The sequence below is a fragment of the Macaca nemestrina genome, chromosome 2 (genome assembly GCF_043159975.1).
Source record: "Macaca nemestrina isolate mMacNem1 chromosome 2, mMacNem.hap1, whole genome shotgun sequence".
In the NCBI taxonomy this organism is placed as follows: Eukaryota; Metazoa; Chordata; class Mammalia; order Primates; family Cercopithecidae; genus Macaca; species Macaca nemestrina.
The window spans coordinates 88,842,794-88,914,882 of record NC_092126.1 but is presented as its reverse complement, the minus strand read 5'-3'; the positions used below and the strand labels follow the sequence as shown (position 1 = coordinate 88,914,882).

Below are 72,089 nucleotides of genomic sequence, written 5' to 3'. Positions count from 1 at the left end.
ATAATGGTTTCACAAGAAAACAGAAGAATATCCTTATGACTTTGGAACACACAAAGATTTACTCAATGGACACACACAAAGTAAATAAAGCACAAACGAAAACATCTGATAAACTGAACTACCTTTTTGCAGTGAGCCGATATTCTACCACTGCACCTACAGCATGAGTGACAGAGTGATACTCCGTCTCAAAAAAACAAAAAACCAAAACAAAACAGCCAAAAAAATGAACTACCTCAAAATTATGAACATCTTAATCAAAATATACTATTAAAAGAGTGAAAAAACAAGCTACAGAATGGCAAAAGATATTCTCAACACATATAACCAACAAAGGACTCATATCCAGAATATGACTACGAAGAACAAGAAAACACAGAAGCTCATAGAAAACCAAGCAAAAGGCTAAAATAGTCATTTCATGGAAGAGGGTATCCAAGTGGCCAAAACATTTGAAATATGATAAGTTTTGTTAAGGTTGTGGAACATCTGCAATTAGGAAAACCACTTTCGAAAATTGTTTGACAATATCTACTCGAGGTGAACCTATGCACCAGAGAAATTCCACTATAATCTATCCAACTGAAATGCATTCAAATGCTCATCAATGTTTATAACAGCAGTATTTTTCATAACTTCAAACTGGAAACAAACCAAATGTCCATCTTCAGTAGAATGTAAAAACTGTATTGTATTCATACAATGAAATACCACATAGCAACGAAAACAAAGATACTATTACCACACATTATATGAATGAATGTAACAAATAAAATGTTGAGTAAGAAAAGGCAATAATAAAAGAGTATATATTGTGTCATTCTCTTTTGTCTAAGGTTCAAAACTGGCAAAACCGGTTTGTGGTATTACAAGCCAGGATCACACTCAATTTGATGGAGGATAATATTCTAGAAAACAGTGTGAGGGGAGCTTCTGGTATGCTAGCAATTTCTGTCTCCTGATCTGCGTTCTGGCTACATGTGGGTGTGTTCACTTTATAAAAATTCATCAAGCTCTCTGATTATGATTTCTGCATTTTTCTGTATGTATGTTATACTCCAGTATAAATTGACATAATTTTTAAAAAAACCTTTGAATTATAGACTTTTTTACTTAGCTATTTTTACTCTAATGTTTCACTATTCTAATATTTATTTCAAATACACAAATTAAGAATGAATTTTTTTCTCTGTTCCTCAGGACCTCTATCAGTTTACCTAAACCTGAAGATACCTTTTATATGAGCTCCGACTGCTCAGATTCTCCTTCCTACTTGGTTCCCTTCAAATCCTATATTGCTGTTATTCCCTTGCCTAACTACACCAGATTAATTTAATGCTTCATCATAGATGACCTTCTTTTATCTGATCAGTTATTGTTATTCCATGGGTGTTAGTCTTATTTCATTAATTTTATAACATGAATGAGTGTAGAAACTTGTTAATTCTCAGTCTAGCAAACAACAAATTCATGTCTTTGACCGTCACAGTGTTTGGCACAGTACTAGATTTCTGACTGAAAAAATCTGGCCTCTTGTCTTAGCTGTACCTTAATTAATAAATTACCTTTTTAATATGTTCATTATTTAATTCAGCAATATTTATGGAGTTCTTATTTTGTGCTGAGCACTAGAGTTTCAGTATTAAGCAAGATAAACTTGTCTCCTGTTCTTGCATATTTTACAATAAAAGTAAGATTGTTAAGAGAATGATCTTTTACACCAAACTTAGTTGTGTTGAAATTCAAACTTTGGCATTTATCTTCGGAAGTTTTAAAATTTCAATAAGCTTTTCTTTCTTCTGTCATAAATTATGTTTACTGGCAACTTCCTTGTATGGTTGCTTCTTTGTATGGAAGATTATACACAATAACATTTTACACTGATCCCAAGGTGCCTCCTTTTTTCTCTCTTTTCACCATCTTTAAAACAGAATACGATGGATAATCAGTGGTGTTTTCTGACTACATTTGGTAACGTTTTCCATATGGAACAAAGATGTGTCTTACGTTCTGTGAAATAAAGTAATCCACGTTGAGCAATTAACACAGAGCCTGGGACATGGTGGGAACTCAAATAACACTTATTACTCATAGCAGGGATAAAATATAGAGTGAGATAGAAACAAATTATTAGAGTACTATACAATAAAAGAGAAGGTTCAGGAAATACAAAGCCATGAGATGTACAGGGGTTTGTGAGATCATACTGGAAGAGCATGTAATCCATTCTTAGGAAAACAGTGATTGCTTCCTAAAGCATGTGACTTCAAAGGTAATGAGAGATAAGATTTATGAGCAAATGAGAGAAAACAGCTTGTGCACTCAGAGAAGAAAATGTGTCATGTTCAATGTTATGGAAAAGAACTCAGGTTTGCTGGAGTATACTGAGAATTGACCACAGGTGAAGCAGGAGAATTCAGTAAAGATCAGGTCATAAAAGACATTTTAAGCTATCTTGCTGATTTGCAACTTTATATAATGATTATTGGGAGACCTTGAAGTCTTTCTAGAAGCAGTGAAATTTCACTGTTTTAAGTAATTGATAACTTAAGCTGTGTAGGGCTTAATTACTTGTCTATTGTACTAGACTATGGCAGAACATTATATAAATGTAAATATTATAAGTTTCCAAACTTTTATGAGAAAAATGAAAAAAACATGATTTTAAAAAAATAATTTCTCCCAAGTCATATTCCAGTATGCTGATGTCTTGAATGTGTTTCCTGTACTTTCCAAACAAGCTTCAACTTATATTTTCATATAAATATGTATTCACATATTTATACTTTATGTATATGTATCTGTGTGCATATGTATGTATATGCTGAAATCAACATTGTTTTATTTGAACGAACTGTAGGCCCTTGCACATTAGCAGAATATCAAAAAGAAGGAAAGCAGACAGTTAATATGCCTACCTTGACTTTCAAGAAACTCTTTGAAATACAACTGAAAAACATTATTTTTTACTTTTTTAACCTCTTTGTAAATCAAAATTTAGCTCTCCCCTCATTTTATTCTCTGTTCCCTGAAGCACTCATCTCATGTCCTTTGATCTTGGAATACTCATTAAACTATTTGTATATTTCTCTAACATGTATTGTGTACATGAAACTATCTTAAGTATGACCATATAAAATTATAACCTCACTTCACAGAAAGTTATACAAATGCAAAGACACGTATATTCTGTTTTTTATTCTATTTTTTTTTTCATTTCTTCGTGTTTTCCTCTTTCAGACTGGACTCCAAAGAAAAACATAGGTATAACTATGGCCATTTTATAAATAAGATTGAAGGAAGATATTAATTGCATACTTAGCCTCCTGTGTTGTTCCTGGAAAGATACATTTTCCTGCTCAAAGGATGTGATTTGATACATTTTATTAATAGCCAAGATGCTTTTCTTAAAAATTAAGAAAACAGTCATTAAAGATTAAGTAGAGTATTCATAGTGTCTGTGGGTTACATCTACCTAATAATTTCCCAAACTCAGATAATACAATGGAATGGAATTATTAAAATATTACACTCATAATTTGATCTTTATACAGGCAAAGAATTTCAAAATTCAGAAAGGCATGTGAAGATTAAAGCTACCAGTATCCCGTAGGTCATCTGGAAATCACTAGTGACAATAAGATTTGGTTCTATTGTTTTATGAGCCCCAATCAAGTTTGAGAATATGAATAGAGATACTAAAACAATCAAAGAAACTTGGCTTCTGGAAGGCAAGCCTTAGTGAAAGAATAAATAGCAAATAATTTTTGACAAATCTACCCTCACATAAGTTTGTGATCCAAATCTATATAATTCAAGTCTTCTAGAAACTCTTTAGCTGACAATAAAGTGTTCCCAGATTGTTAGTATCCTTAGGCAACCAGAACCAAGAAATATAAATCATCCAAAAGATCTCAAAGAATTCTTCAGACCATGATTAAAAAAAAAAAAAAAGTAACACTTAATAAACACAAGAATTATTGATCAAGAAAAGAACCAAAAACGATAGAATGGGATATGCAAACACAAAATATAATTATCAGAGACAGAAAATAATATAAATGTTTAAGTATTAATGAAAATGAAAGTAGACATCAAAAGAGATTAAGAAACAGGCTTTAAAATATAACTAGGCAAATTGTCAACTAAAAATGAAACATATTATCACCAAAATTCTAAAAAGTAATTAACTACATGAAACAGAATATTATAAAAACCTAAAAAGGAAATTAGACTGAGGGTTTGTATCAAAAATTACAATGTTAGTTTAAAAACATAATTCAGAAAAAGGAAGTAGAAAAAGAGATTAAGAGAAAAAATAGTGTGAGAAATCTTAGCATACATTTTTTTTGGAGTTCTAGAAGAAGATAATACAGAAAATTATGAGCTACTGCCCTAATTCCTGGAATATGTGAATATGTTTCATGACAAGTGAAGAGGAATTAAGGTAGCAGGTAAAATAAAGGCTTCTAATTAGCTGACCTTAATATTGGAGAATAGCCTGTATTCTCCAGGTTGGCTTAATATAATCATATTGATCCTTACAGTAGAAGAGGGAGGTAGGAGAATGTCAGTGTCAGAATAACGTGAGGTGAGAAAGACTGGACCAGTCAAAGGAGGCAAGAAATGTGGGCAGCCACTCGAATCTGGAAAATGTGAGAAAGCATATCCTCTTCTAGTGCCTCCAGGAAGAAATGCAGCTCTACTAGCATGGTGATTTTAGTCCAATGAGACCCATTTTGCATTTCTGACCTCCAGAAATGTAAGATAATAATTTAAACCTTTTAAGCCAGAAAGTTTGAGGTTATTTTTATAGCAGGAATAAGAAAACAAATACACCAATTTTAGACTTAAATAACCAAAAAGTAAATACAGTGTGTTTATAAGAAAATTGCATTTAGATTGCTGGCTGATTTTTCAAGAGAAACAATGAAGAAATATATACTAAAGTATTAGAGGGAATTTCTAAACTATACTCCCAATGAATCTATCTTTTAAGCATAAGGGCAAAATAAAAATACTTTCAGACAAAGAAAACTTGAGATCACCACCAGGAGATTCTGACTAAAGGAATTTCTACATAATAAATTCAGGTAGATGAAGTCTCAGAACCAAGGCCTAAGATGCAAAGACTACTGAGTAAATAATACAGCATCCATCTCTGTGACATTAACAATATTAACATAAAAAGCAATAATAAAATGTCTAATTTGGGGATGAAACTAGAATGGACAAAGGAGTAAAGTAGAATGCCAGGGAACAATAACATGTACATCAATATGGGGTAGTTAAATTTGAAGGAGTTAATGACCTTGTGTTGTTCAGGGATATTATAAAGACACTGGTTAAAGAAACATGAGGCAAAGTTTTGCATGTGTCCAGCAGAGGACAAGTAGAAGAATGTTAATAGAAGTACTGTTTAAAATAGCAAAAAAATAAGAAAAAAAAATCCACAAAACCCCAAAAGTAAATAAATAAAATAGAAACAACCAATGACAAACTATCAAAAAAGTGTAAGTGTCTATGAGGTATAATATGGATTATTCAAACATACCACTCTCTAAGTGGTAGATGCACAAATGTTTATTTTCATAAATAGAGGTTAAATGCATTCTTCTGAAGGCATGAAACATTTAGCAGTAAAGAAGAAATATGGACTTTTTTGTTAGGGAGAAAGAAAGAAAAAGAATGATAAGAGATAAGTCAATTTCATCTATGAATGAATTGCATAAAAATCATTATACTTTAAAGAAAATGGCACATGTACATCAGCCATAAAAGGGAATAAGATTATGTCTTTTGCAGGAACATGGATGAAGCTGGAAGCAATTATCCTCAGCAAACTAATGCAGGAACAGAAAACAAAACACTGCATGTTCTCGCTTCTAAGTGGGAGCTAAGCAATGAGAACACATGCACACAGGGAGGGGAACAACATACCCTGGGGTCAGTCACGGGGTAGGCTGCGGGAAGGGAGAGCTTTAGGAAAATAGTTAATGCGTGCTGGGCTTAATACCTAGGTGATGGGTTGATAGGTGCAACAAACCACCATGACATATGTTTACCTATATAACAAACCTGCACATCCTGCACATGCACCCCATAACTAAAAATAAAAAAAATCATTGTGCTCACAGAAGTCTTTATTTTAGCAATCTGAAACTTCCCCCCCCATGCCTGGTTTATGCCCATACATTTTCATGAGATCATAGTTGTTGAATTTAAAATCATACACTCAGAAAATCAATCATTTAATTAATAATTTAAAAAATGGATCTCTCAATATGAAGATTTTCAGAATGTTCGTCATTCTTGCTTATCTTTTGGAATAATACCCAAAGACATTCTCAAATTTAATAAAAACTAAAACAAGAAAGTGCAAATTGGATAAAGAGTGCAATAATATACAAAGAAACTGATAAAATTTACAATATTCTGCATAACCAACTCTTAAGCTCACTGTAAGTATTATTTTAAAAAATAGAGGGTGGGCCGGGCACAGTGGCTCATGCCAGTAATCTCAGCACTTTAGGAGGCTGAGGCGGGTGGATCACGAGGTTAGGAGTTCAAGAACAGCCTGGCCAAGATGGTGAAACCCCTGTCTCTACTAAAAATACAAAAATTAACTGGGCATGGTGCTGGGCATGTGTGTTCATGGGGCTGAGGCAGGAGAATCGCCTGAACCCAGGAGGCGGAGGTTTCAATGAGCGCAGATTGTACCACTGCACTCCAGCTTGTGCGACAGAGGAAGACTTCATCAAAAACAAAACAAAACAAAACAAACAACCAAAAAAAAAAAAAACCAACAAAAAAACAGGGTTACTATAAAACAAACAAAAAACCTATGAAATTGATGTATACAAATGTATACAAAAATATGTATGATTATACAATCATTGGGATGTGATGCTGAAATTTATTGTGTGATAAGATGCTAAATTATTATTCAGGCAAAGTTATAAGCAATGAGAAATTCTTAAATTGGATTGAAAACTATAAACATACTTCTAAAAGTAAGAATACTTTTAGAAGTATAGAAATTGGATGCCGAAGTTCAAATCATTTAGGACGAAAAGACCAACAAAGAAAGAAATTAAACTAGACATTCCAACAAAAGGCAAAAGAGAGAAAATAATAACAATTAAAATTAGAAAAATAAAAAGGAAAGTAAAATGAATAAGTTAATATAAATGTATAAATATTCACAAAAAATGTGAAGGAATTAACTTCATTGTTCAGGAGAAAAAATGATTATTGCTGAGGTAAAAAAAGAAAAGCCAGCTATGTGTTACTTACAAAGGACATATTTAAAATAAATCATGAAACAAAAGAAAAATATAGATCGGGATAAAACTGAAACACAATGCTGAAACAAATGCTAAAGTAGTATTTATTTCAGATGAACTATATTTTTTAAAATTATGATATATATACATAATGTATAATGAGATGGAATATTTCATAGAAATAAAAATAAGCTTAGCAAAAAATTATATTTTCTATGAGCCTTAAAAAATCTGTATCAAATAAATAATCATAAAAATGATCATAAATAAAAATGTCAAAATTATGGCTCTTCTTTCAGAACAGAATATATAACAATGATAGCAATGATACAGCGAATTTGAAACCAAAACCTCAAAAACTGTAAAAACCTATTTTTATATGTTTAATATTATTCTTAGGAAGAAAAAAATACATAATTTTTAAAATTATATAGTTTAATATATAATTATAGTGAGTCACAAGGAATATTTCAGTATGTTCAAAAATTGACAGTCGTGTGTGTATTACGTTGTTTGACGTCATAACTGCAATATAGAGAATTTGTGATTTTAAAATTATGAGAAAATAGAATGTACAAGTCTTTGCAAATATATTTAATATATTTTAGATTAATTAAAAATAGTCCAGTACTAGCCTACATAGAATGAGCACAGCAGATAACTCTCTCTTTTACATTGTTAAACGTAAAAGAACATTTTAACATTTACAATTAAGAGCGTGAGATAAAATATTTATAGCAGCTACCCAAAAAAAGTCTTAAAATTTAACCATATTAAGCACATTAGGATGTAAAGACAAAAGTTACAGAGCTACTCATATAGGATTAATATCCCAGTTTTTTATTTTGTTTTGTTAATTTCCTGGCTATAATCTCAGAGTAGTTCCCTTGTAGAAATATGCAGGCAGCAGAGGAAGGAAAGCTTTGGCATTTATGGTCAACAATTGGGGGAAAGGCCCTGCCAACTAAAGAGAGCAAGTGTGTTATAGAATAAATTGTATCTCTTCCTTCACCCCAGCCCTCCCACCGTAATTTTTATTGAAACCCTAACCTCCAATGTGACTGTGTTTAGAGACAGAGCCTTTAAGCGTTAAGATTAAATTGGGTCATAAGGGTGGGCTGTCATGTGATAGGGCTCGTGTCCTAATAAGAAGAGGAAGAAACACCAGGTACTCTCTCTCTCTTTCTCTCTCTTTCCCTGTCTGTCTCCCTTCGTACATGGAGAATAGACAGCGTGAAGGCTCTGTCTGTGAGGAGACAGTGTGAAGGCAGCTTTCTGCAAAGCAAAAACTGAGCTCTTACCACGAACCAACCATACTGGCATCTTGAACCTGGACTTCCAGCCTCTAGAATAGTGAGAAAATACACTTCTGTTGTTTAAGTCGCCCAGGCTTTGGGGTTTTGTTATGGCAGCCCTACCAGGCTAATACAAGGTGGAATTCCTATTTGTGTACTTTTTGTGTTTCTCTCTTTTCTCTCCTGACCCTGCCAAGGGTGGCCTTGATCATTGGACTGTGCTGCAGCGGTGGCAGTGTAGACAGTTAAAACCCAGAGAGAAACATATCTTTCTGGCCAGAACAATAGAAAAAATAAAGCCCTGTGATCTCTATGTGTGAAACTCCCAGTATGTTTTTTCTCTTTCACAATTATCTTGGTGCTATTCAGAGGATCTCCTCAGTCTTGTGATATTGTGTTGGAGTGCAGTTTGCTAAAATGAAAAGATATCTATATTTCTAGACAGAACTCCAGGAAAAGCATCCTCTGGGAGTCAGAAAGAGTGGACAAAGAGAATCCTTTAATTCAGTAAATGAGTAAACGTGTCTTGGCTTACTCCTGGCTTCTGCATTTATGAGACAGACCCAAAGGAGTATAGCTGCTTTGACATTAGAACCACTGACCAAAAAGGTGAGACAGAATTCTCAGTCTATACATAACCATTATTTAGAACATCTGAACAGAACTAAAAGTCTACAGAACACACTGTCATCCCTTGGTATCCACAGGGGATTAGTTCAAGGACACCCACTTTGCTAAAGTCTGCAGATGCTCAAGTTCCCTATATAAAATGGCATAGTAGTATTTGCATATAATGCACATACATCTTTCCATATACTTTAAATCATCTGTAGATTACTTATAATACCTAATATAAGGTTAATAGTATGTAAATAGTTTATACTGTAATTTTTATTTGTATTATTTTTACTGCTGTGTTGTTTTCTTTGTTTCTGATATGTTCAACTGGTTGAATTTACAGATGCAGAACCAGTGGATATGGAGAGACAATTGTATTAAAAATATCTGAGACACAATTCAAAGTCAACCAACAAATAATGAGCCAGGGAAATTCTTAAGAGAAAAGATTAGCAACAGGTTTCAATTCTAAAATGTCCCAGAATTTGGAATTATCGAACAAAAATTTTAAAAAAGCTATTATTACCTATGTTCCAGAAAGTAAAATAAACACCATTAAAATTAAAGGGAAGATTGAAATTTTCAGCAAAGAAATAGAAAGTATAAAATGGGAATCAAATGGAGAATGGAAATGTAACAAAATACCTGTAATACTTGGACGCTGGAAACCAAACCAAAACGAAACAAAAAATTGCACATGAAAATTAAAGAAGAGCAGATCAATGGAGAGATATATCATGCTCATTGTTTGTTTCAAAACTAAGACATTAATCTCCCAAAACTGAACATGTAAATAATCTAGAATAGCCGGAATTATATTTAAAAAGAACAAAGTTGGAGGATTTGAACTGACTTAGTGACTCATCTATAGCAGTTGTAATCAGCAGTGTGGTATTGCAAAAGGTTAAATGTATAGATCAATAGAAAAGAACTGTTAGTCCAGAATAGGCTCATATATTTGGTGCTGGAAAAACTATCTTCATATTTATATGAAAATATAGTTTTACCCTTCCCTCACATCATAAGTGATAATGAACTTGAGATGGAACAGTTACCTAATTTGAAAAGCTAAAGCAATATTTCTGGAAGGAATCAGAGAAGAAAATCTTTGTAGCCTTGGTGTAGGCAAGTATTTTTTTATATAAAATACACACAGAACGCACATACATCTATAATGTATTAATTGAACTTTATCAAAATTAAGAACATTTGCTCTTGGAATTTGTGAACAAAATAAAATAGCAACCAAGGAATGGGAAAAATAATTGAAATATGAATACCTGTCAAATACTTGTATCAAGAATATATAAGGAATTCCTACAACTCAATAATAACACAAATAACCAAATTTAAAAGTAAATATATAAACAAATATTTTACAAGGGAAGATATATGGATGGCAAATATGTACTTTTAAGATTTTAAGATTCTCATTACCATTAGTCAGCAGAAAATGCAAATTTGAAACATAATAAATATGCCTACATACCCATTAAAGTAACTACATTTTTAAAAACTGACAATGCCAAGTGTTGGTGAAGACGTACATCCACTGGGACTGTCGTGCACACTGTATGAATGTATGTATGAATGAATGTAAAATCATACACTCACTTTAGTAAACCCCTTGAAGTATAAAGTTAAATACACAGCTAACATACAGTCCACCCATTTCACCTCTAGATTCTTCCCCAAGAGAAACAAACTAAAAATACATCCCCATAAAGACTTATACATAAATATTTATAGAAGCTTTGTCCATAAGAGCCAAAAAAGCTGGATATAACCCAATTGTCCATCAAGGGTAAGTGGTACAAAAATGTAACATATTCACTCAATAGAATATTTCTCAGCAATAAAAAGAATAAGCTATGGATATATATAATTATATATGCATGACTATCAAAAAATATACTGAATAAAAAATACAGTGACAAAACCATACATGCTTTATGATTTTATTGTTTATAAAATTCCAGAAGGCAGTCAAGTCTACTCAAAGTCATCTGATTCTTGGTTTCTTAGTACATCTACATATGCAAAAAGTGTTGAGACATTAAAAAAAAAAGAATACTGAAGAAGACATTGCTTTGTTAGATATAAAATTACATTTAAAACCTATATATTAAATATTACAATAATGGTCCACAATAAAGCAAATAGATTAATTGAATTAATTAGGTCCAGAAGTAGCACCAAGTAAATATAGAAATTGACAAATTATTAATGTAGCTTTTAATATCAAAAGTGAAAGAATACACTGTTTACTAAATTGCTTTGGGAACAATTGAAGAAAAAGAGCAATGTTGAAAAGAAAATAAAACTATATCCTTGCCTCTCAGATTGCACAAAGTGAATTCTAAATCAATAAAATATATTAACGTATTAAATCATATAAAGTGATTCAATTTTCAAATTAGACAATTTTTACAATTATTGAGGATAGGATAGATTTCCAAGAATGATATCAAACCTAAAATACAAAAGGAGAATTGGACAACTTAACTATGTAATAATATGTTTTCTGATAGTGGATAGCATGATATTCAGTGACAAGTGGCAAGGTTGGAAAATGTTTCATAGTATTTTATCAAGTATAATGGAAACCTATAAGAAATATCAAAAATTAATAATGAAAAAATAAAAAGCCCAAAAGCTTAATTAAAAAGAAACTCTGAAAAAGTAGAGTTACCTGGAGGTTAAGACCAAATATGTTAAAATTGTCTATTATGGCCAGAAATAGTCCAAACATTTAGCCATTTCTAAGAATTGTCAGTAAGATAATGTATAAAAGGTTGAAAATTTTTGAAAAACAAAAATAATGTGAGAAATTCTCTCGTGTGTAAATGAATACTAACATTACTAGAAAGAATCACCAAATTACTCACACTGGTTGCATTTAGTGGGCTAAATAGAACTGGGAGAAACAGAAAAAAGGGGGTCTTCATTTTTCACTCTTCGTTAAAGTATTAAAATATTACAATAATGGTCCATAATAAAGCAAACAGATGAAGTAAATTAAGTTAGATCCAGAGGTAGTACTTCTGGACTACTTAATTTAAAAAGTAGTATATAAACTGTATGAAAAACTTTTCACACATTCTCTTACCTAATAATACTACTGATAATACTTCAGTAGTATTCATAATATAAGAATACTACTGAAGAAAACAGTATTATGAAGTAAGAGAATGTATTAAAGAGAATGTATGAAAAGTTGAAAAGTTTTGAAAAATAAAAATAACGTGAGAAATTATCTCCCATGTAAATCAATGCCAACGTTACTAGAAAGAATCACCAAATTATTCACACTGGTTGTATTTCATGAGCTAATTGGAATTGAGAGGAACAGAAAAAAAGGGGTCTTTTTTACCCTTTGTGCCTTGTATATGTATCCCCAATAGTGGTTTCAACTGTTGGTTTTTGTTTGCATGCTTGTTTTATTTTCAGTTTTGTTGTTTTACTTTTCATATTCACAACTGCCACCACATAATATATTTTTTCCTCCAAAACTGGCCACAGATATGTACTGTCTCTTCAGTTGCTAGTTATTTGGCTCCTCTTCAAAATAAGATCCTAGGTCTCTTTTTTGTGTTAAGCACTTAGGCCATCCATTACAAGCAAGTATAAGAGTTCAAAGAATTAAATATATGCATGCATATTATTTATATCTGTATATGTATGTATACATATGAGTATATATGTGTTTATTTGCATACATGTATGTGGGATTTTGAATATAGAGAAATATAGATTAGGATACCGATGTTTTAAACAATTTAAGTGTTCTCTGTTATTCTCTCTTGTTTTTATTGACCTTTCTTAAGTGGTACCGCGAAGCCCCAGCCAATGCTGTCATTTCGTGACTTCTGAAATTTTTTGTCATAGTTCCCCACTTTTCTTCAGGTCTATCAGAAAATTTCAGTGCAAAGACACTTATATCTAAAGCAGACTTCATAATATAAGAAAAGATATAAATGTATTTTCAAGGTGAATACACTAAAATTTTTCTGGAACTATGTGTTCTTTAATTACTTTCTTTTATTTTTATGTTAACATAATATATTCAGGTTTAAAAGGGAAGTGTCTCCACAATCTTGAAAACAAAAAGTAATGTTCTGCACAGGATTTCTGTCATACTTTGGATTTAGGTTTAAGATCCTACTCATGCCAAATGTAGCTCTTCTGTAACCATGGAGGGCAAATAGCAAAATAACTGAGATTGACAACAAATAGAAGATACCTTCATTCCCCAAAAAAGAGAAAAGGAGATTACAACTAATTCATTGTATTCACACAAATTTTCACTAGTTCAATCAATGTTGTGGAATTGGAAATTGAGTTCTGCGTAATGATCTATAGTTAAATCCTCCAATTGTAAAAGAACCTAGCTCACAGTGGTCAGCACCACATTGCAGTGTAATCAGCTGTTTGGTTTCATCAAAACAATATCATCTGCTATAGTAGATTAATTTGTATTTCAATTTTGAATGTTAGATATTTTATATTTATTTTGTAATTTTATTTTGATTGTGCAATTATTTAAAACTCTAAGAATGAGTTTATAATTAATTTTAGCTTTACATATATTTGAATAAAGTTAATATAAAACAATTGATGTTAAATGTGGGAGTCCTTAAGAAGTTATTTCCCAAAGATCTGCTCTTATTCCTAAGTGTAAGAAACATTACTTAGGTAATTCTTTAACCTCGTAGCATTTCTTCAGTGAACCATCACGTTCATCTACTTGCCATTTTATCACCTACTCCCAGTAGTCCACTGGAGACCCAAGCAGAATTTTGTAATACCTGATATCAGGAAAGATTATCCTAATTGTTTCTATGACGATTGAATGGTATTGATTCATTCTATAACATTGCCCTTATTTTTTTAATCACTTTAAGTGTGCACTGTAAGTATAGCAGTGCAATTCTTCAGTAGAAATTTTTAAAGTTCCTTCCAAATAATTTTTATTTATTGGGGAGAAAATATAGGCAAATTTATTATTACACATGATGTTCAGAGATGAATGAGGTAAGAATCAAATATTAATCTGATATGTTTTCTTGTTGAAAATCAGTAACATGGGCCATTGTAAAATCGATTTATTAGAAATTTTTCGTATTAATAGACTTTTTCTAAAACCATTGCAGTTTATTTCTGTCTAGAGTTTGAAATAAATGTTTTAATATTTAATTTTATTTTTTAACTTTTATTTTAAGTTCAGGGGTACAGATGCAGGTTTATTATATAGGTAAACTTGTCTCATGGAGGTACAGATTATTTCATCACCCAGATATTAAGCCTAGTACCCAATAGTTACTTTTCCTGATCCTCCGCCTCCTCCCACCTTCTATCTTCTGAAAGGCCCCAGTGTGTGTTGTTCCCTGCTATGTGTCCATGTGTTATCATTTAGCTCCCACTTGTAAGTCAGAACATGTGGTATTTGGTTTTAGGTTTCTGTGTTAGTTTACTAAGGGTAATGGCCTCCAGTTCCATCCATGTCCCTGCCAAGGACATAATCTCATTCTTTTTTATGGCAGCATAGTATTCCGTGGTGTATATGTACCACATTTTCTTTATCCAGTCTATCATTGATGGGCATTTAGGTGAATTCCATGTCTTTGCTATTGTGAATAGTGCTGCAACAGAAATAACAATATTTAATTTTAAATATTTCTAAATTTTATCTTATTTGATATCAGCTATACTTAGTTAAACTTTAGTTAAAATTATAAAATGCTAAATCTGCTGAATCTCATAGGATAAAAATTTTAAATCCCTGGTTTTGCCAATGAGTTAAAAAAATTTAGAGATGCCAACTTTTATATTTGCTAATTAAGGACATTAGAAAATAAACTATCAATATCAATTATTAACGCCAAAATATTATTTAACCCAAAAACATGGTAAGAAAATATATTGGAAAAAAGGATGATCTTTATATTGAATAAACTTAGATTCTTGGGCAATTCGCAGCATTGCTTGTAGTTTTCTCTTTGGGAGGAAACTGGTGAAAATGTACACACCTGGCTACCGAAAGACTTCTGAGGAACTGTGGGAGTAAATAGTCTTCATTCACAGCTGCTTTACAGATTCTAATTCTGCTTCTTACTCAAAGTTCTAAGATTACAGAGCAAACCTAGCTGTCTGTTAGCCACTTTTCTCTCAGTGTTAATAAAAGACCTAAAATATCTTTGTTGAGATATGAAGTATTGAACTCAAATTAAGTGTTATGAGACCATGTCAAGAGTTTTGACATTTTTTTATTGGAATATATTTTAATATAAAAATATGATATTTTGCAACACATTTTAGCATAATAATTTTCTTTTGACTTTAAAAATCTTGAAAAACATATTTTAGATAACAAATTTTATAAAGTACTATTATACAATGCAAGATCATTGAAAACTTATTTTTAGCAATAATTTTTACCCTTAAAAGATACACTAGCAGTTATATTTCCATTATATCCTACAATGTAGAAGAATTTTAAATCATATATGAAAAAAATCAATAAAGATAAAAGTCTGTATCATCCTATGTTAATATTTTAGAGCAAAATGTAAGTCAAAACATTAATCTACCACAAGTTAAATATTCTCTTGCTCTCTGAGGTACTTTATTTGCTTCACTAGTTTGCCTTTTTTTAAAAAGTGCAGTTTTCATATGAACAATCTCTAATAGACCTTCCAGATATACAGCATCTTGTTAAAAATTCATGCCAATCAGAATACAAGAGGGTCAGAAAATGCCTTTGAATTTATGCCATGGTCTTTTCCATAATTCATTCAGGATTTAAAAGGGAAATTCCTCATTAAGTAAATGACCTAATGCTTATTAATTTATATGCTTAAGCAAGGGACTCCACTAATTCATTTATTAAATATCAAAGACCATATGTTTTCACCCTTTGTCCCTGCTTATTGATTAATTGCCTTTAGCCAATACAGATGAAAGCAGAGGGAAATCTAGTAACCCAGGGAAGCTTCCATCTCCCTTTTAAACTTAATGAAAAATGGCACTTCTTTATATCCCTATTCAAAATCCCAAAAGACACATTCTAAAATGAGTTTCCTTGTGTAGGTGTGGAGTTTGCAATACTTGAGAGATTCGATTCAATCATTTAGATGCAAGGGGGACGATATGTGCAAGTGGAGAAAATAAATGTAAGAGAAGCAATGTTGGGCTATGAAATGACTCAAATGTCCGAATTTAACTTATTCTTCATGGTTGCAATTAACGCATCATAACACTTTGCTCAAAGTATACTAACTGCAGATGATAAATGTTCAGGGGACAAAAGGGTGAAGCAGGAAAGAATAATTTTGGATCAAATCAGGTTGAGAAATAGTGGATAAAACATAAACAAAACCAAAATTTTATAGGTAGATATAAATAGAAATATGAAATATATAGAATATATATAGTTCTTTCTTGACTGGTTTTTGGGTTGTTGGTATATTTGTTTTGTTTTGGTTTATTTTTCTCTTTATCAGTTAGATTACTTTGATTGCAACCAAGGGAAAGACACGGCCTAAATTAAGCAAAGGAGGAATATAATTAAAGTATATCTAGTAGCTCACAGAATTTATGAGAAAAATAGAGAATAGCTTGGGAAAACACAGAAGTCAGGGTTTGAATAGTAAGAATTAAAAAAAAAAAAAATTCTTTCAGGGAACCACCATGAAATGCATGAGCTCCAAATGCCTTTGGTTGAGTATTTCAGCCCTTGGGTCACTCTGGTTAATTCAAACCCAGAGGAGATAGACTTCAATTGTACTGCTTTAGTTACCTACGTCTGCTTTTGTGTATACAGGGATCCTCTTATGTGCAGTTCCACCAGTACTACACATAGAGTGGATAAGTAACTACCAGAAAGAGATCAAGGTGCTATTTGCCAAAGGAAGGGAATTCTGGATAACTTGAAATACAGTGATACTCACTACAATACAGGATTCTCAAGAATATTTTTATATGTGCAGTTTTCTAAATTTATTTGACATTGAAACTTTTTGGGGTTTTATTTGTTTGTATTTATTTTGGAGCATTCATGAGACATTCTTAAAAAGTAATGTTTTAAATATTGCCTTTGGGAAGTTCTGCCTTAGGAGCACAGCTTGAGTGATCAGGCTATGTTGTCCATAGAGAAAACACTTGCTTAGTGTGAATTGATGCTATTTTTAAAAAAGTCTCATCTAGGTCTGTTAAGTCGTTTGGATTCCTATGTTTTTGTGCATAAAAACATGTATGTATAAATGGATAGCGGAATGAATTGTTCTATATTTTAATGTAAAAAAGCAAAGAGAGGCACTTTACCAAGCTTGTATATATTTTTATAGGCTCTTTTCCTGTTCTTCCATGCTTTGAGACATCAAAAGAAGAAAGGATGACAATTAGCGGCAATGACAGTAGCAGTAACAACAGCAGCAGTTACTGTTTGTGGAGGATTTTCTATGTGCCAGGACTATTTTAAACACTTTACATTCGTTATTCTATTTAATTATCACAACACTCTGATGCAGTATGTATTATATTTAATATTCTAATGTTATAGATGAGAAAATATGAGCAAAAAGTAGCATGCCCAGTCACACAGCTAATAAGATTGAAAATCACAGGACTTTGTTTTATGAATATATATAAGTATCTTATCTCAATGTTCATGCTTTTTTATTCATTCATTTAACTAATATATAATGAACATCTACTGATAAGTAAAATAATGTTAAATATTTAAATGTTATTATTCTGTTTAAGGTCTTGGCAGAACTTTAGACTTTCACTGGCAGAGACTTTGGCTGAATGAGTATTTATTAAAGTAAAAGGAAACACACATCTAACTGAGTGTAAAAATTCTTATGGCTTTTGGCATATATTTCTGTTCACTGATATATTAACCTTTAAAAACATGCAAAATTAAATATGTGCAACTGACACCTCAGTAAAGATTATGGTTAATTTGTTTTATAATCACATCTCAGGCATTTTATGAGAGCTAGATGATTTAAAATCTGATGTGGGTTATAGATCTTTCACTCATTCAATTTGATTATGGTCAGGAGGTCCTGAGCCATGGAAAGAACATTTATTTCCTGCTTAGTTTACTAGGGCAATATTTATACATAGTTACCTATAATTCTAAGAATACTTTGAAGAGAAATTGTTTCTCTTTCACAGCATGTTTACAGACTTCAAAACTAAATGGAAATCATTGAGAACTTATTTTCAAACAATTTTGTATTTCATTATTCACAGAAAGAAAAACTTGCTTAAAGTCACAATTTTTAAAGCTAATTTTGTGACATATTAATATATTCAAATAACTTAAATATCCTCGGCCAGGTGCAGTGGCTCACGTCTGTAATCCCATCACTTTGGGAGGCTGAGGCAGGTGGATCACGAGGTCAGGAGATTGAGACCATCCTGGCTAACACGATGAAATCCTGTCTGTACTAAAAATATAAAAAATTAGCCAGGAGAGGTGGCGGGTGCCTGTATTCCCAGCTGCTCGGGAGGCTGAGGCAGGAGAATGGCGTGAACAAGGGAGGTGGAGCTTGTAGTGAGCCAAGATCACGCCACTGCCCACCAGCCTGGGCGAAAGAGTGAGACTCTGTCTCAAAAAGAAAAAAAAAAAAATCTCGCAACTATTAAACATAGATTGTTTTATAAGGTGTACATTTGGGGGCACCCAAGATGGCCGAATAGGAACAACTCCAGCCTCCAGCTCGCAGCGTGAGCAACACAGAAGTCAGGTGATTTCTGCATTTTCAATTGAGGTACCGGGTTTGTCTCACTGGGTGTGTCAGATAGTCAGTGCTGGTCAGCAGGTGCAGCCCGACCAGTGAGAGTCGAAGCAGGGCGAGGCATCCCCTCACCTGGGAAGTGCAAGGTGGAAGGGAATTACTTTTCCTAGCCAAGGGAAACTGAGACAACACTGGAAAATTGGGTAATTCCCACACTAATACTGCACTTTACCAAGGGTCTTAGCAAAAGGCACACCAGGAGATTATATCCCACAACTGGCCTGGAGGGTCCCACATACATGGAGCCTCCCTCATTGCTAGCGCAGCAGTCTGACATCTAACTGCAAGGTGGCAGCGAGTCAGGGGGAGGGGCGCCTGCCATTGCTGAGGTTTAAGTAGGTAAACAAAGCTGCTGGGAAGCTTGAATTGGGTGGAGCCCATGGCAGCTCAAGGAGGCCTGCCTGCCTTTGTAGACTCCACCCCTGGGGAGAGGGCATAGCTAAACAAAAAGCAACAGAAACCTCTGCAGATGTAAATGCCCCTGTCTGACAGCTTTGAGGAGAGCACTGCTTCTCCCAGCATGGAGGTTGAGATCTAAGAATGGACAGACTGCCTGCTCAAGTGGGTCCCTGACCCCTGAGTAGCCTAACTGGGAGACATCCCCCAGTAGGTGCAGACCAACACCTCACACCTCACATGGCGGGTTATACCTCTGAGACGAAGCTTCCAGAGCAAGAATCAGACAGCAATACTCACTGTTCAGCAATATTCTATCTTCTGCAGCCTCTGCTGCTGATACCCAGGCAAAGAGTGTTTGGAGTGGACCTCAGGCAAACTCCAACAGACCTGCACCTGAGAGTCCTGACTGTTAGAAGGAAAACTAACAAACAGAATGGATACCCATACCAAAACCCCATCAGTACATCACCATCTTCAAAGACCAAAGGCAGATAAAACCACAAAGATGGGGAAAAGCAGAGCAGAAAAGGTGGAAATTCAAAAAATCAGGGCGCATCTCCCCCTCCAAAGGAATGCAGCTCATCACCAGCAATGGAACAAAGCTGGACAGAGAATGACTTTGACGGGTTGAGAGAAGAAGGCTTCAGTTGATCAAACTATTCAGAGCTAAAGGAGGAACTGCGTACCCAGCACAAAGAAACTAAAAATCTTGGAAAAAGAATGGATGAATGGATAACTAGAATAATTAATGCAGAGAAGGCCATAAAAGAACTGACAGAGATGAAAACCATGACATGAGAACTATGTGACAACTGCACAAGCTTCAGTAACCGACTTGATGGACTGGAAGAAAGAGTATCAGTGATTGAAGATCAAACGAATGAAATGAAGCAAGAAGAGAAGTGTAGAGAAAAAATAATAAAAAGAAATGAACAAAACCTCCAAGAAATACAGGATTATGTGAAAAGACCAAATCTACATCTGATTTGGTTCCTGAAAGTGACGGGGAAAATGGAACCAAGTTGGAAAAGACTCTGCAAGATATCATCCAGGAGAACTTCCCCAACCTAGTAAGGCAGGCCAACATTCAAATTCAGGAAAAACAGACAACACCACAAAGATACTCTGTGAGAAGAGCAAATCCAAGACACATAATTGTCAGACTCACGGAAGTTGAAATGAAGGAAAAAATGTTAAGGGCAGCCAGAGAGAAAGGTCAGGTTACCCACAAAGGGAAGCCCATCAGACTAACAGCAGATCTCTTGGCAGAAACTCTCCAAGCCAGAAGAGAGTGGGGGCCAATATTCAACATTCTTAAAGAAAAGAATTCCCAACCCAGAGTTTCATAGCCAGCCAAACTAAGTTTCATAAGTGAAGGAGAAATAAAATCCTTTACAAATGAACAAATGTTAGAGATTTTGTCACCACCAGGCCTGCCCCTATAAGAGGTCCTGAAGGAAGGACTAAACATGGAAAGGAACAACTGGTACCAGCCATTGCAAAATCATGCCAATATGTATCCCTCAATGCTAGGAAGACACTGCATCAACTAGCGAGCAAAATAACCAGCTAATATCATAATGACAGGATCAAGTTCATACATAACAATATTAACCTTAAATGTAAATGCACTAAATGGTCCAATTAAAAGACACAGACTGGCAAATTGCATAAAGAGTCAAGACTCATCAATTTGCTGTATTCAGGAGACCCATCTCACATGCAGAGACACACATAGGTTCAAAATAAAGGGATGGAGGAAGACCTACCAAGCAAATGGAGAAAAAAAAAAGCAGGGGTTGCAATCCTAGTCTCTGATAAACCAGACTTTAAACCATCAAAGATCAAAAGAGACAAAGAAGGCCATTACATATGATAAAGGGATCAATTCAATAGGAAGAGCTAACTATCCTAAATATATATGCACCCAATACAGGAGCACCCAGATTCATAAAGCAAGTCCTTAGGGACTTACAAAGAGACTTAGACTCCCATACAATAATAATAGGAGACTTTAACACCCCACTATCAATATTAGACAGATCAACAAGACAGAGAGTTAACAAGGATATCCAGGAATTGAACTCAACTCTGCACCGAGTGGACCTAATAGACATCTACAGACCTCTCCAACCCAAATCAACAGAATATACATTCTTCTCAGCACCACATCGCACTTATTCCAAAATTGACCACATAGTTGGAAGTAAAACACTCCTCAGCAAATGTACAAGAATAGAAATTATAACAAACTGTCTCTCAGACCACAGTGCAATCAAACTAGAACTCAGGACTAAGAAACTCAACCAAAACTGCTCAACTACATGGAAACTGAACAACCTGATCCTGAATGACTGCTGGGTACATAATGAAATGAAGGCAGAAATAAAGATGTTCTTTGAAACCAATGAGAACAAAGATATAACATACCAGAATCTCTGGAACACATTTAAAGCAGTGTGTAGAGGGAAATTTATAGCACTTACTGCCCAAAAGAGAAAGCAGCAAAGATCTAAAATTAACGCCCTAACATCACAATGAAAAGAACTAGAGAAGCAAGAGCAAACACATTCAAAAGCTAGCAGAAGGCAAGAAATAACTAAGATCAGAGCAGAACTGAAGGAGATAGAGACACAAAAAACCCTCCAAAAAATCAATGAATCCAGGAGCTGGTTTTTTGAAAAGATCAACAAAATTGATAGACTGCTAGCAAGACTAATAAAGAAGAAAAGAGAGAAGAATCAAATAGACGCAATAAAAAATGATAAAGGGGATATCACCACCGACCCCACAGAAATACAAACTACCATCAGAGAATACTATAAACACCTCTATGCAAATAAACTAGAAAACCTAGAAGAAATGGACAATTTCCTAGACACTTACACTCTCCCAAGACTAAACCAGGAAGAAGTTGAATCCCTGAATAGACCAATAGCAGGCTCTGAAATTGAGGCAATAATTAATAACCTACCAACCAAAAAAAGTCCAGGACCAGACAGATTCACAGCCAAATTCTACCAGAGGTACAAGGAAGAGCTGGTACCATTCCTTCTGAAACTATTCCAATCAATAGAAAATGAGGGAAACCTCCCTAACTCATTTTATGAGGCCAACATCATCCTGATACCAATGCCTGGCAGGAACACAACAAAAAAAAGAGAACTTTAGACCCATATCCCCGATGAACATCGATGCAAAAATCCTCAATAAAATATTGGCAAACCGAATCCAGCAGCACATCAAAAAGCTTATCCAAGATCAAGTGGGCTTCATCCCTGGGATACAAGGCTGGTTCAACATATGCAAATCAATAACTGTAATCTAGCATATAAACACAACCTAAGACAAAAACCACATGATTATCTCCATAGATGCAGCAAAGGCCTTTGACAAAATTCAACAGCCCTTCTTGCTAAAAACTCAATAAATACGGTATTGATGGAATGTATCTCAAAATAATAAAAGCTATTTATGACAAATTCACAGCCAATACCATACTGAATGGGCAAAAAACTGGAAGTATTCCCTTTGAAAACTGGCACAAGACAGGGATGTCCTCTCTCACCACTCCTATTCAACATAGTGTTGGAAGTTCTGGCTAAGCCAATCAGGCAAGTGAAAGAAATAAAGGATATTCAGTTAGGAAAAGAAGAAGTCAAATTGTCCCTATTTGCAGATGACATGACTGTGTATTTAGAAAACCCCATCGTCTAAGCCCAAAATCTCCTTAAGCTGATAAGCAACTTCAGTAAAGTCTCAGGATAAAAAAATCAATGTGCAGAAATCACAAGCATTCTTATACAACAGTAACAGACAAACAGAGAGCCAAATCATGAATGAACTCCCATTCACAATAGTTTCAAAGAGAATAAAATACCTAGGAATCCAACTTACAAGGGATGTAAAGGACCTCTTCAAGAAGAACTACAAACCACTGCTCAGTGAAATAAAAGAGGACACAAACAAATGGAAGAACATACCATGCTCATGGATAGGAAGAATCAATATTGTGAAAATGGTCATACTGCCCATGGTAATTTATAGATTCAATGCCATCCCCATTAAGCTACCAATGAGTTTCTTCACAGAATTGGAAAAAACTGCTTTAAAGTTCATATGGAACCAAAAAAGAGCCTGCATTGCCAAGATAATCCTAAGCCAAAAGAACAAAGCTGGAGGCATCACGCTACCTAACTTCAAACTATACTACAAGGCTACTGTAACCAAAACAGCATGGCACTGGTACCAAAACAGAGATATAGACCAATGGAACAGAACAGAGCCCTTAGAAATAATTCCACACATCTATAGCCATCTGATCTTTGACAAACCTGACACAAACAAGAAATGGGGAAAGGATTCCCTATTTAATAAATGGTGCTGGGAAAATTGGCTAGCTATAAGTAGAAAGTTGAAACTGGACCTTACCTTACTCCTTATACGAAAATTAATTCAAGATGGATTGAGACTTAAATGTTAGACCTAAAACCTTAAAAACCCTAGAAGAAAACCTAGGTAATACCATTCACGATATAGGCATGGGCAAAGACTTCATGTCTAAAACACCAAAAGCAATGGCAACAAAAGCCAAAATTGACAAATGGGATCTAATTAAACTAAAAAGCTTCAGCACATCAAAAGAAACTACCATCAGAGTGAACAAGCAACCTACAAAATGGGAGAAAATTTTTGCAATCTACTCATCTGACAAAGGGCTAATATCCAGAACCTATAAAGAACTCAAACAAATTTACAAGAAAAAACAAACAACCCCATCAAAAAAGTGGGCAAAGGATATGAACAGACACTTCTCAAAAGAAGACATTCATACAGCCAACAGACACATGAAAAAATGCTCATCATCACTGGCCATCAGAGAAATGCAAATCAAAACTACAATGAGATACCATCTCACACCAGTTAGAATGGTAATCATTAAAAAATCAGGAAACAACAGGTGCTGGAGAGGATGTGGAGAAATAGGAACACTTTTACACTCTTGGTGGGCCTGTAAGCTAGTTCAACCATTGTGGAAAACAGTGTGGCAATTTCTCAAGGATCTAGAACTAGAAATACCATTTGACCCAGCCATTCCATTACTGGGGATATACCCAAAGGATTATAAATCATGCTGCTATAAAGGCACATGCACACGTATGTTTATTGCAATACTATTCACAATAGGAAATACTTGTAATCAACCCAAATGTCCATCAGTGATAGACTGAATTAAGAAAATGTGGCACATATACACCATGGAATACTATGCAGCCATAAAAAAGGATGAGTTCGTGTCCTTTGTAGGGACATGGATGCAGCTGGAAACCATCATTCTCAGCAAACTATCACAAGAACAGAAAACCAAACATCGCATGTTCTCACTCATAGGTGGGAACTGAACAATGAGATCACTGGGACACAGGAAGGGGAACATCACACACCAGGGCTTATTGTGGGGAGGGGGTGTCAGGGGGATAGCATTAGGAGATATACCTAATGTAAATGACAAGTTAATGGGTGCAGCCCACCAACATGGCACATATATACATATGTAACAAACTTGCATGTTGTGCACATGTACCCTAGAACTTAAAGTATAATAATAAAGAAAAGAAGAAAATAGATGTACATTTTACTCTATATAAATGAGTACATGACTTCTAGTTGACGTTCAGTAGTTAATATTGAATTACTAATGATTTGAAAATTGATGATATATCAAATTTCATCATAAGCCAGAAAACACAGTTCTACCATCTTCATCATCTCCATGACCATTTGAAATACAAGATAGAAGGACATTGGTGATAAATATATAAATTGACTTATATAAATTTTTGTTCAAGAAAGACCAACTGGCCATCTTGGAAGAGAACTAGAAACCTCTACTTGTCATTCATTTCTGATGTTAAGTAGTTTCAGCATCTTAAACAAATTGCTTGTCTCTCTGGACCTTGTGTTAAATAAATGTTAGACTTGTAAGGAATCTAATAGGAAACTTGTCCAAATGCTTGCTATACTGCCAGCAACAAATCTATCCTATTTCCCGGAAGAAGTCACTCTTCCTTTGGTTGAAGCCTTCCAGTAGTAATAGAGGCTCTTTCCATAAGAACAGGCCATTAAAGTGAACAATTTGAGGCTTGACTCAAGATCAGATTTTAGGCAACCATCATTTTGCCTGGTTCAATTTACCACATCCACACAAATATCTATGAAAAATTCACCCTAGCACAAGAGCCCTTCAAGTATGTGTAGGTGATTGTCCTTGAAAGCTGTCATGGGATCCTCACATAGATTATTTTTTAACTTTAAAATATCTAACTCATTAAATCATTTTTTAAAAAATCTTCACACTTCAAAAATCCTTCTTTATCCTATTAATTCTTTGTGTGAACTCTTATTTAACATTCCTTTTTAAAAAATTGGCATCCATAAGAGAATATAGAATTCCAAGACCAAGACCAGCATGACTCTGAGTAAGAGTATTACACATTCTATAATGATGACAACTCTTCTTTTGCAGAAGCTAAACTTACGTTAGAGAGGACTGTTTTGTTTTTATTTTGTTTTTATTTGTTTAATAGCCACGTCATTCTAATGGTTCACACTGAACATGCAAACTACTAAATTCCTATATATTTTAGCATACAAATTGCTATCCACTAAACTATTACCTTGTACTTTCATAAACAAATGTTTAACACAAAATTCAGAAGTCAGCTTTTTTTCTCTCATGTAAACATTACCATTACCACGCCAGTATGAAGGGCAATTTTAAAGTAGACTTTTGTCATTCCAGATATATGTTTGTCCTAACATCATGTCACCTCCTAGTCACATTCTTGATACTCTTCAACTGTCAAAATGGAAGTTTGGACAATATAGGACACACACGTACCTTCAGATACACTTTGGAGATTAGTTTAATTAGATATAAATCAAACTAATTTTATCATGATGTAGCACTCATTTACTTTAAATCTTTCTGCAATACACTCAAGATTTGTTCGACACCTTGCTGAAAGCAGTATGTGGTCTGTGATCTTGCCTTGATTATTATCAATCTACAAATTTTATCAGAAAATGAAATGAAGTTGAACGGATTTTCTATATTAAATAATTAGTTTTCTAAATGCCCATAAACTACTTGCTAAATAATCTTTTCTATTTAGTCTGCTGTTCTGGATTAGGGTTCTCAGTCTTGGTTGTACATTAGAATCACTGGGAGTTTTGAAAATATAACAATGTCAATTCTTTCCCCAGATCAACTGAATCAATCTCTACCAGTGGGACCTGAGCATCAGTGTATTTGTAAAGCTCCCCAGGTGATAATGGTAGTTTCTAAGGGCACATTTGTCCAAGTAAAATTATACTACTGGTGGCTCAAATAGAATTTAGCTAAAATTCAAATTATTTTATGTGGTATGCTGACTTAATAGATTAATTGAGTAAATTATGTTAATTAAATTATATAAAAATCATACTTTTTAATTTTAAAATTTAATTTCATCTAGAAAGACATCCAGTTTGGTATTGCTATTCATTTAATATTTTTAGTAACACTTGCTAATACTCCTAATTTTTTTGTGTGTGTGTGTGTGTAAAAAGGTCTGAGACTCAAAGGTTTGGCAAGCAGGAGCATTTAGAATCTTACAAAACGATTTTGTATTCATTACATGCATCATAATAGTTCTATTAGTAGTAGGTGACACTTGGTTTCCATTTACAGAAGTAATCAAAATGTCTTTTTAAAACAAATACTAACAGTATGCAGAAATGACTGAAATTCTGAAAGTTTGGAAAAATTAGTCTAGTTTCTGGAATCTACCTGTTAATTTCCTCTTTTAAAAATATCAGAATACTTTTCAGGTCTTTTTTTTCTTTAGTCTTTTTTCATAATTGCACTCTAAATACTTCTAGAATGCTACTTAGTAACTTCAAACTCACTCATTGTTTAGGGCTAGAGATAAGGCATTTGAATGCAACCTATTTCTTGCTTAGCATTTTGTCTTCTATTTTGGTTTTCAATGCCCTTGGCCATCAGATTTCAGCTCAGCAAATCAAACACTGATTCTAGTTTTGTCTCAGTTCAATAAGCCTCTTAAGCATGTTCAATTTTTTTTTTAAGTTAAATCGGAGTAGAAATTGTATAATTCCACTTTCCCCTCTTGCATCTTTCCCAAATGGCAAGTTTGTGTTTTCTTGTGTTCACGCTGAGTGCCAAATATAAAAGCTCTTTTGATCTTTTTAAAAATTATTTCCAGAACTTATGTATTTTATAATTTAGTGTATTACCAGTTTATGTAGTTCATGTCTCTATTGTGAATAGGATCTTTTTAATAGATTGCTTTTATAGGTTTTTCTTTACTTTTCAAATTTCTTATTACATTTTGTTAAGATTTAAAAAACAAAAAGAAGTTCAATTCCTAAATCTTATTTTGGAGACCATCCTCTCAAGTACCCTTAATTTATAGGTGAGGAAAATGAGAACAAGCAAATGAATAATGGTAAATAAGATATTTGCCGTACACTTAATATTACAAGAATTTTTTTAAGTGCACTAATTATATTATTGCACTTATTACTCATAAAAAAATACTATGAGGCAGATATTATTTCATCTACATTTTACAGGTAAATATATACAGGTATATGAAATGAGACATAAAAAAACTCTAGCTCATAATTACCAAAGCTACTTTCACTTCAATGGTATAAAAGTGGCCAAAACAGAACTACCTATCAGGCTTGCTCGTTAAACTACAAACATTCCAAATGCAACAGGGAGGTTCACATGTAGTCATGACAGCTCATTTCAAATGTGTTCTCTTTTTTCCTCAGTAATTTGTGTGTGTGTGTGTTTTATAATCTCATATATTCATGGAGCTATGTCATTAACTAGAGCAGGGTTTCCTAACATGGACTCCATCAACATTTTATGCTGGATAATTGTTGTGGTGGGCAGTCTTGTGCATTATAAGATGTTTAGCAGTATCTCTGGCCTCTACCAACTAGATGCCAGTAACAATTCAGATCTATGCCTCATTTCATATTTGCCTTCTTCATGTTAAGATTTCATATTAATCTTATCATCCTTAATCTCAGCATTGTTATATAGAAATAAAAGAAAATTAATTTGATGCTAAATTCACTTTCTGGTTTTTACTAATAAATAGTGTGTATCTGTACCATTGTTTTCTTTTCTGTATTTTCACTTGATGCCCACCATAAAATTTATTATTGCCCTTTCCTTGTGGCATCCATTTCCTTCTTCAGATTTTAGAATCTTCTTGATTATGTTAGTGATTGTACTGAAAAATATGATCTCTGTAGACCCATGAGATGTATTTTTTCTCTGCAGGCATTAGCGGCTTTATTAACGTAATCATGGTCTAAAAAAAACCCAAATCCTGTTCTTTGATGCCATTTAAGCAACCAGCTGTTCATTTCTTATATCCTCTTTTCTCTTCCAAAGGTATGACCTTCAAATGGGAAAAAAAAAGGCTGAAAACACCACCTGGACTCCACGCCCTTCAGTTTTATACCTAATACTTGAAAATCAAGTGACAGAGTCTAGGTTTTTCTAGCTCCAATATTATTCTCAGGTGTTTCAGCCCAACGGAGTAAAAGGTTAATGAATTTTTGTTTCCTATCCTGGGGGAATCTCTTTCACATCTCAGTCTTACTTTCCAAGAAGTTAGCTCATTGCCTGGTTAGCCATGAGACTGTTGTTCCTTGAAGGGTAATCACCAATCTGCATATTTTGTCTCTTCTTACAATTGTCCTTCAAATCTGACACAATTTTCAAATTGTTTATTATGTAAAAATTGATTCAATAAATCCAGATTTACTTTTGGTAAACATGCCGTCTGTGTAATAAAGTTTCAGTGGTTAGAGAGAGAAACTCTCTTGCAGATTTAAAATTTTGCCAGTATTTTGACTATTTAGTCTCTTTCCACCTATTAAATAACTTTTTTTTTTTCTCAATGGCATTTCCTTGGATTATTTCCCATCCTCTCTAAATAAGCTGACCTTAGTGATTATTTAACAGCACCCCTGGCCTTTGTGGGTTGTTTCAAGTAGTGTTCTCAAATGACATCAACAACAGTTAGTACTGGAGTTTCTCAAACAGTAAGAGAAAGTTCACATATAGCCCATAGGTCCCTGGAAATAATTCCTTGCTATTCTTTATAGCTCCTCTAAGAAATGTTTCTTACTTTCACTTATTCTTTATTTTATCCATCCATTCCACAGATTTTTTTGCAGTGCCTACTGTAGTTTCAGCACTATTCTAAACTCTGAGGTTTTGGTTGAGAACAACACCTGCAAGAACTTTATCTGCATGGTGCTTACGTTTAAGGGGAGGCACACAGAGAATAAAATCTAATTCAGTACATAAAATAATTTCATATATTGGTGAGAGCTAAGCAGAAAACAAAAGAGGATGATATGAGGTAGAAAAATGATAGGGTTCCTGGCCACTTGAGAATGCTACCTGAAATATAGCACGCCAAGTCTGTCTTTCTGGCGGCTTCTGCAAAGGCACTAGCACATTAGCGAATAAAACACTGTGGCCTGGTTCTGTGACAGCCATATCTCCTTGAGTAGCAGCAAATAGCTCCAGAATCTTAAAATGGAGTCAAATCTGTTACACGTTTGTTTACCTTTACTGAGCAATATTTCAGATGTTGGAATAGACATGCAATTCATACATATTTTAAGATACAGTTAAATATCCCAGTCATTAAGAAAGCAGACTTCAGTACCAGAAAATAAAGTTTATTTACATAGAGGCAACCTACTAGTTGTGAGTTTTAGCAAGTTTCTTCACTTCTTGTAACCTAAGTTTTTTCATCTATAAATTTAGAACAATCCCCTCTATCTTATAGATGTGAAGTAAGGATAAAATATAATACGTGAGGAGGGCTACTATCAAAAACACAAGAAACAACAAGTGTTGGAAAGGATATGGAGCAATTGGAAACCTTGCTCACTGTTGGTGGAAATGTAAAAGGATGAAGCTACTCTGGTGAACAGTATGGGGATTTCTCAAAAAATTAAAGGTTTTTGACCATATGATACAAACTACGATGTGATGCAAAAACTTTACTTCTGCATATATACCCCAAATAATTGAAAGCAGGGTCACAAAGAGATATTTGTACACCCATGTTCATAGCAGCGGTACCCACAATAGCTAAAATGTGGAAGCAATTCATGTGTCCATCAAGGGATCAATACATAAGCAAAATGGAATATTTTTTTCAGCCTTAAAAAGGAAGGAAATTCTGACATATGCTACAACACGGATGAATCTTGGACATTATGCTCAGTGAAATAATCCAGTCACAGAAAGATAAATATATTATGATTTCACTTATATGAGGCAGTTAAGAGAAATCAAAATCATAGATACAGAAAGTAGAATAGTACTCATGAAGAGTAGAGGGAGAAGAGGAAGTAGAGAATGATTAATGGGTACAGAATTTTTGTTTTAGAAGATGAAAGAGTTATGGAGCTGGATGGTGGTGATGATTACACAACTGTATGATCATATTTAATACTACTAAACTGTATACTTAAAATGATACAGGAGTAAATTTCATGTGATGTATATTTTACTGTAGTAAAAACTAATGAATTATTTTAGAATTGTAATATGTAATATATTGCACATAACTGGGTACCTAGGATATGATACACAAAAGTATGGATTATCTCTTATCTTTATACATTTTCATTAATAGTCTACCTTTTACTAGAAAATTCTAGAAATAGTAACATTTACTTGTGGTTATAACAGCACCTTGATTTTCTAGTGAAGCCTCAGATTCATAAATTTTATTTCATTTTTGAACTAACAAAACTGGCATAGTGTTCCTAGGCTTTCTGTTTGAAAAATATGGGTAAACTATAGATATTCTAAATGTGTTGTGACCTGCATACAGATAAATAGACCTTGTCTTTCTTGCTGTTTTTGGCTGGGAGTACCACCTTGTGTACAGATGATTTAGAGGCCAGATGCAGAGCAATTTCAGATGTAGATGCCCCTTACTGTGAAGTAATTATTGCCCTAGAGGCTCTTATCCTGCCTGGTAATAATTCTATCATAAAGCAAACAAACTATTTACTGTGGAATATTTATCAACTTGAAGCAACAGAATCATTAAGCAAGCAAATTAAATGACCATGTTGGTAGATATGTAATGGTTTGCATCATAGCATTAATAGGAACAAATAAAGTCTAGAATTTTCTCCAACTTCATTCATTATAGATGGAAGCTTATTTGCCAATCTCTTTTCCTTGTTCTCATCACTAAAACTACAGGAAAACGATTAAAAAGGGTTCTAAGATGTGAGCCTAGATAACTGCAAAGAATACATTAAAATCCTACAGAAGGAGTCTTAGAAATAAGATGCCAAGAAAAAGTGAAGCAGATAGAGTTTAAGGTAAAGAGAAATTGGTATTGAAAGGGGAAGCAGATTGGATTGAGGTAAGAGATGCATGGGCCATGTAACGTCTATTGAAGTTCTGACCCTGAAAATAGAAATGTAGGCTAAGATATTGATTATTTGTCTTCCAAAGACCCACCACACAACAAGGAAATGTGTGCCAAATTTTGTAGCACCTTCAAATGCACCATCAATTTAATTAATATTTAAACAAAAAAAAAAGGGGAAATTATATTTTAGTTATATATTTTAAAGGATTGCCCTTTAACATTTGGATAAACGGAGAACTTTTTGATAAACTGAGGGGGAAACTCAATTACATTTTAAATTAAAAAAGAAAGACCATATTTGTAAATTATCAAATCAAATTGAAGTTACAAGGGAACTTTAAATTGTAGGTTATACCAGGTAGCACAAAAACTTATTTTTAATAGATTATATAATTATATGTTTTTTATTTTCTACTGCCTATGAGAAAATCAACAGCTGTTAGTTAAAGAATAATAGGTCTTATTCTGAAAGGTTCATTTCAAATGAAAATGAATTTATACTATAAATTTAAATTTCTATACTCCTCATTTTATAGAAATGCCTAAACTGTGTACTTTGTATATAAATGACAAAGCATTGTCTTTGTGAGTGATATATCAAAATTTCTAAGGATAAAAAGTTTATATTTTAGATGAAAAACATTAGTGTCATTGTAAAATGAAAAACCAACATCAGCAAAGTTAAATTTCCTAATATCAGCAAGACAGCACAAGAAGGATATTTAAACATGAGTTAATAACTTGATTCTCTAGTGATCATTCATAATGAAGAAGTGAAAAGGGGGTGGCATCAGTGAGGGAATAATGAAGAAAATATGTCTAACCATTTTTATTTGTCAGCTACAACATTTCCTGCTGATCAAGCTGGCTGTTATGAATGGTCAGTGAGAAGAAAATAAAGATTGAAGGTAAGAAAACAAATTTAAAAGTTTTGTCTCCTTTCTAATTAGAATATACCATGGAAGTATAAGAATGGAGAAGAAATGAGACTGATCTCTTTTTTTTTAGCTTCAAATGGTTTGTTTACTTCAAAAAAGAAAAATAAATAAATTATACCAGTCCTCCTCTAAAGCTTGATAGATACTAATCCACATGTTGTGTGCTGAGTTTATCTCAAAGACCAGCAATAAACTCTCTTGGATATGTCATTCTGTATGTCAAGATTACTTAAATCATTCTGATCTATTTTTATTGCTGTTTGTGTATAGAAACAAGCCTAAAACGAATGAAAGTTTGCCTCTAAGAAAAGTCAGAACTAGCACATGTATTTTTCTTGCTCAGTTGAAACCAGACTTACACATTTCCTTTTTTTTTTTTGATATTTAATAAAAGTTATGACCTCTAACAATCCAACTTAAACTGAAAGCTGAGAATTTCTGAAGAGAAGAAACTATTCAGATCTTCCGATTAAAAGAAAATGTTGTAGCCCTATTTAAATGTCCGTGTTACAATACACCAGGAAAATTGTGTCTTACCATGCTTTAAATATGTCAATTCCTGAAATTGACTATATATTTTAATATCTACTATTAATAATTGTGACTGATCAGAGATTTTTTCCCTACTTGCAAATTCACAGTTTAATGAATACTGGCAAAAGACATGAGACTCCTGGGTCAGAGACAAAAGATGACATTTTTCACAGCAGTAACAGAAGCCAAATTATTATTGTGAGGTTCCTAGCTTAGTATTAATAACATATAAGGGCCAAATGATGCCAGTATATCAGGCAGGAGAAGTAGTTTAGATCTTTGTGAAGTCTTTAGAGAAGCTGAAAAAATTTCACAAAGAGGATATTGAATATATATTTGAGTAGCATTTCTTAAATTTTGGCACTGGACCAGCAGCATCAATGTCTTCTGGAAACTTGTTAGAAATGCACATTCTCTAGCCTCACCCAAGACTTACAGAATCAGAAACTCTGGAGCTGGGACTCTGTGTATTAGAATCACTGTTATTGAGTATCCTATTTGGATGGCATAAAAAAACCTTAACTACTGAATTTGATTATTGGCATTCTCTGTAGTGGGACTTCAGCCAATGTTCAGCTTTTAGTCACGATATAATCATGTTGTTAATATCAGTGCCAATGCCTTTTCCTTTTCCCTGGATTTTTAAAATATAAAATCCAAATATCGTATATGAAGATAGTCACCTGGGATTCATAGAAACATTTCTTGTTTTTTATATCAAACACAAGAAGTCTTTAAATTTGCAGTATATTCAAATATCTCTTTAGAATCTTTAACCATAAAATCAAGATGCATCATTCTAAAGAGAGTAGTAGAGAAGAACTCTGTTGAATATTCACAAGCTTATTTTTCTTGTTGATACTAGAAGATGCAATAAAAAAGCAAGAAATAATGTGAAAATTAGATAAATTAAATGGTGATTCACATTCCAAAAATTAAAATTGAATTTTGAATTCAACTGAATTTTCCTGAAGCTTATTTTCCCAAAGCTATATAGAGATGATTACAGTGTACTACATATGCCAAAGCTACATCCACATTTTCTTGAGACATACTTCTTTAACTAGACTTAGTTTCTGGTATCGTGAGCTTGTTAGGCTCTGGCCTGTGCCTTAATCCATTTAGAATGCTGTAACAAAATACCATAAATTGAGTAGCTTATAAACAGCAAAAAATATTTTTCTCACAGTTCTGGAGGCTAGGAAGTCTAAGATCAAAGCATGGGCAGTCAACTTGATCATGGTGAATTAGATTTATGATGTACTGCTGGATTTTGTCTGCCAGTATTTCATTGAGGATTTTTGCATCTGTGTTCATCAGGGATATTGGCCCGACTTTTTGTTCTTGTTGTAACTCCCCCGGGTTTTGGTATCAGGATAATGCTGGCCTCAGAAAATGAGTTAGGGAGGAGTCCCTCCTTTTGAAATGTCTGAAATACTTTCAGTAGAAATGGTACAAGCTCCTCTTTGTACCTCTGGTAGAATGCAGCTATAAATCCATCTGGTCTTGGGTTTTCTTTTGTTTCTTTTCCTTGGTTGGTAGGCTATTTATCACTGTCTCAATTTCAAAACTCATTATTGATCTATTCAGGGATTCAATTTCTTCCTGTTCAGTCTTGGGAGGGTGTATGCGTCCACGAATTTTTCTAATTCTACTAGATTTTCTAGTTTATGTGCATAGAGGTGTTTATAGGGGTTTGTTTGCTCTTGATTCTCTACATTTTTTTTCCTATTATATGATAAATTTTAGAGTAACTTCCATGAGGCGATGAGAAGAATTTATATTTTGTTGTTTTTGTGTGGAGAGTTCTGTAGATATCTATCAGGTCTGCTTGATCCAGAACTGAATTCAGGTCCTGAACATCTTTGTTAATTTTCTGTCTCAATGAGCTGTCTAATATTGTCAGTGGGGTGTTAAAGTCTCCCACTATTATTGTGTGGGAGTCTAAGTCTCTTTATAGATCTCCAGGAAATTGCTTTGGGTGATCCTACAATGGGTACATACGTATTTAGGATAGTTAGCATTTCTTATTGAATTGAACCCTTTACCATTTTGTCATGTATTTCTTTGACTTTTTTATCTTTGTTGGTTTAAATTCATTTTGTCCAAAACTAGAATTCTGCCACTTACTTTTTTGCTGTTTTTTGTTTGCTTGGTAAATTTTCCTTAATCCCTTTATTTTGAGCCTATATGTGTCTTTGCACACGAGACAGATCTCTTCAAGACTGCATGTATATGGGTCTTGACTCTATCCAGCTTGCAATTCTGTGTCTTTTAATTGGGGATTTTGGCCCACTTACATTTAAGGTTAATATTGCTATGTGTGAATTTGATCCTGTCATCATGATGCTAGCTGGTTATTTTGCAGACTTGTTTATGTGGTTGTTTCAGAATGTCACTGGTCTATGTACTTCAGTGTGTTTTTGTAGTGGCTGATAACAGTTTTTCCTTTCCATATTTAGTGCTCCCTTCAGGAGCTCTTGTAAAGCAGACCTGGTGGCGACGAATTCCCTCAGCATTTGCTTGTCTGGAAAGGATCTTATTTCTCCTTCACTTACAAAGCTTAGTTTGGCCAGAAATTAAATTCTAGGTTGGACATTCTTTTCTTTAATAGTGTTGAACATAGGCTTCCGATCTTTCCTGTTTTGTATGATTTCTTCTGAGAGGTCCACTGTTAATCTGATGAGATTCTCTTTGTAGGTTACCTGGCCTCTCTCTCTGACTGCCCTTAACATTTTTTTCTTTCATTTTGACTTTGGAGAATCTGATGATTATGTGCCCTGTGGTTGATCTTCTTGTGGAGTATCTTACAGGGGTTCTCTGGATTTCTTGAATTTGAATGTTGGTCTGTTTTGCTAGATTAGGGAAGTTCTCCTGAGTGATACCTTGATGTGTGTTTTCCAAGTTGGTCCCATTCTCCCTGTCTCTTTCAGGTACCCCAAAAAGTTGTAGGTTCAGGCTTTTTACATAATCCCATATTTCTCAGAGGTTTTCTTCATTGCTTTTCATTCTTTTTTTCACTGTTCTTGTGTACCTGTCTTATTTCAGAAAGATAGTATCCAAGCTCAGAGGTTCTTTCTTCCACTTGGACTATTCTGCTCTTGATAATTGTGATTACATTGTGAAGTTCTCATGTTGTGTTTTTTAGCTCCATCAGGTTAGTTATATTCCTGTCTAAACTGGCTATTCTGGTTATTAAAACCACATGATTATGTTAATAGATGCAGAAAAGGCCTTCTATAAAATTTGACATCCCTTCATGTTAAAAACTCTCAATTAAGTAGATATTGAAGGAACATATGTCAAAATAATAAGAGTCATATATGAGAAACCCACAACCAATATCATATTGACTGGGCAAAATCTGGAAGTATTCCCCTTGAAAATGAGCACAAGACAAGGATACCCTTTCACACCACTCCTATTCAACATAGTATTGGATGTTCTGTCCAGGGCAATCAGGCAAGTGAAAGAAATAAAGCATATTCAAATAGGAAGAGAGGAAGTCAAATTGTCTTTGTTTGCAGGTGACGTGATCGTATATTAAGAAAACCCCATTGTCTCAGCCCAGAAACTTCTTAAGCTAATAAGCAACTTCAGCAAAATCTCAGACTACAAAATCAACATGCAAAAAATTGATAGCATTCCCATAAACCAACAAAATTCTTATACACCAAAAATCGCTAGCATTCCTATACGTCAAGCAGAGAGCCAAATCCTGAATTAACTCCCATTCACAATTGCTACATGGAGAATAAAATACTTAAGAATACAGCTAACAAGGGAAGTTAAGAATGTCGTCAAAGAAAACTACAAACCACCGCTCAAGGAAGTCAGAGAGGACACAAACAAATGGTAAACCATTCCATGCTGATGGAGAGGAAGAATCAGTATTGTAACAAGGGCCATAATGCACAAGGTTATTTCCAGATTCAATGCTATTCCCATCAAACTACTGTTGTTGTTCTTCACACAATTAGAAAAAAAGAACTATTTAAAAATTCATATGGAATCAAAAAAAGAACCTGAATAACCAAGACAATCTTTAGCAAAAAGAACAAAGCTGGAGGCATCATGCTACCTGATTTCAAACTACCCTACAAGGCTACAGTAACCAAAACAGCATGGTACTGCTACAAAAACAGACACATAGGCCAAAGGAACAGAATAGAGAACTCAGAAATAAGACCACACATCCACTGTGGTCTTATTATGGTCTTATTATTATTATTATAAGATCACCATCTGATCTTCAACAAACCTGGCAAAAATAAGCAATGGGGAAAGTATTCCTTAATTAATAAATGATGGTGGGAGAACTGGCTAGCCATATGCAGAAAATTGAAACTGGACCCCTTCTTTACACCTTAGACAAAAATTAACTCAAGATTGATTAAAGACTTAAATGTAAAACCCAAAACTATAAAAACTCTAGAAGAAAATCTAGGCAATACCATTCAAGATATAGACATGGGCAAAGATTTTATGATGAAAATGACAAAAGCAATTACAAGAAAAGCAAAAATTAACAAATGGGACCTAAACAAACTAAAGAGCTTCTGCACAGCAAAAAAAAAAAAAAAAAAAAAAAAAAAAAAAAAAAAAAAAACCTATCATCAGAGTGAACAGACAGCCTATAGAATCAGAGAAAATTTTTGCAATCTATGCATGTGACAAAGGTCTAATATCCAGAGTCTACAGGGAACTTAAATCAACTTACAAGAAAAAAAATACAACCCCATTAAAAAGTGGGGGAAATGCTGTGTGCAGTGGCTCATGCCTATAATCCCAGCACTTTGGAAAGCCAAGGCAGGCAGATCACTTGAGCCCTGGAGTTTGAGACCAGCCTGGCCAGCATGGCAAAGCCCCATCTCTACTAAAAGTTAGCAAGACATGGTGACTTACATCTATAATCACAGCTACGTGAAAGGCTGAAGTATGAAAATCACCTGAACCCAGGGGGCAGAGATTGCAGTGAGCAGACATTGCACCACTGCACCCCAGCTTGGGAAACAGAATGAAAAAAAAATGTGGGCAAAGAACATGAATAGACACTTCTCAAAAGAAGACGTTCATGTGGCCAACAAATGTATGAAAAGTAGCTCAACCTCACTGATTATTAGAAAAATGCAAACCAAAACCACAATGAGATACCGTCTCACACCAGTCAGAATGGTGATTATTAGAAAGTCCATAAACAACAGATGCTTGCAAGGTTGCAGAGATAAAGGAACACGTTTACACTGTTGGTGGAAATGTAAACTAGTTAAACCATTATGGAAGACAATGTGGTGATTCCTCAAAAATCTAGAATCAGAAATGCCATTTATTCCAGCAATCCCATTATTGGATATGGGATATTGGATATTGGATTGGATATTGTCCAAAAAATATAAATCCTCTTTTAAAGATATATGCATGCATATGTTCATTGCAGCACTATTCACTATAGCAAAGACATGGAATCAACCCAAATGCCCATCAATGATAGACTGGATAAAGACATATACACCATGCAATACTATGCAGCCGTAAAAACAAATGAGATCATGTTCTTTGCAGGGCTGTGGATGGAGCTCAAAGCCATTATCCTCAGGAAACTAACACAGGAACAGAAAACCAAACACTGTATGTTCTCACTTATAAGTTGGAGCTGAACGATGAGAACACATGGATACATGGGGGAGAACAACACACACTGGAGTGTGTCATGGGGCAGAGAGGGAAGGAGGGCATCAGGAAGAATAAGTAATGGCTGCTGGGCTCAATACCTAAGTGATGGGTTGATCTGTGTAGCAGACCACCATGGCACACGTTTACGTATGTAAGAAACCCTGCACATCCTGCACATATATCCTGGAACTTAAAATAAAAGTTAAAATTGAAGAAAAAAATAAGAAAATAAATTTGCTTATCCCTGGGGGAAAAAAAAGTATGGGTTGATTTAGTGTCTGGTGACGGCTTGTTTCCTGGTTCTTCTGTGGTGCCTTCTCACTATGCCCTCACATGGTGGAAGAGTGAGCTAGCTCTCTGGGTTATCTTTTACAAGGTAATAATACCAATTATGAGAGCTCTTCTTTCACTATATAATCAATTCCCAAAGGCTTCACATACTAATATCATCATCTTGGGGGTTAGAATTTCAACATATGAATTTGGGGAGTACACATAAATTTAGACCATAGCATTTGGCCCTTTACCTCTCAAAATGTATGTTCTTCTTGCATGCAAAATACATTTATTTTATTCCAATAGCCCCAAAAGTCTTAATTCACACCAACATTAAGTCAAAAGTTGAAAGACTTATGTAAATATCATTTAAATTAGATATGGGTGAGATTTAAGGTGTACTTCATCCTGAAGAGAATTTCTCATCAGCTGTAGGCCTGTAAAATCAAACAAGTTATGTACTTCCAAAGTATAGTGGTGGGATAGGCACAGGACTGACATTTCTGTTCCAATAAAAAGGAAAAAAGAAAGAGGTAGGGGGCAAGTTCAAAACCTTAAACTCAAGAATATAGTAGTTTCCCTAACTCATAATTTTGTTTTCCATGATTTCAGTTACTGTGACTTCAGTTACTTGTGGTCATCTATGGTCCAAAAATATTAAATGGAAAATTTGAGAAATAATCAATTAATAAGTTTTAAAGTCCATGCCATTCTAGAGAGCATGATACAAATCCACTGTCATGGTTTTACGGTGTTTGTGTTAAAGTAACTCTTATTTTACTTAATAATGTCCCCAACACACAAGAATAATAATGCTGGCAATTTGGATATGCTAAAGAGAAACCGTAAAGTGTTGTTGTTGTTGTTGTTTTTCTGTGTGTGTGTGTGTGTGTGTGTGTGTGTGTGTGTGTGTGTATGTGTGTGAGAGAGAGCAATAAAGCTTTTCAATCACCTGGGTGCAGGTGGGCTGAGTCCGAAAAGAGAGTCAGTGAAAGGAGATAAGGGTGGGGCCATTTTATAGGATTTGGGTAGGTAAAGGAAAATTATAGTCAAAGGGGGGGTTGTTCTCTGGCGGGCAGGAGTTGGGGTCACAAGGCGCTCAGTGGAGGAGCTTTTTGAGGCAGGATGAGCCAGGAAAAGGAATTTCACAAGATAATATCATCATTTAAGGCAAGGACCAGCCATTTTCACTTCTTTTGTGGTGAATGTCATTGGTTAAGGTGAGGCAGGGCATTTGCACTTCTTTTGTGATTCTTCAGTTACTTCAGGCCATCTGGGCTTATATGTGCAAGTCACAGGGGATGTGATGGCTTGGCTTGGGCTCAGAGGCCTGACATTCCTACCTTCTTATATTAAGAAAAATAAAAATAGTGTGAAGTGTTGGGGCAGCGAAAATTTTTTGGGGGGTGGTGTGGAGAGAGAATGGTCGATGTTTCTCAGGGCTGCTTCAAGCGGGATTAGGGTTGGCGTGGGAACCTAGAGTGGGAGAGATTAAGCTGAAGGAAGATTTTGTGGTAAGGGGTGATATTGTGGGGTCATTAGAAGAAACATTTGTCCTATTGAATGATTGGTGATGGCCTGGATGCGGTTTTGTATGAATTGAAAAACTAAAAGAAAGACACAAGGTAAGAGAAGGAGAAAAAACAGATATTGAAGGACTAAGAATTGGGAGGACCTAGGACATCTAATTAGAGAGTGCCCAAGGAGGTTCAGCATAGCCTTGCTAGCAAAGATTATTTATTTACTAAGAGGAAACTTAGAGTGGCAGTTTGGGATAGCACTAGGAGATATCAGCTATGATGACTTGGAGAAACAGTGTAAACTGGCAGTGTAAACACGAGCAGGGCATTTATGAGTAGTTGAGAACGGTGAATAGGAGTATGACTAGACAGAAGACAGTAGGGATGAAAGTTTTTTGGGGTGCAGTCTAAGTTGGTCTGGTGTCTGGAATGAGACTGGGACCTAATGGTGGGAGTGTCCACGCAGGAGCTCAAATGGGCTGTAACCTGTAGCATTCCGAGGACAGGCCTGAATTCTGAGAAAGGAAAGTGGTAAAAGTATTGTCTAGTCCTTTTTAAGTTGGTGACTGAGCTTGGTGAGGTGTGTTTTTAAAAGACCATTAGTCCGTTCTACCTTTCCTGAAGATTGAGGACAGTAAAGGATATAAAGGTTTCACTGAATACCAAGAGCTGAGAAACTGCTTGGGTGATATGACTAGTAAAGGCTGGTCCGTTATCAGACTGTATAGAGGTAGGAAGGCCAAACCAAGGAATTATGTCTGACAGGGAAGAAATGACCACGGTGGCCTTCTCAGACCCTGTGGGAAAGGCCTCTACCCATCCAGTGAAAGTATCTACCCAGACTAAGAGATATTTTAGTTTTCTGACTCGGGGCATGTGAGTAAAGTCAATTTGCCAGTCCTGGGCAGGGGCAAATCCCCGAGCTTGATGTGTAGGAAAGGGAGGGGGCCTGAACAATCCCTGAGGGGCAGTAGAATAGCAGATGGAACACTGAGAAATGATCTCCTTGAGGATAGATTTCCATGATGGAAAGGAAATGAGAGGTTCTAAGAGGTGGGCTAGGGACTTGTAACTGACATAGAAGAGGTTATGAAATGACGACAGAATAGAATGGGCCTGTGAGGCTGGAAGGAGATATTTTCCTTGGACTAAGAACTATTTGCCTTGTGTGGGAAGAGATTGATAGGTGGAAGTTTCAGCGGGGGAGTAGGTGGGAGTGGCCGATGTGAAGGAGGAAAACTGCCATGAGGGATAGAAGTTGGAATGCTAGCCGCTTTTTAAGCTAACTTATAAGCATAAGCATTGTCCTGAGAGACAGGATCTGATGCCTTTTGATGGCTGCTTTTTTAGCTAACTTATCCACATAAGCATTGTTCTGAGCGATGGTTGGGGGAAGAAAATAGACTTTGGAAGTTATGAGAACTGTAGAGAGTTGAGCATAGTTTGTGATTTTTAGGGCCTCTAACAGTATTAAAGCAGTGGCAGCTGCTGCACATCGACATGAGGGCTAGGCTAAAACAGTAAGGTCTTGGACAGAAAGGCTACAGGACACGGTCCCAGCTCTTGTATAAGAATTCTGACTGCACTAACCATGCCTAGGAAGGAAAGGAGTTGTTTTGTAGAAGGGATTGGGGTTTGGGAGATTAGTTGGACACGATCAGTAGGGAGAGTAAGTGTGTATTTATGAGAATTATGCCGAGATAGATAACAGATGAGGAAGAAATTTGGGCTTAACTGAAGTAATGGGGGCTGTCTGTGAGGCCCTGCAGCAGTACAGCCTAGGTAATTTGCTGAGCCTGATGGGTGTCAGGGTCAGTCCAAATGAAAGCAAAGAGAGGCTGGGATGAAGAATGTAAAGGAATAGTAAAGAAAGTATGTTTGGGATCCAGAACAGAATAATGGGTTGTGAAGGGAAGTATTGAGGATAGGAGAGTATATGGGTTTGGCACTACGTGATGGATAGGCAAGACAATTTGGTTGATAAGGCGCAGATCTTGAACTAACCTATAAGCCTTGTCTGGTTTTAGGACAGGTAAAATGGGGGAATTGTAAGGGGAGTTTACAGGCTTTAAAAGGCCATGCTATAGCAGGTGAGTGATAACAGGCTTTAATCCTTTTAAAGCGTGCTGCCGGATGGCATTGAGTGGGGTAAGGGTGATTGGGTTTTAATGGGATAGTAATGAGCATGTGATCGGTTGCCAGGGAAGGAGTAGCGATGTCCCATACTTGTGGGTTAAGGTGGGGAGATACAACGGGAAGATGCAAAGGAGGCTTTGGGTTGGGGAGAGGGGTGGCAATGAGTTGTGGCTGTAGTCCAGGAATAGTCAGGGAAGCAGATAATTTGGTTAAAATGTCTTGGCCTAATAAGGGAACTGGACAGGTGGGGATAACTAAAAAGGAGTGCATAAAATAATGTTGCCCAAGTTGGCACAAGAGTTGGGGAATTTTAGGAGGTTTGGAAGCCTGGCCATCAATACCCAGAACAGTTATGGAGGCAAGGGAAACAGGCCCTTGAAAAGAAGGTAATGTGAAGCGGGTAGCTTCCGTATTGATTAAGAAGGGGACGGACTTACCCTCCACTGTAAGAGTTACCCAAAGCGTCTGTGATGGTCCAGGAGGCTTCCAAGGCGATGGGGCAGTGTCAGTCTTCAGCCGCTAAGCTGAGAATATCTGGGAAGGAGTCAGTCAGAGAGCCCTGGGCCAGAGCTCCGGGGGCTCTGGGAGTGGCTGCTGGGTGAGTTGTACAGTCCGATTTCCAGTGGGGTCCCACGCAGGTGGGACATGGCTTAGGAGGAATCCCGGACTGTGGGCATTCCTTGGCCCAATGGCCAGATTTCTGGCACTTGTAGCAAGCTCCTGGGGGAGGAGGTGCTGGAGGAACCCCTGGCGTCTGTGGTTCAGGTGTTTGGAGTTGTGTGCTGGAGATGTGGCTGGGGTTTGTCTCACAGTGGAGGCAAGGAATTGCAACTCAGAAATAAGTTACTCCTTGGCTGCCTCTACTCTATTATTGTACAACTTGAAGGCGAGTTTCATTAAGTCCTGTTGTGGAGTTTGAGGGCCAGAATTTAGTTTTTGGGGTTTTATTTAACATCAGGAGCAGATTGAGTAATAAAACGAAATGCATATTGAGAATAAGACAGCCTTCTGACCTTTCGGGGTCTAGGGCTGAAAAGTGTCCCAGGGTTGCTGCTATACAGGCCATGAACAGGGCTGGGTTTTTCATATTTGATGAAAAAGAGCCTAAACGCTAACTGATTTGGGAGAGGTCAGATAAAGAGAAAGGAACATTAACCTTGACTATACCTTCAGCTCCAGCCACCTCTCTAAGAGGAAATTGTTGGGGAGGTGGGGAAGAGCTAGTTGTAGAACTAAACTGTAAGCTAGACCAGGTGTGAGGGGGGAACGTGGTAGAAGAATTATAGAGTGGAGGAGCGGAGGCTGAGGAAGAATTGGGACTTAGCTCTGCCTGGCGACGAGCAGCCTGGCAGTGGGGAGGCGGGGGGAAGGTCAGATGGGTCTGTAGAAAAGGAAGACTGGAAAGACTCAGCGACACTCGGGGTAGGGACTGAGGGGACAGGCGGGAGGGAAGGAAGGAGGATTTGAGAGGAATCACATTGGGAAGAGAGGCTAGGGAGGAAACGAAGTGTGAAAAATGACTGGATGTAAGGCACCTCAGACCATTTGCCCATTTTTCGACAAAAATTATTTAGGTCTTGTAAGATGGAGAAATCGAAAGTGCCGTTTTCTGGCCACTTAGAGCCATTGTCAAGTTTGTATTGGGGCCAAGCAGTGTTGCGGAAGAAGATAAGGCATTTAGGTTTTAGGTCAGGTGTGAGTTGAAGAGGTTTTAAGTTCTTGAGAACACAGGCTAAGGGAGAAGAAGGAGGAATGGAGGGTGGAAGGTTGCCCATAGTGAAGGGGGCAAGCCCAGAGAAAAGAGAGAGTAGAGATACAGAGAGATCCGAGTCACGGCACCAAAATGTCATGCGCATCCATGTGAAGAGACCATCAAACAGGCTTTGCGTGAGCAATAAAGCTTTTTAATCACCTGGGCACAGGTGGGCTGAGTCCGAAAAGAGAGTCAGCAAAGGGAGAGATTGAAAGGTGGCCCCAAGATTGAAAGGAGAAAGAGGTTGAGAGATAGTGAGAGAGGTTGGAGAAGAGAGTAAAAAGGGGGCCGCTTACCCGATTTAAAATTGGTGAGATTTTCCTTGGGCTGTTGGGTCTGAGGACCCGAGGTCATAGGTGGATCTTTCTCACGGAGCAAAGAGCAGGAGGACAGGGGATTAATCTCCCAAGGGAGGTCCCCTGATCCGAGTCACGGCACCAAAATGTCATGCGCATCCGTGTGAAGAAATCACCAAACAGGCTTTGTGTGAGCAATAAAGCTTTTTAATCACCTGGGTGCAGGTGGGCTGAGTCCAAAAACAGAGTCAGCCAAAGTGTTTTCTTTAAGTAAAAAGGTAAACGGTCTTTATTTAAGGAAAGAAAGAAAAATGTACTCTGAGTTTGCTGGGATCTACAATAAGAATGAATCTTCCATCCATGATATTGTGAAGAAGGAGAAAGCAATTTGTGCATTATATAGAGTTTTGTACCATCAGTCATTTCAGGCATCCACCGGGGCGATGGAATGTATCCCCCATGGATGGGGGAAACTACTGTATTTACATATAATGTGTATTTGTAGAGCTGCATATATTTTTCTATATGTAGTTAAATAATGACATTTTAGATATGAATACAAGAAAGGAAGAAAGGGCTATTCAACAGATTTTAATTAAAGGAAATATTATAGAAAAGTTTAAAAATTGTTTTGAGACAGGGTCTCACTCTGTTGCCAAGGCTGGAGTGCAGTGGCACAATTACAGGTCACTGCAGCCTTGACCTCCAGGGCTCAAGTGATCCTCCCACCTCAGCCTCCCAAGCAGCTGGAACCACAGGTGAATACCACAATGCCTGGCTAATTTTTTGTATTTTTGTAGAGATAGGGTTTTGCCATGTTGACCAGTCTGGTCTTGAACTTCTGGGCTCAAGCAATCTGCCTGCCTCAGCCTCCCAAAGTGCTGTGGGATTACAGGTGTGAGCAACCACACCTGTCCAGAAAATCTGTTAGACAGAAGAACAATCATCATATATTAAAAGCATGAATATGCAAAGAAAGATGAAATATACAGGTAGATTTAAAAAAATAATTACTCTATAAAATGGTAATAATGTTTTTGGTTTTAAAATTATAAATGTGTTTGTGTGTGGGGGGTAGGGGGGGTTCAGTACATCCTACTCCAAAATATGACACCTTAAAATACGATTTTAAACTGAAACAATTTAAGAAACAACAGAAGTAAGAAGTTTACTCTGACCTTCCCTAGCCCTTTTTCCCTGAAGCAGATCATAAAACCTAGGTTTTCTGGCTTTTCCCAAAGCAGGTCATAAGATCCTCATGTAAGAGGTGTCCTGAGGCATCCTTGTCTCTGAGGACAAAGAGACACAGAAAATAATTTAATACATATAATATAAATAGATTTACAGATCTTTACAGAATAAGCAAGTTTACGTTTACAGTGGAGGTATGTAAAAGAAGTTGCCAGATTCAGAAGATATATTTAACTTTATTTTGAAATGAAAAGAAAGATTTCCAAAACAATGACTAAAGAGGGTCCCAAAAGAGCAGTAAAGATTTTTGAGAGCAGTAATTATGTCTCATTCATTTTGAAATATCGGTGTCTGGCATACCTGGGAGTAGTTTTTCATCTAAAAATTGAATTAAAAATATGCCTGTAGTCTACATACTCCATATTCTCACTGTAATATTTACAGACATATTACCATGACAGCATGTCAGCTTCTGGAACCTACTAATTGTGAATAGGTTTTGTGGTGGGTCTGTAAAGAGTTTAGGCAGGAAAGGTAAGCTGGAAACTAGATATTAAAGGAATTTACATAATCATGCATGACCTGTAAGGTTTGGAATTCTGCCTGGAAGTAACACTAGGCAACAGAATATTCAGGCCTCTCTCTTTGAAATAAATAGCTCAAGTATGGGAGGAAAAAAGTAAATGAAAAGATGGGCCATTTATCTATCAAGTATTGATCCAAGTAAAATTTTTGAAAATGTTAAATATTAATTTTTAAAACCAAGAACAGTGTTACATAAGTATGCTTAATTTTTTTATTTACAAATATTAATATTTTCCTTTTATTTTATTTTATTTTTTTGAGATGGAGTCTCGCTCTGTCACCCAGGTTGGAGTGCGGTGGCGTGATCTTGGCTCACTGCAACCTCCGCCTCCTGAGTTCATGCAATTCTCCCCACTCAGCCTCCCAAATAGCTGGGGTTACAGGCACCTGCCATCATGCCCGGCTAATTTGTGTGTGTGTGTGTGTGTGTGTGTGTGTGTGTGTATTTTTGTAGAGGCAGGTTTTCACTATATTGGCCCGGCTGGTCTCGAACTCCTAACCTCAGGTGATCCGCCTGCCTTGGCCTCCCAAAGTGCTGGGATTGCAGGTGTGAGCCGCCACATCGGGCCCTTTCATGTAATTTAAAAAAATAATATGAAACATTTGTAGAACATGTTCTATGTATCACATATAAGCTGCATTTATTTGACTAAAATGTTTCCTTATTACTATTATCTGGAAAACTAATATATCAAACATGGTCTGATTCAGAGCTCATATATACTGCCTCAAAGTTAAATAAAATAAAATAGTTTTTAGTTAAATGACTAATTTTTGTCTAAATAAATTAATTATATGTGTTAACAGATACAATTGCAAACATGAATGAATAATTTTAAAAGTCCATCAAGGAAAAGTTTAATAAGTTATCAGTGCCATAAACAGGAAAGCTCACTAAACTGTCAACCATTACAGAAGAGATAAGACTCAAGTTCTTTTCAAAATATAAAACATAAGTTTGTTCTGAAGGAAAATTCAAAAGAAAATATTTTAAGTTATTTCATATTAACATGCATCCAAGATCATTACCTGGAGGAGGCAAGATGGCTGACTAGACACAGCCAGGAATACCTTTACCACTGAGAAGAACGAAAATATAGAGTAAATATCCACGCAAGTTGAGCAAGTTTTTTGTTTTTGTTTTTAGAGATTGACTCTTACTTTTTCACTCAGGCTGGAGTGTTGTAATCATAGCTCACTGCAAGGTCAAACTCCTTGGTTCAAGTGGTTCTCCTTCTTCAGCCTCCCAAATAGCTAGGACTACAGGTAAGTGTCACAATGCTTGGCTTATTGTTTTTTTTAATTATGGAGTGATGGGGTCTCCCTATGTTTCCCCAAATGGTCTCAAACTCCAGGTCACAAGCAATCCTCCCACCCCAGACTCCCGAAGTTCTTGGATTACAGGTGTGAGCCACTGCACCTAGCCAAGGCTTTTGAAACAATGAAAGTTAATAGGCAATGCAGACACGATAGTTGCAGAGAGTGGAAGCTGGGAACCCTGCTCAGAGATTCCAGGTGCCAGCACTGGCAACTGTACCAAAATGTGACCTAGATGCCAATCACCCAAGACTCTCCTTGCTCTGAGTGGCAGCAGCTCCTCCCCTCTGCTTAGGGCAGGGAGAGCTGGGCTTCCACTGTGGGGCCAGAATGCATCCAATCCACACATTCTTTCACATGCTGGACCTCTCAAGACTGCCTGCCTAGATGCTCCTGCAGGAGGATCACCACAGCACAGTCACCACCACCCCACCTGAGTTTTTGCTAGTGGCCTGAGAGCAGTTCAGCCACATCCCCAACCCCCATACCCCGCTAACAATCCCCCTGCCCTACACAGTCAGTGCTTTAACCTGAGGGGTCAGAGGACAAATCCATGGGCCGAGTCCCAACTCCCCAGGATTTGAGCACACCACTCGTGGATATTGAACTATCTGTGGCCTAAGCTCAATCAGGAAAGGAACCTCCACTATCAGAAGACAAAGAAGAGTGTGACATGGGTTCATGTGCCAGTGCAGGACATCCCTCCCTTCACAAGCCTGGTCTGGGAAGGGCGTGGCCTGAGATCCAGTTGCAGCTTCTTTCCTAGGGAGTCCTGTAGCCAATAGCATCTGGAACAGCTCAGGGATCTGGCACAGAAGGCTTGGGATAAGCCTAGCTGGTCAATCCGGTTCCTGAGGCAGATACTAGAGGGAGACTCATTGGGTTGGGGGAGTGTAAACTTGGTGGTCCTCACAGCCATCTCCTGGGCTGAAAACTTCAGCCTACAGGTACTTTCCAAGTTGCATACCTGGGGTACCAGTGCCCCACCCAGGGATATTCTGCTCCTGTCCCAGTGCACCATCAGACCGCTAGCAGACATACCCCACAAACTGCTGTCACTCTTACAAGCACAAGGGACTGGCAGGCCCCCAGGGAGTTGTGGTTCTTCTGGTGATTTAGCCCTCTAGTGGGACTGCCCTAAGGGATGGGTGAGCAGGGCCTGTCAAAGCTCCCATTGGGGCACAGGAAATAGTCATGGCACCAATAGTTGAAGGGGATGGCATCACGGCCCAGGAGCAGACTCGGAGAGGGAGTCATGTCTCACCAGGTGCCATCTCTCCAGCACACTGCTATGTACACATTTAAGTACAAAAGCAGCACGTGGCTGAGCAAGAGCTTATCTGCCCACCTATACTCATAAGCGTTATTAATTGGACTGCAGGCTGAATTACACTACCAAACAAAAATGCATTCCTCCAACATGCAATGCCACTGAAACCCATCACAGGAACCTATATACAACCTAAGACTGTGTACAAAGCCTTGGCCTTCTGAAAGCACTCAGAAACAAAGCCATTTAAGTGTACACAACGTTCACCACTGTCTAACTCACAAGAGGAAAACAAACACAAAACAAAAAGCCCCATCCAAGTGACATCAAATTCAAAAATAAAAGGAAATGCCAGCTCTCTTGAGAAGGAATCAGCACAAAAATTCTAGCAATTTAAAAAGTCAGAATGTTTTGTTACACTCTTGTTCCCAAGCAATGTAATCTAAACATATTGAAACGTCTGAAATGACAGACACAGAATTAAGAATCTGGAGGGCAAGGAAGCTCAGTGAGGTCCAAGAGAAAGTTTCAATTCAATTCAATCAAAGGAAGCCAGGAAAATGATATAAGATTTGAATATGATATAGCTATATTAAGAAGGGATCAAACAGAACTTCTGAAATTGAGAAATTCACTATGAGAATTTCAAAATACAATCTGAAGCCTTAAAAACAGACCAGACCAACCAGAGGAAATAATCTCAGAGCTTGAAGACCAGTACTTTGAATCAAACCCATCAGGCAAAAAGAATTTCAAAAAATGGACAAATCCTCCAAGAAATATAGGATTATGTAAAGCAACTAAACCTACCACTCATTTATGTTCCTAAGCAAGAAGAGAGAGTAAGTGTATTAGTCAGGGTTCTCCAGAGGGACAGAACCAATAGGATATTTGTAAATATAAAAGAGTTTATTAGGGGGAATTGGCTCACATGATTACAAGGTGAAGTCTCACAATAGGCCACCTGCAAGCTGAGAAAAGAGAGAAACCAGTAGCATAGTTCTGTCCAAATCAGAAAGTCTCAAAATCAGGGAAGCCAATCCTGCAAGCTACAGTCTAAGGCTAAAGGCACAAAAGCCTCTGGGAGGCCACTGGTGCAAGTCCCAAAGTACAAAGGCTGAAGAACCCAGAGTCTGATGTCCATGGGCTGGAGAAGAGAAAGCAAGTTTCCAGCTTAGGAAGAAAGAGAGTGGGCAGATTCCACAAGCTTCTTATCCCCTTTCTTCCAGCTGCTTTATTCTAGCCACAATGGGAGCTGATTGGATAGGGCTGACCCACATTGAGGGTGTGTCTTCCTCTCCCAGCCAAGTGTCTCCAATGTTAATCTCCTCTGGCAACACCTTCACAGACACACCCAAAAACAATGCTTCACCAGCCATCTAGGCATTCTTCAATACAGTCAAGTTGACACCTAATATTAACCATTATAGTAAGCCACTTGGAAAACATATTTAAGAATATAATCCAGGAAAATTTTTCCAATCTTGTTGGAGAGGTTAAATTGCAAAAAGAATACATTCAGAGAACACATGTGAGATGCTAATAAAATATAGCAATCTTCAAGGCACATAGTCATCAGACTTTTCAAGGTCAACCTGAAAGAAAAAACTCTTAAAGACACCTAGAGAAAAGGGTTAGATCACCTATAAAGGGAAGCCTATCAGGCTAATAGTGGAATTCTCAGCAGAAACCTTACAAGCCAGAGAAGACTGGGAGCCTATTTTTAGCATTCTTAAAGAAAATAAATTCCAACTAGAATTTCATATCCCATAAAACTAAGCTTCATAAGCAAAGAAGAAATAAAACCTTTCCCAGACAAGCAATTGCTAAGCAAATTTGCTACCACTAGACCAGCATTACAAGAATTACTTAATAGTGCTCTAAACTTGAAAATGAAAGAGGTAAACTGCTGCCATAAAAACATACATTAATACACAGCCCACAGACCCTACGAAGCAACAACACATTCATCACCACAAAGCAAGCAAACAACACCATGACAGGAACAAAATCTCACATATCAATATAACCTTAGCTGTAAATGGTCTCAATGCCCCACATAAAAGACACAAAGTGGCAAGTTGGAGAGAAAAACAAGACACCTTTTTGCTGTCTTCAAGAGTTCCATCTGTCATGTAATGACGCCCATAGATTTAAAGTAAAGGGATAGGAAGAGATCTATCACACAAATGGAAAACAAAAAAAGTAGAGATTTCTATGCATGTATTAGATAAAACAGACATTTTATCAGCAACAGTAAAAATGGACAAAGAAGGCCATTACATAATGATAAAAGGTTCAGTTTAACAAGAAAATTTAACTATACTAAATATATATGCATCCAACTTTGGAGCACCCAGATTCATAAAACAATTACTTCTAGACCTTCAAAAAGACTTAGGCAGCCACACAATAAGAGTGGGGAGTTTCAACACCCACTGAAAGCATTAGGACAGATCAATGAACCAGAAAACTAACAAATAAATTCTCGACTTAAATATGACACTTGACCAATTTGACTCAATAAATATCTATGTAACACTCCACTCAATAACCATAGCATATACATTTTTCTCATCTGAACATGAGCATAATGTAAGATCAACCACATGCTTGGTGATAAAGCAAGTCTCAATTCAAAAAAATGGAAATCATACAAAGTATATGCTTGAACCACAATGAAATAAAAATAGAAATCAATACAAAGAAGAACTCTCAAAAACTACACAATCACATAGAAACTAAACAAATAGATTCTGAATGACTTATGGGTAAACTGAAATTAAGGCAGAAATCAAAATATTCTTTGAAACAAATGAAAGCAGAGACACAATATCAAAATCTCTGGGATGTGGCAAAAGCAATGTTAAGAGGAATTATTATAATGCTAAATGGCTATTTGAAAAAGCTAAAAGATCTCAAATTAACATCACAATCAAAGAAACTAGAAAAACAAGAACAAACTAATCCCAAAGCTGGCAGAAGAAAAGAAAGCACAGCAGTATTAAATGAAATTGCGGCCCCAAAAACTATACAAAGGATCAAGGAAACAAAAACTTGGTTATTTATTTGAAAGGGTAAGCAAGATCATTAAACCATTAGCTAGATTAATAAAGAAAAAAAATGAGAGAAGAGCCATATAAATACAATCAGAAATGACAAAGGTAACACTAAAATTCATCCTAAGAAATACAAAATATCCTCAGAGACGACTATGAACCCTTCTATGTTCACAAACTAGAAAATCTAGGAGAAACGGATGAACTCCTGAAAACACACAACCTCCTAAGGTTGAATCAGAAAAAGTTGAAACCCTGAGCAGACAAATAATGAGTTCTAAAATTGATTCAATAAAAAAGAAAAATCTACTGATTCTAAAAAGTTTTGAACCAAGTAGATTCACAGCAGAATTCTACCAGATGTACAAAGAAAATTGGTACTACTAATACTGAAACTATTTTATAAAATAAAGAAGTAGGGGCTAATTAATTAGAAGTAGGAGCTAATTCTTGGGTGCACATGTACCTAAAGATGGGAATAGGAGACACTGGAGACTTCAAAGGCAGTTGGGAAAGTCTGAAAAACATTCTATTGGGTATTATTTTTGCTATCTAGATGATGAGATTGATAGAAGCCCAAACCTTAGCATCACACAATCCACCCTTACAACAAGTAGACACAATTCTAAAATAAAAATGAAAATTAAAACCAAATCATAATCACTATCAGTATAATTGATAAAATCACAATGCAGTAAAAAATTTTGATGGTGTCCATTTAAGTAGTTTACTGAATGTTTATATGAAAATTTGCAAAGGTCTGTAGCATTATTAAAGTGAAGCATATTTATACATGGAAGAAAAATGGAAAAGAAGAGGTACCAAAAAAGAATGTCAACATTAACCAAATAACTTTAAAAGTAATATTACGTTACAGTCTGTTAATAAATTATGACTGCACTCTATAAATGTACTTTTTATGATAGGATATTTAATTACCTGTTTAACTGTATTGATTACTTTGCATCAACAATCAAGTCAATAATCTGCAACTTTTAAATTCCCTTAACGTGCGTTTACAGGATACACTCCAATAGCCCCAAGACTTTTTGGTCTATTGGACCATTGACCTGAAATTTACTAAACTGTCAAATGCATATTTACATGAGAGACTGGAAAAGCTTTTGCACCACGTCAATGACCTATGTATTCAAAATGCTTAAGAGCACATTTACATGAAATAACATATTTTTTTTTCTTTTTCTTTATTTTTTTAACTGCTTCGGGATGTATTTCCTTTAGAGCAGAGGAATTATGCCCTGTTTTGTCAGTAATGTATAGTATAAAACAAAGGTTGACAAAATAAGTTTTATGGGCCCAGTAGAAATATTATCATACTAGTAGGATAATATTACCATGTTTAAAAAAACTCACATTCATATTTTTTTCTATCTGACAAATAATACTCACATTTAGGTCCATCATTTTTGTCCCTTAATGTATTTTATTATAGCACATTACTCATACACCCACATTAAAAATACCCTACAAATTAATATTTGCATAACTATTTAAACATTCATATATATCCCATCTATCTCATCAAATTACACCTTGCTTGGAAAATCCTTCTACCACATAATTGTAGCTTTATTTATCTCCTATTTAATCATAACTTTAATAAATATTTATTTGTCTGTCTTCATTGGACTGTTTCTTTAATTCAATACATGTCTTATTTATCTTTCAGGCTTCATCTTCCTAAACTAAGTTTTAGATAAATATTTGCTATAATTTGTTATAATAAAAATATTTTGAAATAAATTAATTACTAATTGGCTTTGTAGCATGTTTTCCCACAATATCAACTTGATTTTCTCATATTAAACTACATCCGTTTTCTGACACAATTGTGATAGCAAATGTAGAGCTATTTAAAATTTTTATTGCAGAGATTAATAGATCTGGAGAGGTAGATTATACAGATTTTACTTTCTGTTACTTTAAAATGAGAATGTTAGATTAGTTAAAACAGATAAAAGACCTAAACTATACATAACTTCAGTTGAAAGTTTGATAATTCCATTTTTCCTTTGCTCTAAAAAACTTTAGAAAAGAATCAAAAGGTAAAAATATTACATATACAGTTTTGGGTTGGCTGAATTTTTTTTGTTTCAATCACAGTTTACCTAAGACTCATTTTTTTTAAGCATTTGTTGAAGATTTTGGAAAATACGTCATTAATTATCTTTATTGCTTTATTAGATCCCTATTGAGGCATGAAATAAAGTGAGTGAGGCAAAAAGATTTTCAATTTTTTATTAAGATGTTTATTTGTGTTTGAATACTTATAATTATTATACTATACGTGTAAAAGATTTAATTTATACACTTTACACTGAAATTTTGTTCTTTTAACTATTATTATTCAAAACCAGCTAATTGAATTATGTTGACCATCAAATATTTAACACAGAAAATGATACAGGTTCATTGAAGATTTTTGTTTCTTTCTGAGTTATAGCAGTTTAACATCTTGGGAATAAAATGTATAAGCCAATTCTAAATACTGCTTTAAAAATAAAAGTGATTTTTAGAATATAGCTAAGTTTAATTAGGCCTCTGAATTTCTAGAGTCAGAAAAGCTGAACTTTTGAACCCTCCGTTGATAACCATATTAAAGCTGGTCAAAATTTGCTACATAATTACTTGGCAAAATTCCAGTATATACATTTTCGAAAAGTGTAATATCAACTTTTATTTCTCCTATCCTGGGTGTTAATAGAACTTGTAGTATTTGAGAAATGTGTTATATTTCTGTCAGTCAGGCCCGTCCTGTCTCCTATCTTATTTAAACTTGACTAAGGAAAGTAAATATGGCCATTCTGTTTCCAATTTCGAAAATATTTCTACTGAGCATCAGAGTTATGCAGTTTTCTCCCCAATCTTACTACATAGTTCCATTTCCATCATCCAAATTATTTCATTCCTGTACTAACAGCCATGGCAGAAACCCAGTAATGGAAATAAAAGAAGTGGCTGCATCCAAATTATAATCTTAAACGCTAAAGTTGTGTTTACATCAATTCTCTTTACTGGTGAATTTTATGGAGGGTAGATTCAGTCTGAGGCAGGTCTGCTGTTCGATTTGTCCAGTGTCACTTGCTTATCTCCCATATAGAAGCAGTTCACAAAGCCTTGAGTAGATTCAGAATAAAAGTAGACTATTACCTCAAACCAGAAAATGATTTTTTAAGTACTTTGCCATCTGCTGATAAAGGAATTCTGAGACTTTAAATCTTGCATTATTTATGTACTACACAGCCCATGAAGAAAATGATCTGCCATAGCCTTAAGGATGAGATAATAAATTTTTCAGCTTTAAGGTAACAAAATAAAAAGGCCGTGATCTTTAGCTAATAATCTCTTGTAAGAAAGGTCAATAACTGCCAGAGAAAAAGAAAGGCAAGTTTTAAGTCTATTACTGTATAAAATCTAACTTTGAAAAGGTTTTGTTTTATTTTGTGTTTTGTTTTATTTTGTATTTTGTCAAGTAGAAAATGGATCTGAAATTATTGCATCAATAAAGCATTTAGTCATGCATTACTTAGTGATCAAACATTAGAATTAATATACTGAACCATAGATATTACTCAAATATTTGAAAGCATAGTCCTTGAGTGCCCAAGTCATTTTGTTTTTTATTACATACCAGTTAACCATTGGTTACAGAAATTTCAACCCACGTGTAATATTTAAATAATGTAGGAAATGAAATCAAATATTGAAAAATAACTAGAAATAAAAAACTGTTGGCAGTAAGAAGACAAAAAGGAAAGAACCATGGAAATTGTCTAAAAACACCTCATTTCTCAGAAAAGTAATGATAGAACAGAACACTATTAGGTAATGATTTAAGAGTTTATGAACTAGTATTAAGAAGAAAACATACTCACATTAAATTGCATTTCTTCCACATCAATAGAAACTTTTCCCTTCCTTCCTTCCCTCCCTCCCTCCCTCCCTCCCTCCCTCCCTCCCTCCCTCCCTCCCTCCCTCCTTCCTTCCTTCCTTCCTTCCTTCCTTCCTTCCTTCCTTCCTTCCTTCCTTCCTTCCTTCCTTCCTTCCTTCCTTCCTTCCTGTTGAGATGGAGTTTCACTCTTGTCATCCAGGCTGGAGTGCAATGGCACTATCTCGGCTCACTGTAATCTATGCTTCCCGCATTCAAGCGATTCTCCTGCCTCAGCCTCCCATGTAGCTGGGATTACAGGCGTGTGCCATCACGCCTAACTAATTTTTTCTAATTTTAGTAGAGACGGGGTTTCACCATGTTGGTCAGGCTGGTCTCAAACCCCTGAGCTCAGTTTATCCACCCGCCTTGGCCTCCCAAAGGAAACTTTTTGTTTCTAAATCAATTGGTATAAATATCACAATATATATGTATGTATGTATGTATGTATATGTGTGTGTGTGTGTGTGTGTATGTATATATACACATGTGAGTTTACATTGTTGGTTTCAAACATTTAAAGCTACTTTGCATTTACTGAAGATTTAAAAGAAAATGTTTTAAATTTAAGTACACACACACACACACACACACACACACACAACTTTATATGGTCATTTGAATGTAAAGCCTTGCCACTCTAGCACCTTTGTAGGTTAGAAAAAAGAGAGAAAGTTAACCACAGGAGACATAAGAATAAGGGACTTTTTTACCTAGAAGAAGCATCAACATTATTAGTCAGAGTCGTATGTTTTCTTTTGTAGTCCATGTTAATATCCTGTCTATTTGCAGTCACACCAGCTGATTTGGCTTGTAATGTCAGTCAAAATGACACAAACAATCTTCTAGTGATAAACAAAAAAAGGGACATATTTAAGTCCTTACATAAATTTTAAGATTCATCTACTATATATGTAGTTATAAAGTTACCCCAAGACTTAAAGGTATTATCAACAGAAACATTTAAGATAAGACAATACACAAATACTTAAAAGACACAGAGGACATAGAAGAGGACCGCGGAGACTGCGTCCGCCCCGCGAGCACAGAGCCTCGCCCTCACTGCTCCATCGCCGATCCACACCCGCCTCTAGCTCACCATGATGATATCGCTGAGCTTGTAATCAGTAAGGGCTCCGGCATGTGCAAGGCAGCCTCACGGGTGACGATGCCCCTGGGGCCATGTTCCCATCCATCGTGGGGCGTCTCAGGCACCAGGGCGTGATGGTGGGCATGGGTCAGAGGGACTCATAGTGGGCGAGGAGGCCCAGAGCAAGAGGGGCATCCTGACCCTGAACTGGGACGACATGGAAGATCGGGCACGACACCTACAACGAGCCGCCTGTGGCTCCCGAAGAGCAACCCGTGCTGCTGACCGAGCCCCTCCCTGAACCCCAAGGCCAACCACGAGAAGATGACCTAGATCACGTTTGAGACCTTCAGCACCCCAGCCATGTACGTGGCCATCCAGGCCGTGCTGTCCCTGTAGGCCTCTGGCCGTACCACTGGCATGATGATGGACTCTGGCGAAGGGTCACCCACGCTGTGCCCATCTACGAGGGGTATGCCCTCCCCCAGGCCATCCTGCATCTGGGCCTGGCTGGCCATGACCTGACTGACTACCTCATGAACATCCTTACCCAGCGCCTACAGCTTCGCCACCATGGCCAAGCAGGCAATCTCTTGTGACATCAAGGAGAAGCTGTGCTAGGTCGCCCTGGACTTGGATCAGGAGGTGGCCATGGTGGCTTCCAGCTCCTCCCTGGAGAAGAGCTATGAGCTGCCCTACAGCCAGGTCATCACCATCCGCAACCAACAGTTCCGCTGCCCCAAGGCGCTCTTCCAGCCTTCCTTCCTGGGCATGAAATCCTGTGGCATCCACGAAACTACCTTCAACTCCATCATGAAGTGTGACGTGGATGTTCATGAAGACCTGTATGCCAACACAGTGCTTTCTGGCAGCACCACCCATGTACCCTAGCATCATCAGCAAGATGTAGGAGATCACCGAGCTGGCGCCCAGCACCACGAAGATCAAGATCATTGCTCCTCCTAGAGCAAGTACTCCCTGTGGATAGACAGCCCCATCCTGGCCTCCTCTCGCCCTTCCAGCAGATGTGGATCAGCAAGCAGGAGTGTGATGTGTCTGGCCCCTCCATTTTCCACCACAAATGCTTCTAGGCAGACTGTAACTGAGTTTCATTACACCCTTTCTTGACAAAACCTAACTTGCACAGAAAACAAAATGAGATTGGCATGGCGTTATTTGTTTTTTGGTTTTGTTTTGTTTGTTTGTTTTGGCTTAACTCAAGAACGAAGATGACAGTCGGTTGGAGCGAGCACCCTCCAAAGTTCTACAATGTGGTCTAGGATTTTGATTGCACATTGTTCTTTTTTTAATAGTCATTCCAAATAGTGTGAGATGCATTGTTATGGGAAGTCCCTTGCCCTCCTAAAAGTCACCTGACTTTTCTCTAAGGAAAATGCCCTGGTCCTCTCCTGAGTCCACACAGGGAAGGTGATAGCATTGCTTTCATGTAAATAATATAATGCAAAATCATTTTAATCTTCACGTTAATACTTTTTTATTTTGTTTCATTTTGAATGATCAGCCTTCGTGACCCCGCTCCCCTTTTTGTCCCCCTATGTGAGATATATGAAGGCTTTTGTTCTCCCTGGGAGTGGGTGGAGGTAGCCAGGGCTTACTTGGACTCTGACTTGAGACCAATTGAATAAAAGCGCACACCTTAAAAAAAAAAAAAAAAAAAAAAAAAAAAAAAAAAAAAGACATAGAGGAACAAATACTACCGTGCATGCAAAATGGGATTTTGAGTAGAGATGAACAATAAATTCAGCAGGTTAATATATTTCTGATTTGTATAAGCAAGCAGTAGTGTTTGTTCTGGCATTGAATTTAAGTGAGAACTTATTGAATGAGCCTATGTTTTAAAATTATTCAGAAACATAGCATACAGTTTTTGCTGAGATGTTTTTGCAAAGATAGAAATATTCTCAAAATGATAGGTTGCATGTCTACCTGAAACTCTACTCCATAGCATATTCGGGTCCTCACAAACCATCAGAATTGACATGAGTATCATGCATCTCAAGTTTGCAATAAATTGTGTTTAAAGGGAGTAAAAAACAAAAAAGACTATAGTAATCAAGTCAGTGACCACAGAATTATATATTTGCCAGGCATGAAAACACAGTAGTGAAGAAATTCATTAAGCCACTCTTTCGGGGGACTGGGTTTTTATGCGATAGAAAGAAGAAATTTGTTGTGTTATGAGAATGCTCCTTGCATAGGAAGGAATGGTCCCACAAGTCAGCACCTCTTTATTTAAAACAAGTATCATTGTTTTTTATCAGTGAAGAGTTTTTCATTAGGATGGGTGAGATGCTCCTTGTATTTGAGTTGCTCAAAGTTCTTAGTAGTGTTGCTTAGAACTAGCATTCATTTTGATGTCTTTTAAGTATTGCTGCAAATGAAAGTTATATTACACCAAAGGAGCAAAAGAGCAGATCTTCAAAGACTGGTCTAATATGAAAGCAGAGCCAGAGACTAGCCATGTTATGAAGTCTGAGCAAGGGCAAATGAGAGAACTAGAGCCCTGAGGGTGTTCCAATAACAGAGCCAAGAAAATATAGACAAAGACAAGAAGAAACAAAATGTAATAATGATCTTTCAAAGAAAAGTTCATTATTATTAAAGTTGCCTGAGATCTGCTGCAAGGAAGTTGCTGAAAAGTCCAAGGTCCTGTTTCTAAAGATGTACTCCTTGGCCGGGCGCGGTGGCTCAAGCCTGTAATCCCAGCACTTTGGGAGGCGGAGACGGGCGGATCACGAGGTCAGGAGATCGAGACCATCCTGGCTAACATGGTGAAACCCTGTCTCTACTAAAAAATACAAAAAACTAGCCGGGTGAGGTGGCGGGCGCTGAGGCAGGAGAATGGCGTAAACCCGGGAGGCGGAGCTTGCAGTGAGCGAGACTCCGTCTCAAAAAAAAAAAAAAAAAAAAAAAAAAAAAAAAAAGATGTACTCCCACTGATTAAAAAGTCATTTTATTAGCCTTAGATAAATTCTTAGGACATAAACATTTAATTTTATTTCTGTTAAGAACAATTCTCTAAAGAATTGAAATATATAACAAAACTGTGTTTGTACATACATTTTTACCTAATATTTGTCTCATCCTTAGATTTTATAAGTAGTCATCAAAAGATGTTTACTAATTTAAGTAAAACATCTTTATTTCATCTAGGAATACGTTTTTACGTATAAAACATGACACATAATCTAATATTACTTTTTGTGGAATAATCTATTGAGACAACCTGTTAAATTCAATGTTTTTTTATTATCAATAAAATCTCATATATAGTGTAATATATTTCTGGATTTTCTTTCTTATATCTTTCCAAGCCCTTTGTCAATACCACATTGCTTTGATTACAGTGGCTTTAAAATGCAGTCTACCATTTGATCCAGCAATCCCACTACTGGGCATCTACCCAGAGGAAAAGAAGTCATTATAGGAAAAAGATATTTGCACATGTATGTTTATAGTAGCACAATTTGCAATTCCAAAAATATGGAACCAGTCCAAATGCCCATCAATCAGCACATGGATAAAGAAATTGTGGCATATATACAAAGGAAGGAATTAATGGTATTCACAGTAACCTAGATGGAACTGGAGACTATTATTCTAAGCGAAATAACTCAGTTATGTAAAACCAAACACTGCATGTTCTCCCTCTTAAGTGAGAGCTAAGCTATGAGGATGCAAAGGCATAGGAATGATACAATGAACTTTGGGGACATGGGGCAAAGTGTTGGGGGCGGTGAGAGATAAAAGACTACAAATCGAGTTCAGGATATGCTGCCCAGAAGATTGGTGCACCAAAATCTCACAAATCACCATTAAAGAACTTATTCATGTGATTAAATACCACCTGTTCATCAAAAACCTATGGAAATAAAAAATTAAAAAAAAAATCATAAAAATGGGCAACCAGGAGGCCTCGGGGCTGCTCTGCATATATAGTAGGCATTCTTTTATGCCTTTACTTTCTTAATAAATTTACTTTCACTTAAAAACGTCTCATATAACTACTACATACTACTTGCTCCTACTGTTCTCTCTTCTTACAGTTAAAATTCAGTACCATTTAATTTAACTCCAAAATGTGAAAAAATAGTTTAGATATCCTAAATAAAATTATATCAAATTTATATATTAATGTTGGAAAAGTTTACACTTCTGTTGTATTTTTTCTGCCCAAGAAAATTATTTACTTTGCATTTTCAATATTGTTTTATGTCCTTCAATAACATGTTTGTAGTTTTCTTTTTATTAATTACTTGTATGTATTTGCCTCTTAAATGTACTATGTTAAAGTTTTATGAGTTTAAGTTTGCAATAAATTGTGTTTAAAATTTACGTTTCAATATATGTAAATGAGATTATAATTTTTTGATGCTGTCTTTTTTTTAGCCTCGTAAAATTAATTAGGAGATTTCTATCTTTTCTATTGTTAAATATATCTTAAATAGTATTTAAAGTTCTAAAAATCCATTAAACATGAGAAAGAAATCAGTTGTGAAAAAATCAGGTGATAGTGCTTGTTTTAAAGTTGATCTTTAATTATCTTCCCATTCTTAAAGGTCTTTTCAATTTTCTTCATGATCCTGGGTTTATTTTAATAATTTAAATTTAGGTAGAAAACGCTCCATTTTCTCTAGGCTTTCAAATTTGTTTCCAAAGAGTTAAGAATAGTATTTCCATTTTACCTTTCAAAACATCTGTCTTTTGCATGCCTAATCTATATTGTTTCTCTCTTTTTACCCTGAATTCATGTGGGTTATATCTATTTTCTTCATCTTTTCAAAAGAAAAATATTGTATTCACCCAAACTTTGTATAATTTGTTATTCTTGCTTTATTAATTTCAGTTATATGCTTGTGCTTCCTTTTGTCTTTGATGTATTATTAAAAATTTTAAATGAGTAATTATTTTTAAATTTTTAGTTATACTACTTTCTAATATAAGCACATATATAATATCTTTTCCTATGAGTATAGATTTTTCTGTGACTCAAAATTATGATAATGACATGTGCCACTTTTTATTGTTTTCAAAAGGTTTTGTAATCTCATTTTTAATTACTATTATGATCCAAATGATACATGATAAAATGTGTTTAAAATTCCAGTGATTCAAAAGTTATATTGAATTGTATTTGAATAAATGGTTAATTTTTTTACTTGATAAAGGTATGCTTTGTGTCCAACTATTGACTTATATTTTTCTTATTTTCACTGAAGTGTAGCATACATATATAAAGGTACACAAATGATTAATATATAGCACAGTGACTGAATAAAAGTAAGCACAGAGGTATGAAACACAATATTTCTAATAATCCAGAAGTTTCTTTAATGCAACTCCAAATCTCTATTAAAACACCAAAGGTAACAATTAACCTGAATTCTATGCTGCAATTTAGTCTTGCCTAGTTTTGGCCTTTTTATGAGAAGAGCACGATATGTCTGTTGATGCTTCTTTCCCTCAATATTGTATGTATAACATTAATTCATGCTGTTATATGTGATTACTGCTTGTTCATTATCATTGCTGACATATTCAGGATTTCATTATATGAATATATCATAATATGTGATCTTTTCTAACATGTAAAGACATTTGTTTTTTTCCAGTTTAGAATGATTACAAAAATAGTCTTCTAAGTAATCACATATGCATTCATCCTTGTGGATTAATACTTAAAAGTGAAATTACTTGGTGACAAATATACGATTACAGTTAATGATCTTTAACAGCTTTCCAAAACAGTTACTTCCACTCCCACTAACAATGTTTACAAGTTGTTGCTCCACATCCTCACCAATATTCAGCATTGTCAAGCTTGGTAATTCAGCCATTCTGGTCACATGTAGTGGTATAAAGAATAGAATATGATTTGTATTTGCCTATTAATGAGATTGAACACTTTTTTGTATGTTTATTAATCATGTTTCTATCCTTGTGAAAGACATATTCAAGTTTCTTACTCAGTTTTTATTTTCTTAATTGTCGGTCTTTTTCTCATTGATATGCAGGAGTTTATTATATCCCTGGTAGAAATTTTATTAGACATATAAAGTACAAATAGATTATCTCATTTTCTGATTTGTTCCTTCATTCTCTTTTCTTCAATACATTTTGGTTAAAATTTTTATTTTGAGATTATCATAGATTCACATGCAATTGTAAAAAATAATAGACATTTCATATACTCTGTACTCAGTTTCTCCTAGTGGTAACATCTTACAAAACTGTGGAATAATCTCTCAGCCAGAATATTGACACTGATGCACCAACATGTAGAACAGTTCCATCACCACAGGGATCTCCCATGTCATTCTTATATAGCCACAACTATTTATCTTCTCTATTCACTCCCCTTTTAACAACTGGCAACCACTAATCTTTACTTCATTTCTATAATTTTATCATTACAAGAAAGTTTTACAAATGGAATTTTACAGTATGTAATTCTTCGAATTTAGCTTTTTTTAATTCAATATAATTCTCTGATATTCAGTGAGGTTGTTGTGTATTCAATAGTTTATTTCTGGTTATTGCAGAGAGATATTTCATGGTATGGTTATGACATAGTTTTTTAATTATTTTTATCATTCACCCATTGAAAGATATTTGAGTTGTTTTCAGTTTGTGGTAATTCGAAATAAAGCTCATACAAATATCCTTGTATAGGTTTTTTGTGTGTGTGAACATATGTATTTATCTCTCTGAGATATTTCTGGGTTATATGTAGCTACATGTTTAGTTGTTTTTTTTTTAAATGCCAAATTGTTTTCCAGAGTAGCTATATCATTTTACATTCCTACAACATTGCATAAGTGATCTGGTTTAACATATTTGCCAGCACTGAGTGTTATCAATTCAGTCATGCTTCACCTAACAAGGGGAATACATTCTGAGAAATGCATAATTAGGCAATTTAGTCATTGTGTGAACATTATGAGGTGGTACTTACACAATCCTAGATGGCTACTGTATACTACATTAGATAATACAGCCTACTATTCATTGTTCCTAGGCTACTAACCAACATGGTGGGCAATTGTGACACAGTTGTGTTTTTGTATCTAAACACAGCTAAGCATAGAAAAGGAATAGTAAAAATAATGTATAAAAGATTTAAGGAGTAGTACACCTGTATAAAGCACTTACCGTGAATACTTACTGAGCAGCTTGCAAGACTGAAAGTTGTTCTGGGTGAGTCAGTAAGTTGGTAGTAAGTGAATGTGAAGGCCTAGGACATTACTGTACACTTTTATATAATTGGCAGTGCAGTAGGTTTTTTACATCAGTATCACTACAAACACATGAATAATGCATTTCGCTGGCATGTGTCAATGACTATGATTTCACTAGGCAATAGAAATTTTTTAGCTCCATTGTAATCATATGATACCACCATTGTATATGCAATTCATTGTTGACTAAAATTTCACTATGCATCACAAAACTATATTCTCTATTTTAGCCTTTCTGTTGAATAGTGATCTCTAACTGTGGTTTTAATTTGCATTTCCCTAATGGCTAATGATGATAAATATTTTTATAACATTATTTGCCATTTATACTATATACAATATTTCTTTATTTCTTTTGCCCATTTTATAATACAATTTTAATTTTTTTTTCTATTGACTTCTGAGAGTTCTTTGTATATTCCAGATACCAATCTTAGTCAGATACAGTTTGCCAATATATTTTTCCATTTAGTAACATTTTTTTCATCCTATTAACATGGTCTATGCAGAGTAAAATTTTCCAATTTTAATGATGTATACTTTATCAATATTTTCATTTATGAGTCATGCTTTTGTTGCTTAGCCCAAAAACTCCTTGCTAGTTTTAAGTCTCAAAGATTTTTTTCTTTGCTTCTTTCTAAAAGTTTCAAAGTTTTGCATTATATACTTACGTCGAAGAGCCTTTTGTAAAAGTGTGAGAACTATGTTGAGAATCATTTTTCTTTTTTGCATGTGGATATGCAATTGCTTCAGTATCATTTGTTGAAAAGGTGAGTGTTTTCCCATCAGTTTTCTCACTTCTGACAAATATCAGTTGGGCATTGCTATGATTTGATTATGGTTTGTTGTCATCCAAGCTTACGTGGAGGCTTGGTACCTGATGCAATTGTGTTAGGTGGAAATATCTTTAAGAGGCATTTAAATCATGTGTGATCCACCCTCACAAAAGGATAAATGCAGTTTTGGGGGAATAAATGAGTGAGTTATTTCTCTCTCAGGACTGAGTCAGTTACTGCTAGAGTGGAATGTTATAAAGTGAGTCAGTTGCCTTGATCCTCTCGCTCTTTGTACATGCCTACAGGCTGATTTGTTTCTCTGTCATGTCTTATCACAAGATATGGACCTCACCGGAAACTGAGCAGATGTTGCTGTCATGCTCTTAGCCTTTCCAGCCACAAAAATTGAGAGAAATAAACTTCATCTTACCCAACCTCAGGTATTCTGTTATGGCAGCATGAAATGAACCAAGACAGACATACCTCTGGGAGTTTGTTTCTGGATTCTGTATTCTGTTCTTTTGATTTATATGTCTATTATTTCACCAATATCAGAGTCGAGGTGTTGGCAGGGCTGGTTTTTTTCAGAGGCTCCTGGTGATAATCTGTTTCTTATTTCTTCATACTTCTGGTGGTTGCTGGCGTTCCCTGGCTTGTGGCCACATCACTCCAATCTCTGCTTTTATCATAACATTGCGTTCTCTAATTCTGTCATCAAAATACTCTCCGCCTTCATTTTTTAAAGACACCTGTGTTTACAATTAGATGTCACCTGAATAATCCAGGACAATCTCTAAATCTCAAAATTATTAATTTTATCACATCTATAAAGTCCCACTTGCCCTATAGGATAACATTTACAGTTACAAGCGAATAGGATCTCTATGCCTTTGGGTATCACTATTCAGCCTGCCACATGGAGTATGATTTGCATATCATATAACTAATTCATTTTGAATATTCAATCTAATAAATTTTTGTTAAATGTACGAAATTGTACAACCATAAGCACAAGAAAAGTTAGAATGTTTTCTTTATCCCAATTTTCAGTTACTCTCTGTTGCCCAGCACCATGTAACCACTAACCTACTTTCTGTCAGTCACTATAGATTTGGCTATTTCATATATGGAAATTTCATATAAGTGGAATTACATGTGGAATTTTGTGTCTGTCTTCTTCCACTTAGCATAATATTTTGAAGTTCATCCATGTCGTGCCAGTATTCGATCCATTTGATTGATTAATAATATTCAATTACATTGATATATCACATTTTGTCCACCCAATTCACCCTTGATAAACATATGGACAGTTTTCACTTTTTGACCATTATTTAAAATGCCATTATAAACACTCATATACAGGTCTCTATATACATATATGTTTTTATTTCTATTTGATAGAAATCTGGGAGTGATATTTCTGGTTACTATAGCAAAGTATGTTTAACATTTTATAAAACTTTCAAGCTGTTTTCCAAGGTAGCTGCAAAATTTTACATTCCAATGAAGAGTGTATGAGAGTTCCAGTTTTTCCACATGCTTGACAAGACTTGCTATTGCTTGTTGTTTTTGTTATAGCTATTTTACAAGATTTGGTTTTCTTAATGGCATTTTCTTAATGGCAAAAAATATTAAGCACACTTTCATGTGCTTATTGACCACTTTATGTAATTTTTTGTGAAATGGCTATTCAAGTAATTTGATTGTTTTAAACCATTGTTTGTCTTAGTATTGAGTTATAAGGTTTCCTTAAATATTCCAGGTAAATTTTCTTTATCAGGCATATAATTTGCAAATATTTTCTCACAGTGTATGGCTTATCTTTTTATTCTCTAAATGTTATCTTTGGAAATAAAAAAGATTTTAATTTTGACAGAGCCTAATTGATTATTTTTTATAGATTGCATTTTATTCTTGTGTATTGGATAGACAATCTGGTAGCAATTTGTTGTTCCTATACACCTCAATTTCCACCCACCTTCTTTGCGATATTATAGTCTCATCTATTACCTCTTTATATTAGCCCACAAAATACCCTTTGATAATTATTGTTTTACACACTTGTCTTTTAAATAAATGATGAGAAAAAAGGTAAATCTATACTTATATTCCTTTTTATGATTACTCGTATAATTAGCCTTCCTAGTGATCTTTATTTTTTCAAATGGATTCATATTGTCATCTGGCGTGACTTCTTTTCTTTTCTTTTCTTTTCTTTTCTTTTCTTTTCTTTTCTTTTCTTTTCTTTTCTTTTTATTATACTTTAACTTCTGGGATACTTGTGCAGAACCTGCAGGTTTGGGTTATGTAGGTATACACGTGACATGGTGGTTTGCTGCACCTATCAACCCTTTATCTACATTAGGTATTTCTCCTAATGCTATCTCTCTCCTAGCCCCCGACCCCTTGACAGGCCCTGGTGTGTGATGTTCCCCTTTCTGTGTCCATGTGTTCTCATCGTTCAACTTTCACTTATAAGTGAGAGCATGCAGTGTTTGGTTTTCTGTTCCTATGTTAGTTTACTGAGAACGATGGTTTCCAGCTTCATCCATGTCCCTGCAAAGGATATACATTCATCCTTTTTTATGGCTGCATATTATTCCATGGTGTATATGTGCCACATTTTCTCTACCCAGTCTATCACTTATGGGCATTTGGGTTGGTTCCAAGTCATTGCTATTGGGAATAGTGCTGCAATAAACATACATGTGCATGTGTCTTTATAGTAGAATGATTTATAATCTTTTGGGTATAGACCCAGTATTAGACCCTGGGTCAAATGGTATTTCTGGTTCTGGATCCTTGAGGAATTGCTACACTGTCTTCCAACAATGGTTGAACTAATTTATACTCCCAGCAGCAGACTAATAGCATTCCTATTTCTCCACATCCTCTCCAGCATCTGTTGTTTCCTGACTTTTTAATGATCACCATTCTAACTGTCGTGAGATGGTATCTCATTGTGGTTTTGATTTGCATATGGTATCTCATTGTGGTTTTGATTTGCATATCTCTAATGACCAGTGAGGATGAGCTTTTTTTCACGTGTTCTTGTCTGCATAAATGTCTTCTTTTGAGAAGTGTCCGTTCACATCCTTTGCCCACTTTTTGATGGTTTTTTTTTTCTTGTAAATTTGTTTAAGTTCTTTGTAGACTCTGAATATTAGCCCTTTGTCAGATGGATAGACTGGAAAAATTTTCTCCTGTAGGTTGCCTATTCACTCTGATGATAGTTTCTTTTGTTATGCAGAAACTCTTTAGTTTAATTGGATCCCATTTGTCAATTTTGGCTTTTGTTGCCATTGCTTTTGGTGTTTTAGTCATGAAGTCTTTGCCCATAGCTATGTCTTGAATGGTATTGCCTAGGTTTTCTTCTAGGTTTTTTATGGTTTTAGGTCTCACACTTAAGTCTTTGATCCATCTTGAGTTAATTTTTGTATAAGGTGTAAGGAAGGGGTCCAGTTTCAGTTATCTGCATATGGCTAGCCACTTTTGCTAACACCATTTATTAAGCATGGAATCATTTCCCTATTGCTTGTTCTTGTCAGGTTTGTTAAAGATCATATGGTTGTAGATGTGTGGCATTATTTCTGAGGCCTCTGTTCTGTTCCATTGGTCTCTATATGTGTTTTAGTACAAGTACTGTGCTGTTTTGGTTACCATAGTCTTGTAGTATAGTTTGAAGTCCGGTAGCATGATGCCTCCAGCTTTGTTCTTTTTGCTTAGGATTATCTTGGCTCTACAGGCTCTTTTCTGATTCCATATTAAATTTAAAGTAGTTTCTAATTCTGAGAAATCTTCTTTAGTATTTATTGTCAGGCAGGTCTGCTAGCAACAAATTTTCTTGGCCTTTGTTTTCTGAAAATGCCATTATTTTCCTTTCATTTTTAAGGATACTTTTGCTAGATATAGAAATCTTGGTTGACTGAGTTTTCTTTAGCACTTTGAACATGTCTTCTCACTTTCTTCTGGCCTCTATTGTACCTATGAGGAGTTAGCCATCAATCTTATTACAGTTTCTTTAGATATGACAAGTGCTTTCTTCTCTTAACTGCTTTCAAAATTGTTTTTCTTTGTCTTTCAAGTTTTACTATGATCAGATACATTCATTTCACTATGAATGTATATTTATCTGACTCAAAGTTGAGGTTTGAAGTGAGTTAATGAACATTTTGCATCAAATCCGTGGAATTTTTTGTCATTACTTCTTCAAATAATTTGTGTCTGTTTCTTTTTTCTCTTCTTAGGGAAACTCCATGGCATATATATATATAGATGTCTTTCAAAATCTTTTCATTTTTCTTCATTCTTTTTCCCAGAATTTCTACTTGATTTTTTTTTACATTTTCTATTTATTAATATTATCTATTTTATAAATTATTGTCATTATAGTTTCCTTAAAATTTTAGTTGTTTGCTTTAGTTTGTTTGAACAGGTTTCATTTAGTTGTTAGAACAGATGCATAACAGTTGTTTTGAAGTCTTTGCTAAGTTTACCTCTGTGGTCCCTTCAGAAACAATTTTGATTATCTGTTCTTTTTCCTCTGTGGAGTCACATCTTGTTGTTTCTCTGCATGTCTCTTAACTTGTTGTTGTTGAAAACTTTAATTTGAAAATAATTTATTGTATTAACTCTGAGTTCTCTCTCCTAATCTGATGTTGGTTTCTTAGTTGTTTATATAGTGAATTACCTAGATTAATTATTTGGACTGTTTCTTTTACGGTATGTACCCTCTGGGGTCTCATCTCAATTACTTTTAAATTCTTGTTTTTATCTCTAGCCTTGGCTTCCTAGTGTTATCTCTGGGTTAGCATACCTTAGTGATAGGTCAGAGATTTTACTTATCACCTTGTCCCAGAAAGGCTTATACACATTGTCAATGAATCTGTGCATGGCTTCAGAAGTGCTTTCAAAATTCAGGCACTTTTCAAATCTTTCCCATTTTATGTTTTCTGCATTCTCAGGACATTATATTCAGCTAGAGATGAACAGCTTATCAAAGCCCTTTCTAATCTTACCTAAATGGGCTTAACCTTTCATACGTGCACATGTTTCCAGAATGCCAGAGATAAGTAGGTTTTTAGCAAATTCCTCTTTGTCTCTCTAGCTTACTTGATCTCCCTGTTAAGTTCTACTTTGCCCAACTACTACTATGACCTCAGGATAGCTGTAATGTTGGGCTTTGCTAGTGTTAGTCCTTTGATATCGTTATTTTTGATAATGCTTCTGGGCATGGAATTTTTCATGTTCTACTCCAAATAAAGTCATTCCCATCAGGCAGGGCAGGAGACCTGCCAGACCTCACAGCTTGCTCTGTCTGCCTTGTTCGAATCTCCATACAAAATTTTCATTCTATGAAGCTGGAAGGGTGAACACCAAAGCTGTGTGAGGTGAAATCACCACAGACTTTCAATTTTGTTCCCAAGATTTAGTAGATATGCATCTTAAATTATTTTATTACTTTTGTCAAGTTTTAAGATATTTAAATGATTGTGTTTCACAATTTTGCTCAGTTTTATCTTCATGCATTTTGGGGAGAGAACTTCCCATTTTTCATTCAAATAGTTTGGATATCCTACTCCTCTTTTATTTGTTTCAATAGTTCAATACTCTATTACTGTTTTGAGGTTTTCTATGTTAACATTTATAGTATCTACAAATACTGGTAATTTTCACTCTTTCAGTTATTACTACATATTTTTTCTTCCAAATCGTTCATAAAAAGAATAACCATTCACAACATTAACAAAAATCTAGAAGTACTTAGAAGTTAACTATAAAGTGATGCATAAAATATTTATGTAAAAATGTCTAAATTTCAATCTATCTCTGATAGAATACGGCAATGTTATTCTTTTAAAGAATAAAACAAAACAACAGCAAAAATTCCTTTCCTCCTTTTCATCTGGTTATTCTATTCACTCTTTATTTCCTTTGAAAAATCAAAATAAAGAAACCTTTTCTTAACAGCCATTCTGACTGGTGTGAGATGATATCACATTGTGGTTTTGATTTGCATTTTTCTGATGATTAGTGGTGGTGAGCACTTTTTCATGTTTATTGCTGCTTGTTGGCAAGGCTGCAGAAGAAAGGGAAAACTTATGCACTGTTGGTGGGAATGTAAATTAGTTCAGCCACTGTGGAAGGGAGTTTGGAGATTTTTCAAACAACTAAAATCAGGACTACCATTTGACCTAACAATCCCATTACTGGATATATACTCAAAGGAATATAAATAATTCTAGCAAAAAGATACATGCACTCATATTTTCATCACAGCACTATTTGCAATAGCAAAGACATGGAACCAACCTAGGAGCCCATCAAGGGATGATTAGATAAAGAAAATGTGGTACATATCCACCATTTTTATATGCAGCCATTAAAAAATATGAAACCATATCCTTTGCAGCAGTGTAAATGCAGTAGGAAGACATTATCCTAAGCAAACTAACGGAAAAAAAGAAAACCAAATATCACATGTTCTCACTTATAAGTGAGAGCTAAACCTTGGGTACACACAGACATAAAGACAAGAACAGTTGTCACTG

At 35.5% G+C, this 72,089-nt stretch overlaps 1 pseudogene; it reads left to right on the top strand.

The window, feature by feature from the left end:
* Positions 1-49,326: 49,326 nt before the first annotated feature.
* LOC139361355 (actin, cytoplasmic 1 pseudogene) lies at positions 49,327-58,591 on the top strand (annotated as a pseudogene).
* The last annotated feature ends 13,498 nt before the right edge of the window (positions 58,592-72,089 follow it).